At 39.6% G+C, this 72,089-nt stretch overlaps 2 pseudogenes; one reads left to right on the forward strand and one right to left on the reverse strand.

Moving 5' to 3' along the window:
- Positions 1 to 13,935: 13,935 nt before the first annotated feature.
- LOC132418741 (52 kDa repressor of the inhibitor of the protein kinase-like) lies at positions 13,936 to 15,908 on the reverse strand (annotated as a pseudogene).
- A 26,452-nt stretch (positions 15,909 to 42,360) lies between these two features.
- On the forward strand, positions 42,361 to 47,052 carry LOC132418976 (cerebellar degeneration-related antigen 1-like; annotated as a pseudogene).
- Positions 47,053 to 72,089: the final 25,037 nt, after the last annotated feature.

Consider the following 72,089-nt stretch of genomic DNA (forward strand, 5'->3'; position numbering starts at 1 on the left):
AAATACACATCAATCAAATAAGTACCAAAAATAGGGGTATGACCCTGAATCCATCAATGAAGTGACATTTTTTAAATACTATCATCAACCAACAAGAGAGAAGAATGTTCCAGTTCAGAACAGCCGCTCTAATGCTAAAATGGATTTTGGACACATTGCACGTTACAAGTTTCTTTGGAGAAACATGGCCAGGTAGAAAACTTTTGAAAACACAAATTGTAATTATGTTGCTGTGGGAAATTCTGGATTCTATAGCCATAGATGGAAACCAAAGTATGATCTAGAAATGCATTTCCAGATGTTTGCTGACCATCTCCACTTATGTGTCCCAAACATATCTTTAATTTAGTATGCCCAGACTGGACTCACTGTTTCTCCCCTCAGAGCCAACGAATGAAGAATATTTTTAAATGGCTCAGGACTTCCTTGGTGGTGCAGTGGTTAAGAATCCACCTGCCAATGCAGGGGACATGGGTTCAATCCCTGGTCTGGGAAGATCTCACATGCTGTGGAGCAACTAAGCCTGTGCGTACTGAGCCTGCACACCTAGAGCCCATGCTCTGCAACAGGAGAAGCCACCACAATGAGAAGCCCGCGCACCGCAACAGAGTAGCCCCCACGCACTGCAACCAGAGAAAGCCCGCGCACAGCAACAAAGACGCAACAGAGCCAAAAATAAATTAATTAATTAATTAAAATTTCTGCTGTACTGCAAAGTGACTCAGTTATACATATATATACATTCTTTTTAAAAAAATTTTAAATAAAACAAACCGCTCTTCTCCTCCTCATTTATTTCTTACCTGGGTGTATGGCGTCAATATTCATCCAGTCACTCACACCAGACACCTGGAAGTCATGCTTGATACCTCCCTCTCTCTTGCTGCCTATATTCAATCCATCACTATTGATTCTGCCTTCAAAATAGCTCAAATTTGTCCTGTTTATCAGCATCGACCCAAGTTCATCAACATCTCTGAGTTCCTCTACTGCAAAAGCCTCATAAGTAGTCTCTGTCACCCACTTCAAACCCCTCCTATTTATTCTCCGTGCAGCAACCAGTGTGATTTTTTTTTCCAAAAACAAAAATTTGGTCACATCACACTGTTGCTTAAACTCTTCTCTGGTTCCCCATTGCTTTTACAGGGGGAAAAAGCCACATTATTCCAATTCCATCAACTCAAATGACATAAAAAGTTAAAACCAGTTATAATAAAAAAAAAATTAGGTAATGGTGAAACCTAGAAGACACCCAAAAGAATCCATGATGTCCATGGCTGCAAAACTATATCCGAGTTAAAATGCATGGGCTTGGGGTCACCATTGACATAGCAGGTCAAATTCAGGTAATTTGAAATAGCTTATCATGTTAAACTGTGACTTGGGTAGAATCATCCATGAAGTAGAACCCAGGTCTCTATAATTTCTGAGTAAGATCCCTAATCTGTAACCATATTATAGTCATGAATCTTTGACCCTGTAACAATATTATGACCACAAATCTCTGACCAAGTAAGTACAGCCCACCAGAAATGGTCTAACTCTGCTCTCCTAGTAGGGTAGGTGATTTTGCAAACCCAGTAGGGCTGCCAGATAAAATACAGGACACCCATTTTAATTAAATCTCAGTTACTAAAGTTATTTGTTGTTCACCTGAAATTCAAGCTTAACTAAGTATCATGTTTTTATTAGCTAAATCTGGCAACCCTAATAGCCAATAAGATACAGAAATAAGTATATAAATATTGACGCAAACCAAACCCTCAGTAAATAACTGTTCTCATTTTAGGAATACACTTTGGTATTATCTTGATAATCTGTGTTTGCAAGTTAAGGTATTTGAGACATTTAATAAAAATTAACCTATTAGAGATTCTAAAATTATATTTGTAATTTGAAATGTTTAAATATCATTAAACTACTGAAAGGAGTAAGAAAATTTTGTTACGTGTATATACAAACTTTGAATGCTTGTCAGAATGTAATTTAGACCATTATAATTTGGGGTTATTAAATTTATCAGCATTACTATAGGACTTAGAAACATTTTGCTTATTAGGTATGTAAGATTACCCTGTCAAGTATTTGAAATGTTTATGGGAATCAATTTATTAAATTTCCAAATGTATTTAAGGTAAAAAATTTAAGGGAAAATCTACTGAGCTAAAGAACAAGTAAAAGTGTTTTTTTTTAATTTTATACAAAAATACCAGGTTTATGAATAGAACAACAAAGCTTTACATTGAACTTAAAGGCTTAAGGAAAAACTTGATTTTAAACTTAGAGCTTTAATTAGTGAATATTAATGTAATCACAGCTATGTGTAGCTTCACTGTATACCCCAGTCACACTGGCCTTCTTTCAGGCTTCTCTAGACAGCTTCCCACCCCAGGTATTTGCCACAAGTTGTTCCCTGTCTTCCTTGAGGCTACCTATGCTCCCACCCCACCGTCCCCTAATTAACTCCTTTTTTGCGTTTCAGATCTCAGCTAAAACTTCCAAACTTTCTAATTAGGTCAAACCTCTCATTACACACTCCTCCAGGATAGGAATAAGAGACTATTAGCTGTTATGGTTATTATGGCTGTTGTTTTTATTTTTACCTCTTGTTTTTCCTTCTTAGCACTTGTTTTACTTATAAATTTACATTAATTTTTGCCATTAATTAGGTTCTCTTTATAAGCTCCACAAAGGTAAAGACTACATTTGTCTTTATTCACCATTTTATTCTAGGTAGATGGTAGAGTCTGCAACATACTAGCCACTCAATAAATTTTGTGGGAAGAAAAGAGAGGCAGAGGTAGGCAAAGACAGATCCTGTTCTGTTTTTCTCAGGAGGCGAACTGTGGGATTGAAAACCTGCATAAGAAACACATCTACCCACCCCTCTCCTTTCCCTCCTTACTTCTCTCCCCTATATGGACAGAAGGGAAGTTTATATTTAGACTCTGAAGAAATTAAACAATTTAGGGACACCAGGCTGAAAACAGAGGACTTGAGTGAAAGTCTAAATACTGAGAGGGAACTTCCCTGGCAGTTCAGTGGTTAAGGCTCCCTGCTTCCACTGCAGGGGGCACAGGTTCAATCTCTGGTGGGGGAACTGAGATCCCACATGCCACGGTGCAGCCGGAAAAAAAAAATGTTAAGGCCATTAAAGAGAAAGACTGAGAAACTATTCAAGATTAAAGGAGACTAAACAAAGGTAATGAATTATCCTGAACCAGAAAAAAAAATTAATAATAAATAAATGGCAAGGAGCCCCAGCAGTCCCCTTTCGCTGCTTGGCTCCAAGAATGCTATTAGCCAAGTTTATATCTATCACCCAGGAAAAATGGGGCACTTCTCTCTGAAGTGACAGATACTGACAGCTGGGCCCTTCATAACTCTCCTACGGTGCAGACTACCAGTCAAAACCACCACTGATAAACAAGGAGCTTATAAGTTTTTTGTACATAGCCATTAAATACAATGAGAGCAAATCTAAAGAAAGTCTCCAACATAAAGGCCAAGATAAGCAAACAACTCAGTGGAACTAGAAAACCCATAAAGTAGAAAAAAACTTCAAAATATTTATAATTAATAGCCTGAGAGATTAGAAATAATTGTTGAATCTATGAAAAATTGAATCCAGGATATTTTTTTAAAAGAAAAACAATGATGATTAGAAATTAAGAGTGAGCTCTTGGAAACTTAAAGCATCCTGGCCACATTTTAAAATCCATTACAGGTGGTAAAAGATAAAGTTGAGAATATTTCCCAAGAGTAGAACTGAAGAAAAAGAGAATAAAGTGAGTAAATGTAAGAAAATTAAAGAATCATTTGAGGGGAACCAACACCCAAATAATAGAAGTTTCAGAAATAGAAGACAGGAAAAACATAGGGGTAGGAAATCAAAGAAATAATACAAGAAAAATTCCCAGAACAGAAGGATATGTTTCCATATTAAGAACACCCACTTAGTGCCCAGCGTGAACTATTATACCAAGTGATAAATCAGAATACTTTCTCAGAGATACAAAGTACCAGAAAAAGTTATCCCCCATAAATCCTTCCAAGTTGGAAAAACTCAAACTCATGCTCTTCCCTCCTGTTTTTCTCCTTTACTCTCACACTACTACCACACTCACACTTCTGACACCAGAAATATGGCTTTTCCCCACACCACCGAGCAATTCTCGCACAGGAGCCCAGCATTTTACAATTCAACTCAATTCTGACACCATCCACAGGGAGATAGCAGCAGATCCCACAGGTTAAGAGCTCAGTCCCACAAGACTGCCCCCCACTTCAGATGCCAACAGCAAGTCCAGGTTGTCACCTATGCTTCTGACTGTTTATAAACCAGAGAGTCCAAAGACTTTGGGTTCAAGTAATTTGCTAGAGCAGCTCACAGAAGTCAGAGAAACATTTTACAGTGGTTCCCCCCTTATGTGAGGGGGATACATTCCAAGATCCCCCCAGTGGATGCCTGAAACTATGGATAGTACTGAACCCTATATATACTATGTTTTTTCTTATACATACACACCTATGATAAAGTCTATTGTGTAAAGTAGGAACAGTAAGAGATTAACAGCAATAACTAATAATAAAATTGAACAATGTACTGTAATAAAGCATAGTCTCAATGAAGCCCAGAGAAAAACTCAATGGGGGAAAGAATTTTAGAAAAAAAGACTTCTTTTTATTTTATTACTATTTTTAATTTCTGAATACAGTAGTCACTCCTTATTCCCAGGGATGTGTTCCAAGACCCCCAGTGGATGCTTGAAACCATGGATAGTACCGAACCCTATATAGACAATGTTTTTTCCTATACATACACACCTATGATAAAGTTTAATTTATAAATTAGGCACAGTAAGAGATTAACGACAGTAACTAATAATAGTAAAATAGAACAATTACAGCAATATACTGTAATAAAAGTTATGTGAATGTGGTCTCTCTCTCAAAATATCTTATTGTACAAATATAATGCCTTTAACATCTTAACTAAGTACTTACTTCACACTGTGGCCATAACTTTTGTAGTTTGAAGTGTGACAGAAAAACCAGCATGAATTTCTCTTTTCTTCTTCACAATTTCACGGATAGAATATTTGTTCTTACTGTAGATCTTAGCAACCTCAAGCATACGATGTTATTTCTTTCCTTCTTAAGTTGAGAACTTTCACCTTTTCACATAAAGGAAGCACTTTGTGGCGTCTCTTTGGTGTATCTGAATTGATAACATCACTACTCTTGAGCTTTGAGGCCATTATTAAGTAAAATAAGGGTTACTTGGGCACAAGACTGTGATACCTCTACAGTTACTCTGATAATGGAGCCAGCTACTAACTGACTACGGGCAGGCGGGATACTCCGGGCGAAGGGATGATGCATGTTCTGGGCGGGACAAAGATCAATAATGCGAGATTTCATTGTGCTACTCAGACCGGTGTGCATCTTAAAACTTATAATTGTTTACTTCCTGAATTTCTCCATTTAAGATTTTCAGACTGTGGTTGACCCCGGGTAACTGAAACCACGGAAAGTGAAACTGCTTATAAGGGTGGAGGGGACTACTGTACTTATTAGATTACCGATTTATTACAAAGGATATTAGAGGATGCGAATCAACAGCCAGATGAAGAGATACTCAGGGCAACACCCAGAACAAAAGAGCTTCTATCCCAGTGGAGTTTGGGGCCCCGGCTGGGCGGCATATGGATGCATTCTTGTTCACCAAACTGGAATCTCTGTAAATCCCATTCTTTTGGGGTTTTATAGAGGCTTCATTACACAGGTGTAATTGATTCAATGATTGGCCATTGGTGATTGAACTCAATCTTCAGCCCATCTCCCCACCAAGAGGTCGGGGCAGGACTGAAAGTTCCAACACTCTACTCCCAGGGTTGGTTCCCCTAGCAACAAGCCCCCACCCTTTCGTGAAACTGGGTCTTTCCTAAATCACCTTATTAACATAACAGAAGACACCATTGTTGCTCTCAACACTTAGGAAATTTGGGAAATTCCAAGGGTTTTAGGAGCTCTGTGCCACAAAAAGGGGATAAAGATCAAATATAAATTTATTATTATAAATCACAACATGACACCTTCTTAGCAAGCTATTTAAGATGGGCTGCACTGGAACAAATAAGTAAACCAAAACTGAGCGAGAAGTGGAGTCCAGGAAAGTGGGGATCAACACAAGAAAGCGATGAAGAAAATTCCCCCACACAATGCTGAAGGAAAGCCCGCAGGATGGCAGTTGTGGAACTGGCTTAGAGAGGAACCAGTCCAGATCAGCGTGAAGAAGGTCTGAGCCAGGAGATGCAGGATATGAAAGGTGGGGAGAAGAGTGGAGCAAGGGAGAGATCGGGCTGCAAGAACACCGGTCAAGGGGTTTTAGCTATCTGGTAGAGAGACTAGGGAAAATGTACGGAGAAATATATAAATAAAACAAAGAAACAGAAAACAAGGGAATTGTTAACTCTATGGAAAGTAAAACTGTATAATTTTTTTTGAATTTTATTTTATTTATTATTTTATACAGCAGGTTCTTAATTAGTTATCTATTTTATACATATTAGTGTATATATGTCAATCCCAATCATATGAATTTTAATAGTCACAGTACGCTGTATGACTCAGCAATGCACAATAATCAAAATAATGTTTGCATAGATAATATTGAATTTATTTTTTTTATTGGAGTATAGTTGCTTTACGATATTGTGTTAGTTTCTGCTGTAGGGCAAAGTGAATCAGCTATACATATATCCTGTCATTTTTGGATTTCTTTTCCATTTAGGTCACCATACAGCATTGAGAAGAGTTCCCTGTGCTATACAGTAGGTTCTCATTAGTTATCTATTTGATACATAGTAGTATATATATGTCAATCCTAATCTCCCAAATCATCCCACCTCCCCCCTTCCCCTTCCCCCCCACACCCTGGTATCCATACGTCCATTCTCTAAGTCTGTGTCTCGATTTCTGCTTTGCAAATAAGTTCATCTGTATCATTTTTCTAGATTCCACATATAAGCAATATTATATGATATTTGTTTTTCTCTTTCTGACTTACTTGTCTCTAGGTGCATCCACATCTCTGCAAATTGCACAATTTCGTTCCTTTTTATGGCTGAGTAATATTCCATTGTATATATGTACCACATCTTCTTTATCCATTCTTCTGTTGATGGGCATTTAGGTTGCTTCCATGTCCTGGCTATTGTAAGTAGTGCTGCAATGAGCATTGGGGTGCATGTATTTTTTGGAATTACGGTTTTCTCTGGATATATGCCCAGGAGTGGGATTGCTGGGTCATATGGTAGTTCTATTTTTAGTTTGTTAAGGAACCTCCGTACTGTTATCCATAGTGGCTGTACCAATTGACACTCCCACCAACAGTGTAAGAGAGTTCCCTTTTCTCCACACCCTCTCCAGCATTTATTGTTTGTAGATTTTTTTGATGGTGGCCATTCTGACCGGTGTGAGGTGATACCTCATTGTAGTTTTGATTTGCATTTCTCTAATGATTAGTGTTGTTGAGCATCCTTTCATGTGTTTATTGGCAATCTGTATATCTTCTTTGGAGAAATGTCTATTTAGGCCTTCTTCCCATTTTTTGATTGGGTTGTTTGTTTTTTTTAATATTGAGCTGCATGAGCTGTTTATATATTTTGGAGATTAATCCTTTGTCCATTGATTCATTTGCAAATATTTTCTCCCATTCTGAGGGTTGTCTTTCATCTTGTTTATGGTTTCCTTTTCTGCACATATAATATTGATTTTAAAATTATAACTAATGAGAGAATAGGGATATAGGTTTGGTGGGAGGGAATAAGAAACATAAATCCTGTTTTCCATAGTTGCAACATAATAGCTGCATAAATGTAAAAATGATAAACAGATGTAGATGCAAATTGTTTAAAAAATATGGAAATGAAACTGAGTCCCCCTAAAACCCAAGTTCTCCTGCCAAGTTTAGGATTAACCTCTCTATCCAAAGTTTTATTCCCTTTCTTGTCCCCTCTGACCTCAATCCTGCGTTACCTAAATACTAACCAACCAGAATCAGATGACTACAACTGCTGTTGTCGATAACATCGTTAACATACAGACTAAGGTTGTTTCTCCAGGACAAGATGAGCTAACAGAAACCCCCCTGCCACCCGTCATAGACCACCAGACCAGAGACTTGTAAAGCATAGGCATCTTGACTGCCAAAACTGTGATTAAGAAATGTCACAAGACAATGATTAACCACAGTTTCTTGTTTCTTCCCCATTAAAGAACTCAAAGACCAACTTGGAAACTTGGAGTGGATCTAAGGCTGTCTCCCACTCCTTTGCTTGGCACCCTACAAGTAAACACTGTTTTGTTTTGTTTTGTTTTGTTTTTTTGCGGTACATGGGCCTTTCACTGTTGTGGCCTCTCCCATTGCGGAGCACAGGCTCCGGACGCGCAGGCTCAGCAACCATGGCTCACGGGCCCAGCCGCTCCGCGGCACACGGGATCCTCCCGGACAGGGGCACGAACCCGCGTCCCCTGCATCAGCAGGCGGACTCTCAACCACTGCGCCACCAGGGAAGCCCAAACACTGTTTTTTACTTCATCACAACCTGGTGTCAGTAGATTGGCTTTGCTGTGCATCTGGCGAGCAAACCCGAGTTTGGTTTGGTAACAACAGAAATATATACCAGAGCAGGAAAAAATGCTGAAAGAGATAAAAGTGGTTGCCTCTGGAGAACAGGACTGGACTAAGGCATGGGGGTAAGGCACTCCTGTTGTTCTTTTCAAGACTTGTAATACAATTTAGTTTTTTAAATTGTGTAATTGAATATATGATTTTTTGGAAGAATTTTGTAAAATAAACTGAGTGCCTAACACTGTGCATGACAACCTTTTACTGAATGATGAATAATGGACATGTTCCCCATTGTAGTGAGCAACATTCACATTGCCTGTTACCTCTACAACCACCTAAGGACTGTGTTTGGGAACCTGAGTTCGAATTCTGACTATGCTAGGTACTGGCTAGGAGACCTCAGGCACAGGACTTCATCTCTCTGAGCCTCAGTTTCTTCAGCTGTAAAATGGAGATAATACCACAACTGTTAAAGGGTTGTTGTGAAGAATTCATGAGTCACTAGTGAAAGCAAAAGTAATGATGCCATGTTCCTTCTTAGAAGACCTCAAAGACTCCTGTTGCCTTTGAAACAAAGTCAAACTCCTTCAAAGAACTCCACTGTCTATACTCAGCTCTCTTTTTTTCTAATGTATCTCCCACTACAATCCTACAGGCATTTTACAATCCAGCCATATCAGATTATTTGCCATTCCCCAAGTGCTTTCACATATGTACCTTTTTGCTTGCTAACCCTCCACCTGGAATGCCTCCTCTCACCTCCTCTCTGATTCTCCCCACCCTGCTACCTCACTATATCCACCTGTAGCAGTCCTGCCCTTTCCTCATTGCCCAGCTCAAACCAGCCTTCTTTTTGCAGACTTCCTTAAATTTCACCAGTCACAAGTCATTTCCCCATCCCCAATACTCCCGTTAGGCTCTGTAGCTCTACTGTTACCACAGTTCTTTGTACATAACTGCTGCTTCCTCCAGACCAGTGTTTTGTAGTGTGGATCAGAATTACCTGGAGTTCTTGGTAGCAATTCAGACTCCAGGGCTCCACCCCAGCCCTGTGGAATCAAAAGCTCTGCAGATGAGTGCTGAAAATCTGCATTTTCACCAGCTCTCCAGGTGATTCTTAGGCTTACTTAAGTTCTAGAACATTTGCCCTACACTGAGACACCCCTCAAAAGAATCATACCTCATACTTCTGTGGATTCTTTCTCCCTCTGTATCTGTTGCCCTGGATATAGTAATCATTCAATAAACAAATTTACATATTAATTTAATGTGGCCACAAGGGGATCTTGGAATGGAAGTCAAAAATGCAAATCCCAAGAATTTTACAACACCTTCTCCAACTTAGTTTTCAGTGAATTTTACTCTAAAGGCAAGGGAAAGCACTCAAGATCTTAAGGATATCACAATGTATTATTCTCTCTTCTCTCCACATTTCCTAATCCACTATTAAGTTTTCAGAAATGTAAAACAAAAGGTATAGCTTTTAATTTCTACTATACTAGAAAAAGAACTCTGTGTAGCAATTCTTAATCAGAATGAGAATAATGTTCTTGCCCTTCATCCCTGCAGCTTTTAACATCTGTACACTATATTTAATCATCTAGGCCCCTTAATTTACTGACATTTAAATGATCTCAAATTAGATTTCCTGGAGCACTGTTACAAATAAGTAACTTTTTCAGATAACGCAAGGTCTTATTAGTCGCAAATCATGCCACCGGTTGCCACTTGCAGTTCTACACCTTCTTGAAAAATTACCCTATTTAAAGGATTTTTTTTCCATGTGGTAAGAGTCTATATAACTATGTAACCATCTGAGTTTTTACATTTTAGCCAGAATAATATCAAAATAGTGTAACATAACAGAGAAGAGGCTTCTTTCTCATCCTTAGTGCAAAGCAAGTTTGAGCACTTTAAATACTTTACATTTAAGTATGCGATAATATTTTTATATTTATGCCATATTATTTTCACATATATCATTACATTGGCTCCTCAAAATATCCCTGTGAGGCTAATAGACTTGCTATGTATGCAGCTGTGGTCAACTTATCCATGACAAAGGAGGCAAGGATATACAATGGAGAAAAGACAGTCTCTTCAATAAGTGGTGCTGGGAAAATTGGACAGCTACATGTAAAAGAATGAAATTAGAACACTCCCTAACACCATACACAAAAATAAACTCAAAATGGATTAAAGACCTAAATGTAAGGCCAGACACTATAAAACTCTTAAAGGAAAACATAGGCAGAACACTCTATGACATAAATCACAGCAAGATCCTTTTTGACCCACCTCCTAGAGTAATGGAAATAAAAACAAAAATAAACAAATGGGACCTAATGAAACTTAAAAGCTTTTGCACAGCAAAGGAAACTATAAACAAGATGAAAAGACAGCCCTCAGAATGGGAGAAAATATTTGCAAATGAATCAGCAGAGAAAGGATTAATCTCCAAAATATATAAACAGCTCATGCAGCTCAATAGTAAAAAAACAAACAACCCAATCAAAAAATGGGCAGAAGACCTAAATAGACATCTCTCTAAAGAAGACATACAGATGGCCAAGAGGCACATTAAAAGCTGCTCAACATCACTTATTATTAGAGAAATGCAAATCAAAACTACAATGAGTATTACCTCCCACTGGTTAGAATGGGCATCATCAGAAAATCTACAAACAACAAATGCTGGAGAGGTGTGGAGAAAAAAGAACCCTCTTGTATTGTTGTTGAGAATGTAAACTGATACAGCCACTATGGAGAACAGTATGGAGATCCCTAAAAAAACTAAAAATGGAACTACATATGACCCAGCAATCCCACTACTGGGCATATACCCTGAGAAAACCATAATTCAAAAAGAGTCATGTACCACAATGTTCACTGCAGCACTATTTACAATAGCCAGGACATGGAAGCAACCTAAGGGTCCATCAATAGATGAATGGATAAAGAAGATGTGGCACATATATACAATGGAATATTACTCAGCCATAAAAAGAAACGAAATTGAGTTATTTGTAGTGAAGAGGATGGACCTAGAGTCTGTCATACAGAGTGAAGTAAGTCAGAAAGAGAAAAACAAATACCATATGCTAACACATATATGTGGAATCTAAAAAAAAAAATTGGTTCTGAAGAACCTAGGGTCAGGACAGGAATAAAGACGCAGACGTAGAGAATAGACTTGAGGACACAGAGAGGGGGAAGGATATGCTGGGACGAAGTGAGAGAGTAGCATGGACATATATACACTACCAAATGTAAAATAGACAGCTAGTCAGAAGCAGCTGCATAGCACAGGGAGATCTGCTCAGTGCTTTGTGACCAACTAGAGGGGTGGGATAGGGAGGGTGGAGGGAGATGCAAGAGGGAGGGGATATGGGGATATATGTATACGTATAGCTTATCACTTTGTTATACATCAGAAACTAACACAACATTGTAAAGCAATTATACTCCAATAAAGATGTTAAAAAAAATAAGACACATGCACCCCAATGTTCATTGCAGCACTATTTACAATAATGAGGTCATGGAAGCAACCTAAATGCCCACTGACAGATGAATGGATAAAGAAGATGTGGTGCATATATACAATGGAATATTACTCAGCCCTAAAAAGGAATGTAATTGGGTCATTTGTAGAGATGTGGATGGACATAGAGACTGTCATACAGAGTGAAGTAAGTCAGAAAGAGAAAAACCAATATCGTATATTAACACATATATGTGGAATCTAGAAAAATGGTACAGATGAACCAGTTTGCAAGGCAGAAATAGAGACACAGATGTAGAGAACAAACGTATGGACACCAAGGGGGAAAAGTGGTGAGGGGTGGTGGTGGGATGAATTGGGAAATTGGGATTGACATATATACACTAATATGTATAAAATAGATAACTAATAAGAACCTGCTGCATAAAATAATAAATAAAACTTAAAAAAAAAGAATGTATGCAGCACAAGAATAAAACATGAATGCCAGCTCAGAGGCAATGAAGTATAAAACCAGAAATTGCTTCTTAATTCCTTTGTCAATTAAAAATAAATAAAAGTAAGTTAAGAGCTTGGCCTTACAGTTTTTCATTTTTTTGGTTTTTTTAAACAAAATTCACATTTTATTTAGGTTGAAATGAACTATACAAAATTGATTTTCTTCACCAAAAATAACAGCAATATTTTCTGTATTATTCCTAGATAAACCACAAAACACTTATCTTTGTAGGTTTTCCAGGTTTTGCTTGTAAATCAAGATGAGGCAATAGATACAGTCATGGAAAAAGACAGAAGAAAACAGATGTATCAATTGTCACTATCAATGACCTCTGATCCTGTCTTGACCATGAAACAGAAGTGTTCAACATATACCTGCCAAAAAGCTTATGAAGATGTAGGCTCAATAAAGGAATGTAAACAGCAAGAACCAGATGTGGAACAATGGCAGGCTCTTCCATTCAAACTTTAACTATAACTTGTTCCTTTAACTTCATTTGATAAAGACAAAATCTACACTGAAATCCTTGTATGGTGATCTCACACGCTTCTCTTACAGTCTGACAATTTTCTTAATGGTCCCTTACAGATTTTTAACAGCATACTAAAAACTCCTACTATTCAAAGATCAGTCATGAGCTTCATTGTAACGTTTCATAAAATGTATTCCTTCCTCCCATACTCCTCAAAGTTTATTTTTTCAAAGAACTGATAACTCAATACCTGACAATTGGATCCACAGTGATAAATTTTATGTCTAAAATGACTTAATTAATACAATTCCAAACTGCCATTAGCAAAGATCACACAGAGTGTAACATGGTACTTTCAGTGCTATCTTCTGGAAGAAGAGTTAGGTCTCCAAAGCACGGGAGTTCAAACGGGCCATTTAAACAGGCAGATTATCAATGACTAATGTACTCAATGGGAGGCCTACAGGTCAAGATATTCAGTGATTAAGTGGCCTACGTACACCTTACAACTTTTCTGTAAGATATTTTCAAATTTCTTACAGATTTTTTCAAACATCAAATATAAGAAAAAGCCTATTTTAAAAGTCCCTTAAGGGGCTTTCCTGGTGGCACAGTGGTTGAGAGTCTGCCTGCTGATGCAGGGGACACGGGTTCATGCCCCAGTCCAGGAAGATGCCACATGCCGCGGAGCGGCTGGGCCCGTGAGCCATGGCCGCTGAGCCTGTGCGTCTGGAGCCTGTGCTCCGCAACGGGAGAGGCCACAACAGTGAGAGGCCCGCGTACCGCAAAAAACAAAACAAAACAAAAAGTCTCTTAAGTATTTAAATGGTCTCTGAATTATCTGTAGGAAGCACTTGTATAGAGTTTGATATATGTATCCACCATTAAATCCAAATCATGTTTTATATCAAAATTTATGTTAAGCAAAGCCAAGTTACTTGAATTTTGGTCTGTCAAAGTGTTCCTCGGGTATGCTTTGAGATGCTTTTGCCCATTTTCTTAGCATTCATTCTCAACCTTCATCACAGGAAGAATACATAGGACCTTCAGCAATGCATAAACATTAGGAAAAAACTTGATGTCTAGCCGATGAAGGGCTTCATAAATAGTGGTGGAAGTTTTATATCTTTCCCTCTGTGTTTCCACTTGATTCTCCATCACTGCAGCTCAGCAGACAGCGTGTCAGGATTAGGTAAATCACTTCTGTACATGTCAGCATGATGCTCCTCTGATGTATTAAATTTGAGCTGTCCCATGATAGAGGATACCAGAGATAAGCATTTAAGAGCTTTGAGGTGCTGTTCTAAGAATATATCTTTCAGTTCCTGAATAATGTGTTCCACTGTTGGAACACTTAGAGTTTCTTTATAGTAACTCTCAGAGGTTAGCTGAGATTCCAGGTTACTATGCTGAGCTCTGTGAAATTTCCCTGGGAGTTTCATCTGAATACCAAGTTTGGTTGCCAAATTTGTGGCTTCCTCAAACGAAAATTCATGATAAACTTCGATATTTTCCATCACTTCATTTAGTGAATGCAGCACTGCAGTCAAACTGCTGGCCTCAGAGAAGACATCAGAGGTTTGCCCCTGAAGATTTTTCCCAAAGGCTCTTGTAAAACATAGAACATTTTTAAGAACAACAATGGTAACGATGAAATCACAATCTGTTACCACACTACAGAGTACAAATGCTAGGCCAGCTATACAGTTATTCCATTTAACATTTGTGTCATTATTTATACCATCTAAACACAAAACAAGTGCTTGTAGGAGGTCCACTAAGATTTCAAAAGCATCATGCCTGCCTGTCCACTGAGAATGGCAAATTTCCTTCAGTTCTATGCCTGTTTCTTCATTGTTCTGAAAGAAGACAGAAATTATATTATCAAACTCTAAAATCAGTTCTAGGGGCTTCCCTGGTGGCGCAGTGGTTGAGAGTCCGCCTGCCGATGCAGGGGACACGGGTTCGTGCCCCGGTCCGGTAGGATCCCACATGCCGCGGGGCGGCTGGGCCCGTGAGCCATGGCCGCTGAGCCTGCGCGTCCGGAGCCTGTGCTCCGCAACAGGAGAGGCCACAACAGTGAGAGGCCCGCGTATCACACAAAAAAACTAAAATAAAAAAAAATAAAAGCAGTTCTAGTGATCGATGGAAAAAAGAACAAACTTCCTCAGCTGTTCCTAATGCGACAGATACTCCCATAACAGGCACTGATTTCGCCAACCACATATTTAAGGCACAGGAAGAGCAGAGTGTGTAGGTAGCTTGGGGATATTTCCCTAAAAGTCTAGAAGCAACAACTTTCATTTTGGAAGAAAATCCACTGGGCACAATGTAAGCCTGGCCACGACAGTACTCCATGTTTAATCCCCACTTCTCAGTTATCATAGTGTGAAATTTCACGGCCAAAATTTCTGCATCAGCTTCATGAGGCAGAAAGCCCACAGATTCCTCTCTCAGATTGTGAGCTTCATCAACAAATCTCACCAACACAGGCAGGTGCTCTTCCCCTGCTATGTCCACCACATTGTCAGTGATGATGGAAAAGAAGTGAGTCTCTCACTTCCCTGAGGATCTCTTCCTGAATGCAGTTCTCACAGATCTCTATCATCTGTTTCTGTTGTGTTTGTGAACAGAACAATGTGTTAACTGCTGTTGTCTCAAAGCGCTTTCTCAGAACCTCTTCACCAGAATTGATCTGGCACTCCAGCAGTGCTTGAAAGTTATCAGGAGTAAAGAGACCTTCTGGGATTTCATCAGCTTCATGTCCATCCAGAGGTATGTTCTGTTTTCCCATAAGAATCAACTTTCAGGGCTTCCCTGGTGGCGCAGTGGTTGGGAGTCCGCCTGCCGATGCAGGGGACACGGGTTTGTGCTCCGGTCCGGGAAGATCCCACATGCCGCGGAGCAGCTGGGCCCGTGAGCCATGGCCGCTGAGCCTGTGCGTCCGGAGCCTGTGCTCTGCAACGGGAGAGGCCACAGCAGTGAGAGGCCCGCGTACCGCAAAAAAAAAAAAAAAAAAAAAAAAAAAAAAAAAAAAGAATCAAAATTTCAAATAAAGATTTTTTTTTTTTTTTTTTTGCAGTACGCGGGCCTCTCACAGTTGTGGCCTCTCCCGTTGCGGAGCACAGGCTCCGGACGCGCAGGCTCAGCGGCCATGGCTCACAGGCCCAGCCGCCCCGCGGCCTGTGGGATCTTCCCGGACCGGGGCACGAACCCGTGTCCCCTGCATCGGCAGGCGGACTCTCAACCACTGCGCCACCAGGGAAGCCCTCAACAGCTATTCTGACACAATGCTGTCCTTGAAGGACACCTCAGCCTTGTATAATCCTTCCTTAGAACTTTACATGATGCTGTAAACCAAGACCAAGCTCCTCACTCACATTATCAGGGCATTTTGTCTCGTAGCCTTATCAACTAAACGTGCAGTTTGTTGCTTTTTCTTTGCTTACATCTCCCACTTACTCAAATGAGCTGACTTATTTGCCCACTTATCAGATTTTATCTAGATAGTAGAGTTTAGAGGAGAGCTCCATGCCAACCCCCTTAAGGGAGAGCTGCAAGCTATAAAACTTCTCAGCTGTGGTGTGGAATTGGCCCCTCAGCAACAATGTACTCCGCTACTTATATTGCCTGTCACTTTCCCCCTTTTGTTTCAGTGTTTCTCTGTGGCACAAAGGGTATGGGGAGCTGACACTATAGTGATCTTGCTTTTGTTGACTATGTAATACATTGTCTGAATCTATTTGGGTTAATTGGGTTTTTTTCCAGCAGAATCTGTCATGGAGTCTGACATACTGTGTATCAGTAAACGCCTCAAACTCCAGAGTAAGACAACCTGAATGTAAGTCCCAACCCTCTCACTTATGAACTGTGTGATCTCGGGCAAGGTGCATAAACTTTGTGTCGTCATTTCTTCATGTTATGTATCATCTAAGTCTCCATGACAGTAAAAGAGCAAGTTGCTGTGTCAAAGTCCATTCAGTGTCATAAAATGAGCTATGCCACTTTTTTCATCAGCCATCACATATTCATTGAATAACTATGCACTAGACTTTACAGAAAATACAGCTTTAAAGACACGGAATCTGTCCCCATGAAACCACTTCGTTGGGAATACTGGAGTAAAGGACATGCACTTAATGAGTAATATGCAAAATAAACCCTCCAAGAGTTCAGAGGAGAGACAGACCACTTTGACCTGGGGCCAGAGTGTGGATAAAATCTAGATATCTTCTCCATTTAATCCCTAATATGTTTTAGCAAAACCATAGTTGTCTTTCCTCACTATTCCAGAAATGCATCAACCATTCTTTAGTTAAATGATTTTAGACACCAACATTATAATGATAAACTCATAACTTACACAGTATGAGCACAAAAAGACCTATTTTTTTGTTCATCTTGTGAAACTTATTTTTGTTCAACTGTTTATTTTCTGCTTAGAAAATATTATATGCTCACTAAAGATATTTTAAAATACAGAAAACATTTTAAAAACCATCTATTACTCTGTTATTACCATTAACATTTTGGGATCTTTTCTCCCATTTTTTTCTATGCATTTTTACACTATTGAGCTAACATTGCATAATTTGCTTTTTAAATAACTTTCTTCCTCTTAGTTTAAAATATGTAAGACAGGAAACAAAAGTTCCACATAACTGTACTATCAGTTAACCCCAGATGACATTTTTTTTAAAGTTACACACATGATTAGAAAACTCAAACGGTATAGTAGTGCATCCTTCCACTGCACATATATCCAATATATATGCTGTATAATATGCCAAAATATCTTCTAATATATTTTCAATCATTTGAAATTGCAAACTATGCTGTGTTGAATATTTTTATCACCACATATCACATAAAAATGGCTGGATAAATTTTCACCAAATTTGCAGGACATGTTTAGAATAGTCTGACTCAAAATATAGGCTATTTGAAATACAGGAGCTTCACTTTTTGTGAAACTTCACTTCATAAAAACATGCTTCGAAGCAGCTATAGCAGAGGCCTCTATGACTGCTAATCAGGAAAGCACTGTCATATGCATTAAGATGCCAAGGAGAAAAAATCAAACAGTGCTTAAAGAGAAGCCCCTTTTTGAAAGTCACAGAGGCAGATACTCCAAATTACAAGCACTGCTTTTCTATTGAATTATTTCTCAAATAGATAACTCGATGTTATGTGATCCAGAGTAACAACAGGGATAGTATTCATATTATGATCATTGATAATTAACTTGAGCAGTTCAGAAGAGGCCAGCTGAAAAATAATTGCCCATTGCCTGAAGATAATGACAGCATGAAAAAGTGATGCAAAGCTGAATAGAGGTTACTAACTCCAAAGGATTAATGCAGGAAACAGAAGAAAACTTTAGAAAAAAAACCCTTAGTGATATTCAAGAAAATTTTGTGTCCATAAAAGAGTAGAACAAGCTACTGTGATAAAAGCAAACAGTTTATGAACATTATAAATATAATTGCCGGATTAAAAAAGAAAATATTGCCTCAAAATAAGGCCTAATAGCAGAAGGGACATAGCAGGAAATCAAATTAGATGTCTGGAAGATTCCATTAAAGCATTCTTTTAGAATATTTGGGGAGGGGTGGAAGGAGAGATAGGAAAGCTAAGAAAGAAAAGTTGTGAGGTATGGAGAATAGATATAGGTGAGTCAAAAGTCTTTCTAATAGAATTTCCAAATGGTGAAGGAGAGAAAGGAGAGATGGGAAAACATAATTTATGGAGTAACAGAAGATACACCTCCCCGAGCTGAAGACTATTGTTTTGAAGCAAAATACTGAAAAATAGCACACTATGGTATGTTGCTTGCAAGAATGACCACAATTTTCCCCCTCATTGTATCCGTGCCCCTTTGCAGTGTGACTTTGAAGTTCCTCCCATCAAGGAGCACCTTGAATCTGACTTGGCCTTGTTGCTTGCCCAAGATATCCCACATTCCACTAATAGAATGTGGTGGAAGTAACATTGTGTTAGTTCCAAGCTGTATCTCAAGAGGCCTTGTGTGCTTCTATGCTTGCTTGGGACCAACCCTCTGATTACTATGCGAACAAGCCCAGGCTACTCTCCTGACAGGTAAGAAGTGATGTGGAGCAGACACAAGCCATCACAGCTGAAGCCTTCCTAGCACCCAGCTGACCTACCAGATTCTCACAGACACATGAGTGATCCCAGCTGAGACCAGAAGAACTGCCCAGCTGAGCTCAGGACAAATTGCCAACCCACAGACTTGAAAGAGCCAAAGGAACTACCTATGCAGATACCTGGTGGAACAGTATTTTAGGCAAATGGATCAGTGTGTACAAAGGCCCGGGGGTGAGAGCATGCCTGCCATTTCTCAGACAAAGCAAGGAGGTCAGTTTGGCTGGAGTGGAGTAAGTGATGGAGGGAGGGGTAGGAGATGAAATGAAAAGAGGAGTATGGTAAAATTGTAAAAACAGCCACATATTATTCCCCTTTCTGTATCTTCACCCTTGCAGTATGATATCACAGATCCTTCCCTCAAGAAGTAGACTCTGTATTTCCACTCCTTGTATCTGGGTTGGCCATGTGGCTTGCTTTGGCCAATGGGATATTAGCAAATATAATACAAGCAGAGGTTTGAAAAGCATTTGCATACAAAGGCTTGCTCTCTCGATGTTCCTGAAGCCCCTGACTGCCATGCAAGAAAATCCAGGCTATTCACCTGGATTATGACACTCAGTCACTCTTGTCATCCGAGACAACACCTAGTCAGCCCCCAGACATGTGAGACCATTCACTACACCTGCAGATGCATGAGTGATTCCGGCAGAGATCAGAAAAGTTGCCCGGCTGAGCCCAGCCCAAATTGCCAAACCACAGAATCGTGAGCTCAATAAATAATTTAAGCCACAAAATGTTGAAGTGTTTTGTTATACAACAAAAGTTAATTGATGCACATACTTTAAATTATGAGAATAATGTGAAAATCATGGAAGATTTCAGAGAGAGGGAATAAAAGTTTAGCTGTAATAGCTGGCATTGAATTCTTTATCCATAATATGGAATAATATTAGACATTATGATAATGTTTATAGAGTTCTGAAAGGAAAGGATTTTGAACTTAAAATACCATTGCAAAGAAATAGGCTTTGGGGATACCAGAAAGCTATCATCACCTAGGGGCAGGGGCAATTTCTTTTTTTTTCTTATTAACATATTCTGCAATTAAAAATTGTCTGCATTTAAGGTATATAATTTGATTATTTGATATGCATATACATTGTGAAATAATCACTCTAATAAAGCTGATTAACATTTCCATCACTTCAGATAGTTACCACTTTCTTTTTTCTTTCATTTGTGTGAATGTGTATAAGAATAAAGATCTACCTTCTTAGAAGAGTCCAAGTATACAGTAAAATATTGTTAATCATAGTCACATTGTTGTACATTATCCTCAGAATTTATTCATCTTGCATAACTGAATCTTTGCAGCCCTTGACCAAAGTTTCTCCATTTCTCCCTCCTCCAGCCCCTGGTAACCACCATTCTACTCTCTGCTTCTATGAGTTCAACTATTGGGCTGGCCAAAAAGTTCATTCCGGTTTTTCCGTAACATCTTACCTGAACGAACTTTTTGGCCAACTCAATATTTTAGATTCCACATGTAATTGAGTATTCATCTTTTTTTTTTTTTTTTAACATCTTTATTGGGGTATAATTGCTTTACAATGGTGTGTTAGTTTCTGCTTTATAACAAAGTGAATCAGTCATACATAAACATGTGTTCCCATATGTCTTCCCTGTTGCGTCTCCCTCCCTCCCACCCTCCCCATCCCACCCCTCCAGGCTGTCACAAAGCACCGAGCCAATATCCCTGTGCCATGCGGCTGCTTCCCACTAGCTATCTACCTTACTGCGTTTGTTACTATGTATATGCCCATGACTCTCTCTCGCCCTGTCACAGCTCACCCTTCCCCCTCCCCATAACCTCAAGTCCGTTCTCTAAGAGGTCTGCGTCTTTATTCCTGCTTTACCCCTAGGTTCTTCATGACATTTTTTTCTTAAATTCCATATATATGTGTTAGCATACGGTATTTGTCTTTTTCTTTCTGACTTACTTCACTCTGTATGACAGACTCTAGGTCTATCCACCTCATTACAAATAGCTCAATTTCGTTTCTTTTTATGGCTGAGTAATATTCCATTGTATATATGTGCCACATCTTCTTTATCCATTCATCCGATGACGGGCACTTAGGTTGTTTCCATCTCCGGGCTATTGTAAATAGAGCTGCAATGAACATTTTGGTACATGACTCTTTTTGAATTTTGGTTTTCTCAGGGTATATGCCCAGTAGTGGGATTGCTGGGTCATATGGTAGTTCTATTTGTAGTTTTTTAAGGAACCTCCATACTGTTCTCCATAGTGGCTGAACCAATTCACATTCCCACCAGCAGTGCAAGAGTGTTCCCTTTTCTCCACACCCTCTCCAGCATTTATTGTTTCTAGATTTTTTGATGATGGCCATTCTGACTGGTGTGAGATGATATCTCATTGTAGTTTTGATTTGCATTTCTCTAATGATTAATGATGTTGAGCATTCTTTCATGTGTTTGTTGGCAGTCTGTATATCTTCTTTGGAGAAATGTCTATTTAGGTCTGCCCATTTTTGGATTGGGTTGTTTGTTTTCTTGTTATTGAGCTGCATGAGCTGCTTGTAAATTTTGGAGATTAATCCTTTGTCGGTTGCTTCATTTGCAAATATTTTCTCCCATTCTGAGGGTTGTCTTTTGGTCTTGTTTATGGTTTCCTTTGCTGTGCAAAAGCTTTGAAGTTTCATTAGGTCCCATTTGTTTATTTTTGTTTTTATTTCCATTACTCTAGGAGGTGGGTCAGAAAGGATCTTGCTTTGATTTATGTCATAGAGTGTTCTCCCTATGTTTTCCTCTAAGAGTTTGATAGTTTCTGGCCTTACATTTAGGTCTTTAATCCATTTTGAGCTTATTTTTGTGTATGGTGTTAGGGAGTGATCTAATCTCATACTTTTACATGTACCTGTCCAGTTTTCCCAGCACCACTTATTGAAGAGGCTGTCCTTTCTCCACTGTACATTCCTGCCACCTTTATCAAAGATAAGGTGTCCATATGTGCATGGGTTTATCTCTGGGCTTTCTATCCTGTTCCATTGATCTATCTTTCTGTTTTTGTGCCAGTACCATACCGTCTTGATGACTGTAGCTTTGTAGTATAGTCTGAAGTCAGGGAGCCTGATTCCTCCAGTTCCTTCTTTCGTTCTCAGGATTGCTTTGGCTATTCGGGGTCTTTTGTGTTTCCATACAAATTGTGAAATTTTTTGTTCTAGTTCTGTGAAAAATGCCAGTGGTAGTTTGATAGGGATTGCATTGAATCTATAGATTGCTTTGGGTAGTAGAGTCATTTTCACAATGTTGATTCTTCCAATCCAAGAACATGGTATATCTCTCCATCGATTTATATCATCTTTAATTTCTTTCATCAGTGTCTTATAATTTTCTGCATACAGGTCTTTTGTCTCCTTAGGTAGGTTTATTCCTAGATATTTTATTCTTTTTGTTGCAATGGTAAATGGGAGTGTTTTCTTGATTTCACTTTCAGATTTTTCATCATTAGTATATAGGAATGCCAGAGATTTCTGTGCATTAATTTTGTATCCTGCCACTTTACCAAATTCATTGATTAGCTCTAGTAGTTTTCTGGTAGCATCTTTAGAGTTCTCTATGTATAGGATCATGTCATCTGCAAACAGTGACAGCTTTACTTCTTCTTTTCCAATTTGGATTCCTTTTATTTCCTTTTCTTCTCTGATTGCTGTGGCTAAAACTTCCAAAACAATGTTGAATAATAGTGGTGAGAGTGGGCAACCTTGTCTTGTTCCTGATCTTAGTGGAAATGCTTTCAGTTTTTCACCATTGAGGATGATGTTTGCTGTGGGCTTGTCATATATGGCCTTTATTATGTTGAGGAAAGTTCCCTCTATGCCTACTTTCTGCAGGGTTTTTATCATAAATGGGTGTTGAATTTTGTCAAAAGCTTTCTGTGCATCTATTGAGATGATCATATGGTTTTTCTCCTTCAATTTGTTAATATGGTTTATCACATTGATAGATTTGCGTATATTGAAGAATCCTTGCATTCCTGGAATAAACCCCACTTGATCATGGTGTATGATCCTTTTAATGTGCTGTTGGATTCTGTTTGCTAGTATTTTGTTGAGGATTTTTGCATCTATGTTCATCAGTGATATTGGCCTGTAGTTTTCTTTCTTTGTGACATCCTTGTCTGGTTTTGGTATCAAGGTGATGGTGGCCTCGTAGAAGGAGTTAGGGAGTGGTCCTCCCTCTGCTATATTTTGGAAGAGTTTGAGAAGAATAGGTGTTAGCTCTTCTCTAAATGTTTGATAGAATTCGCCTGTGAAGCCATCTGGTCCTGGGCTTTTGTTTGTTGGAAGATTTTTAATCACAGTTTCAATTTCAGTGCTTGTGATTGGTCTGTTCATATTTTCTATTTCTTCCTGATTCAGTCTTGGCAGGTTGTGCATTTCTAAGAATTTGTCCATTTCTTCCAGATTGTCCATTTTATTGGCATAGAGTTGTTTGTAGTAATCTCTCATGATCTCTTTTATCTCTGCAGTGTCAGTTGTTACCTCTCCTTTTTCATTTCTAATTCTATTGATTTGAGTCTTCTCCCTTTTTTTCTTGATGAGTCTGGCTAGTGGTTTATCTATTTTGTTTATCTTCTCAAAGAACCAGCTTTTAGTTTTATTGATCTTTGCTATTGTTTCCTTCATTTCTTTTTCATTTATTTCTGATCTGATTTTTATGATTTCTTTCCTTCTGCTAGCTTTGGGGTTTTTTTGTTCTTCTTTCTCTAATTGCTTGAGGTGCAAGGTTAGGTTGTTTATTCGAGATGTTTCCTGCTTCTTAAGGTGGGCTTGTATTGCTATAAACTTCCCCCTTAGAACTGCTTTTGCTGCATCCCACAGGTTTTGGGTCGTTGTGTCTCCATTGTCATTTGTTTCTAGGTATTTTTTGATTTCCTCTTTGATTTCTTCAGTGATCTCTTCATTATTAAGTAGTGTATTGTTTAGCCTCCATGTGTTTGTATTTTTTACAGATCTTTTCCTGTAATTGATATCTAGTCTCATGGCGTTGTGGTCAGAAAAGATACTTGATACAATTTCAATTTTCTTAAATTTACCAAGGCTTGATTTGTGACCTAAGATATGATCTATCCTGGAGAATGTTCCATGAGCACTTGAGAAAAATGTGTATTCTGTTGTTTTTGGATGGAGTGTCCTATAAATATCAATTAAGTCCATCTTGTTTAATGTATCATTTAAAGCTTGTGTTTCCTTATTTATTTTCATTTTGGATGATCTGTCCATGGGTGAAAGTGGGGTGTTTAAGTCCCCTACTATGAATGTGTTACTGTCGATTTCCCCTTTTATGGCTGTTAGTATTTGCCTTATGTATTGAGGTGCTCCTATGTTGGGTGCATAAATATTTACAATTGTTATATCTTCTTCTTGGATCGATTCCTTGATCATTATGTAGTGTCCTTCTTTGTCTCTTTTAATAGTCTTTATTTTAAAGTCTATTTTGTCTGATATGAGAATTGCTACTCCAGCTTTCTTTTGGTTTCCATTTGCATGGAATATCTTTTTCCATCCCCTTACTTTCAGTCTGTATGTGTCTCTAGGTCTGAAGTGGGTCTCTTGTAGACAGCATATATAAGGGTCTTGTTTTTGTATCCATTCAGCTAATCTGTGTCTTTTGGTGGGAGCATTTAGTCCATTTACATTTAAGGTAATTATCGATATGTATGTTCCTATTCCCATTTTCTAAATTGTTTTGGGTTCGTTATTATAGGTCTTTTCCTTCTCTTGTGTTTCTTGCCTAGAGAAGATCCTTTAGCATTTGTTGTAAAGCTGGTTTGGTGGTGCTGAACTCTCTCAGCTTTTGCTTGTCTGTAAAGGTTTTAATTTCTCCATCAAATCTGAATGAGATCCTTGCTGGGTAGAGTAGTCTTGGCTGCATGTTTTTCTCCTTCATCACTTTCAGTATGTCCTGCCACTCCCTTCTGGCTTGTAGGGTTTCTGCTGAGAGATCAGCTGTTAACCTTATGGGGATTCCCTTATGTGTTATTTGTTGTTTTTCCCTTGCTGCTTTTAATATGCTTTCTTTGTATTTAATTTTTGACAGTTTGATTAATATGTGTCTTGGCGTATTTCTCCTTGTATTTATCTTGTATGGGACTCTCTGTGCTTCCTGGACTTGATTAACTATCTCCTTTCCCATATTAGGGAAGTTTTCAACTATAATCTCTTCAAATATTTTCTCAGTCCCTTTCTTTTTCTCTTCTTCTTCTGGAACCCCTATAATTCGAATGTTGGTGCGTTTAATGTTGTCCCAGAGGTCTCTGAGACTGTCCTCAGTTCTTTTCATTCTTTTTTCTTTATTCTGCTCTGCAGTAGTTATTTCCACTATTTTATCTTCCAGGTCACTTATCCGTTCTTCTGCCTCAGTTATTCTGCTATTGATCCCATCTAGAGTACTTTTAATTTCATTTATTGTGTTGTTCATCGTTGCTTGTTTCATCTTTAGTTCTTCTAGGTCCTTGTTAACTGATTCTTGCATTTTGTCCAATCTATTGTCCATTCTATCTCCAAGATTTCGGATCAACCTTACTATCATTATTCTGAATTCTCTTTCAGGTAGACTGCCTATTTCCTCTTCATTTGTTAGGTCTGGTGGGTTTTTATCTTGCTCCTTCATCTGCTGTGTGTTTTTCTGTCTTCTCATTTTGCTTATCTTACTGTGTTTGGGGTCTCGTTTTTGCAGGCTGCAGGTTTGTAGTTCCTCCTGTTTTTGATGTCTGTCTCCAGTGGCTAAGGTTGGTTCAGTGGGTTGTGTAGGCTTCCTGGTGGAGGGGGCTAGTGCCTGTGTTGTGGTGGATGAGGCTGGATCTTGTCTCTCTAGTAGGCAGGTTCACGTCTGGTGGTGTGTTTGGGGGTGTCTGTGGCCTTATTATGATTTTAGGCAGCCTCTCTGCTAATGGGTGGGGTTGTGTTCCTGTTTTGCTAGTTGTTTGGCATAGGTTGTCCAGCACTGTGGCTTGCTGGTCGTTGATTGAAGCTGGGTGCTGGTGTTAAGATGGAGGTCTCTGGGAGATTTTCGCCGTTTGATATTATGTGGAGCTGGGAGGTCTCTTGTTGATCAGTGTCCTGAAGTTGGCTGTCCTACCTCAGAGGCAGAGCCCTGCCTCCTGGCTGGAGCACCAAAAGCTTTTCATCCACAGGCTCAGGATAAAAGGGAGAAAAAGTAGAGGGAATTAGTAGAAGTATGAGGAAAGAAAGAAGGAAAGGAGGGTAGGAAGGAAGGAAGAAAGAAAGAAAGAAGCAAAGAAGGAAAGAAGGCAAGAAGGAAAGAAAGGAGGGAGGGAGGGAGGGAGGAAGGAAGGAAGGAGGGAAAGAAGGAAAAAAGACAGAAAGAAAGAAGATACAGTAAAAAATAAAATAAAGTATAATAAAGTTATTGAATTAAAAACTTCTTATTTAGAAAAAAAAAAAAAAAAAGGGACGGAAAGAACCTTAGGACAAATGTTGGAAGCAAAGCTATACAGACAAAATCTTACACAGAAGCATACACATACACCCTCACTAAAAGAGGTAAATGGGGAAAAATCCTAAATCTTGCTGTCAGAGACCACCTCCTCAATTTGGGATGATTCGTTGTCTAAAGGAGGGAAGGAAGGACGGAAAGAAAGAAAGAAAGAACGAAGGTAAAGTGTAATAAGGTTATTAAAATTAATTATTAAGAAAAAAAATTAAAAAAAAAAACATGGACGGATAGAACCCTAGGACAAATGGTGGAAGCAAGACTATACAGACAAGATCTCACACAGAAGCATACACATACACATTCACAAAAAGAGGAAAGGGGGAAAAATCATAGATCTTGCTCCTAAAGTCCACTTCCTTAATTTGGGATGATTGGTTGTCTATTCAGGTATTCCACAGATGCAGGGTACATCAAGTTGATTGTGGAGCTTTAATCCGCTGCTTCTGAGGCTGCTGGGAGAGATTTCCCTTTCTCTTCTTTGTTCTCACAGCTCCCAGGGCTAAGCTTTGGATTTGGCCCTGCCACTGCGTGTAGATCGCTGGAGGGCGTCTGTTTTTTGCTCAGACAGGATGGGGTTAAAAGAGCCGCTGATTGGGGGCTCTGGCGCACTCAGGCCGGCGGGGACGAAGGGGCACAGAGTGCGGGGCGGGCCTGCGGTGGCAAAGGCCGGTGTGACTTTGCACCAGCCTGAGGCGCGCTGTGCGCTCTCCCGGGGATGTTGTCCCTGGATCCCGGGAACCCGGCAGTGGCGGGCTGCACAGGCTCCGCGGAGGAGGGGTGTGGAGAGTGACCTGTGCTCGCACACAGGCCCCTCGGTTGCGGCAGCAGCAGCCTTAACGTCTCCCGCCCGCCTCTGGGGTCCGCGCTTTTAGCCGCGGCTTGCGCCCGTCTCTGGATTCCGCGCTTTCAGCCGCGGCTCGCGCCCGTCTCTGGATTCCGCGCTTTCAGCCGCGGCTCGCGCCTGCCTCTGGATTCCGCGCTTTCAGCCGCGGCTCGCGCCCGTCTCTGGATTCCGCGCTTTCAGCCGCGGCTCGCGCCCGTCTCTGGGGTCCGCGCTTTCAGCCGCGGCTCGCGCCCGTCTCTGGGGTTCGCGCTTTTAGCCGCGGCTCGCGCCCGTCTCTGGAGTTCCTTTAAGCAGCGTTCTTAAACCCCTCTCCTCACGCCCCAGAAAACAAAGAGGGAAGGAAAAGTCTCCTGCCTCTTCTGCAGGTGCAGGCTTTTCCCCGGACTCCCTCCCGGCTAGCTGTGGTGCCCTAACCCCTTCAGGCTATGTTCAAGCCGCCAACCCCAGTCCTCTCCCTGCGCTCCGGCCTCAGCTCGCAGCCCCGCCCGCCCCGGCGGGTGAGCAGACAAGCCTCTCGGGCTGGTGAGTGCCGGTCGGCACCGATCCTCTGTGCGGGAATCTCCCCGCTTTGCCCTCCGCACCCGTTGCTGTGCACTCCTCCGCAGCTTCGAAGCTCCCCCCTCCGCCTCCCGCAGTCTCCGCCCGCGAAGGGGCTTCCTAGAGTGTGGAAACTTTTCCTCCTTCACAGCTCCCTCCCACTGGTGCAGGTGCCGTCCCTATTCTTTTGTCTCTGTTTTTTCTTTTGCCATACCCAGGTACGTGGGGAGTTTCTTGCCTTTTGGGAGGTCTGAGGTCTTCTGCCAGCCTTCAGTAGGTGTTCTGTAGGAGTTGTTCCACGTGTAGTTGTATTTCTGGTGTATCTGTGGGGAGGAAGGTGATCTCCGCGTCTTACTCTTCCGCCATCTTCCGCCTTCCCCGAGTATTCATCTTTATCTGGCTTATTTCACTTAGCATAATGTCTTCCGTATTCATCCAAGTTGTTGCAAATAGCAGGATTTCCTTCTTTTTAAAGTATGAATAATATTCCATTGTGTGCTATACAGGCATACTTGGAAGATATTTCGGGTTTGGCTTCAGCCCATCACAATAAAGTGAATATTGCAATAAAGCAAGTCACATGAAATTTTTAGTTTCCCAATGTATATAAAAGTTATGTTAACACTATAAACTATTACATGTGCAATAGCATTGTCTTAGAAAACAATGTACATACCTTAATTTAAAAATACTTTATTGCTAAAAAATGCTAATCATCATCTGAGCCTTCAGCAAATCATGATATTTTTGCCAGTAGAGGGTCTCACCTTGATGTTGGTGGCTGCTGACCAATCAGGGTGATGGTTGCCAAAGGCTGGGGTGGCCGTGGCACTTTCTTAAAATAAGACAACAATGAAGTTTGCTGTATTGATTGACACTTCCTCTCACAGTTTCTCTGTAGCATGCAATGCTGTCTGATAGCATTTTACACACAGTAGAACGTCTTTCAAAATTGGAGTCAATCCTCTTAAGTCCTGTCACTGCTTTATCAACTAAGTTGATGTCATATTCTAAATCCTGTGTTGCCATTTCAACAATCTTCACAGCTTCCTCACTAGGAGTAGTTCCACCTCAAGAAACCACTTGCTTTGCTCATCCTTAAGAAGCAACTCCTCATCCCTTAAAGTTTTATCGTGAGATTGCAGCAATCCCGTCACATCTTCAGCCTCCGCTTCTAATTCGAATAGTTCTCTTGCTATTTCCACCACAAATGCAGTTACTGCCTCCACTGAACTCTTGAACCCCACAGAGTCATCCATGAGGGTTGGAATCAACTTCTTCCAAACTCCTGTGAACGTTGATATTTTGACCCATTCACATGAATCACGAATGTTCTTAATGGCATCTAGAATGGTGAATCCTTTCCAAAAGGTTTTCAATTTACTTTGCCCAGATCCATCAGAGGAATCACTATGTATGGGCAGCTATAGCCTTACAACATGTATTTCTTTTATATTTTTTTGAATTTTATTTTATTTTATTTTATTTATTTATTTATTTATTTATTTGCGGTATGCAGGCCTCTCACTGCTGTGGCCTCTCCCGTTGCGGAGCACAGGCTCCGGACGCGCAGGCTCAGCGGCCATGGCTCACGGGCCCAGCTGCTCCGCGGCATGTGGGATCCTCCCAGACCGGGGCACCAACCCGCGTCCCCTGCATCAGCAGGCAGACTCTCAACCACTGCGCCACCAGGGAAGCCCTTTATTTATTTTTTATACAGCAGATTCTTATTAGTCATCAATTTAATACACATCAGTGTATACATGTCAATCCCAATCGCCCAATTCATCACACCACCACCCCCAAAAATGTATTTCTTAAATCGTAAGACCTGAAGGTCAAAACTTATCCTTGAGCCATAGGCTGCAGAATGGATGCTGTTAGCTGACATGAAAACAACATGAATCTCATTGTACATCTCCATTAGAACTCTTGGGTGACCAGGTTCTTGTCAGCGAGAAGTAATATTTTGAAAGGAATCTTTTATTCTCATCAATAGGTCTCAACAGGTGAGCTTAAAATATTCAGTAAATCATGTTGTAAACAGATGTGATGTCATCCAGGCTTTGTTGTTCCATTTATAGAGTACAAGCAGAGTAGATTTAGCATAATTCTTAAGGGCCCTAGGATTTTCAGAATGATGATTGAGCACTCGCTTCAACCGAAAATCACAAGCTACATCAAACAAGAGAGTCAGCCTTGTCCTTTGAAGCTTTGAAGCCAGGCATTGACATCTCCTATCTAGCTATGAAAGTCCTAGATGGCATCTTCTTCTAATAGAAGGCTGTTTCATCTATTGAAAACCTGTTGTTTCGTGTAGCCACCTTCATTAATTACCTTAGCTAGATTTTCTGGATAACTTGCTGCAGCTTCTACATCAGAAAATGCTGCTTCACTTTGCACTTTTAAGTTATGGAGACGGCTGTTTTCCTTAAGCCTCATGAACCAACCTCTGCTAGCTTCAAACTTTTCCTCTGCAGCTTCCTCACCTCTCTCAGCCTTCATAGAATTGAAGAGTTAGGGCCTTACTCTGGATTAGGTAAGGTTATGGCTGGTTTGATCTTCTATCCAGATCCCTCAAACTGTCTCCATATCAGCAATGAGGCTGTTTTGCTTTCTTATCATTTGTGTGTTCACTGGAGTAGTGCTTTTAATTTCCTTCAAGAACTTTTCTTTTGCATTCACAACTTGGCTACCTGTTTGGTGCAAGAGGCCTAGCTTTTGGCCTATCTCAGCTTTCAACGTGCCTTCCTCACTAAGCTTAATTATTTCTAGCTTTTGATTTAAAATGAGAGACTTGTGACTCTTCCTTTCACTTGAACACTTAGAGGTCATTGTAGGAATATTAATTGGCATAATGTCAATATTGTGTCTCAGGGAATAGGGAGGCCTGAGAAGAGGAAAGAGATGGTGGAAACAGCTGTTCAGTGGAAGAGTCAACACACACACATTTATTGATTAAATTCACTATCTTATTTGGGCACAGTTTGTGACACCCCAAAACAATGACAATAGTAACATCAAAAGTCACTGATCACAGATCACCATAACAAATATAATAATAATGAAAAAGTTTGAAATATTGCAAGAGTTACCAAAATGTGACACAGAGACATGAAGTGAACAAATGCTGTTGGGAAAATGGCACTGATAGATTTGCTTGATGCAGGGTTGTCACAAACCTTCAATCTGTAAAAAAGCACAATATCTGTGAAGCGCAATAAAGTGAAGCAGAATAAAACAAGGTATGCCCGTTACTACACACACACACACACACACCACACTACATTTTCTTTATCCATTTGTTCATCCGTGGACACTTAGGTTGTTTCCATATCTTGATTATTGTGAATGATGCTGAAATGAATGTGGGAGTGTAGATATCCTTTTGAGATCCTGACTCCATTTCCTTTGGATATATACCCAGAAGGGGGATTGCTAGGTCATATGGTAGTGCTATTTTTAATTTTTTGAGAAAACTCCATGCTGTAGTGGCTACATCATTTTGCATTTCAACCAACAGTATACAAGGGTTCCTTTTTCTCCACATCCTCACCAACACTTGTTGTCTTTTGTCTTTCAGTAATAGCCACTCTAACAAGAGTGAAATGTTATTCCATTATGGATTTGATTTCCCTGATGATTAGTGGTGCTGAGAAACTTTTCATGTACTTGTGGGCCATTTGTATGTCTTCTTTTGAGAAATATCTATTCACGTCTTTGCTCATTTTTCATTGAGTTATTTGCTGTTTTGTTTTTGCTGTTGAGTTGTATGTGTTTCTTATACATTTTAGATATTAACCCCTTATCAAATACATGATTTACAAATATTTTCTCCCATTCCATAGGTTGCCTTTTCACTCCATTGATTGCTTTGTTTGCTGTGCAGAAGCTTTTTAGTTTAATATAATCCCATTCATTGATTTTTGCTTTTGTTGCCAATGCTTTTCCTGTCATATACAAAATATCCTTCCCCAGACCAATGTCAAGGAACTTTTCTGATCCTTTTCTTCCAGGAGTTTTATGGTTTCAGGTCTTACATTTAAATCTTTAATCCTTTTAGAGTTGATCTTTGTATATCGTGTGAGATACTAATATGTATTCTTCTGCTCTAAATGGAAAGTTCTGTATATATCAGTTAGGCTCATTTGGTCTAGAGTTCAAGTCAGCTGTTTCTTTATTGATTTTCTGTCTGTATTTTCTATCCATTATTGTAAATGGAGGTATTGAAGTCTTTTGCTTTTATTTATTGCTCTCAATTTCTGCCTTCAAATCTGTCAGTATTTGCTTTATATATTTAAGTGTTCTGATGTTGGGTGCATATACATTTATAACTGTTATATCTTCCTGTTGAATCACCCTTTTAATCATTATGTAAAGACTTTCTCTGTTTCTAGAGATAGTTTTTGACTTAAAGTCAATTTTGCATGATATAAATTTAGCCACCCCTGCTTTCTTATGGTTACCATTTGCATGAAATATCTTTTTCCACCCCTTCACTCTCAGCTTATGTATTTAATTCTAAAGTGAGTCTCTTGTAGGTAGCATATGACTAGATCATGTTTACTTATCCATTCATCCATTCTATACCTTTTGTTTGGTAAGTTTAATCTGTTTACATTGAAGGTAATTATTGATAAGTGAGAACTTACTGTTGCAATTTTTTTAATTGTTTTATGTTTATCTTGCAGTTGTTTTGTTCCTCTCTTTCAGCTTCTTTATTGTACTTCTTTTTTGTACTCTGGAGCTCTCCTAGAGGTATTCTTATTGGCATGAAGTTCACTGTTTTTGTTGTTTTTGTGGGAGGGATGAGTGTTGGGACCTCCTAGTTTGCCGTCTTGCAACAGGACAGAGACAATTTTCAGTAACTCATCAGGACAGGGACATAAAGGCAGAGACAATTTTCAATAGCTCAGGGATTCTATTTAAATATATTCTCTGAAATGGAAACATCCATTCATGAGGGCTTTACCCTCATAACCTAATCATATCCCAAAGGCCCCATCTCCAAATACCTGCACCTTGGGGATTAGGTTTCATCATATGAGTTTGGAGGGGGACACAAACATTCAGTTGATAACACCCTGTAACTTGATTTGGCCAATAGAATGTGGCAGAGGGATGATGTGCCAGTTCCATCTCTAGGCATCAAAAGGCTTAGTCCTTTTAAATCCTCTCTTGGATCCCTGCCACGTCTTGAGAACAAGACTGCTGAAGAACAAGAAAATGTGGAACAAACCCCAGTTGTCCCAGCTGAGGTCATCCTAGGGCAGCATAAGGCTAGTGACCCCCAAATATGTAAGAGCACAGTGAAGAGCTCATCCACAGCTGATGGCCACCATTAACACACTCCCTATATCCATACCTGCTGCAATGTGACTTTGCAGTTCTTCCCATTAAAAGGTGGAGTTTATTTCCCCACACCTTGAATCTGGGATCCATTGCAACTTCCTTTGGCCAGCTGAATGTGGAAGAAGTGATAATGTGCCAGTTCCATCTATAGGCCTCAAGAGGACTTGCACACTTCTATTCTCCTTCTTGGAAGTTTGCCATGCTGTGAGAACATACTTGGGCTAGTCTGATGGAGAAGGAAAGGCCATGTAAATGGGAAACTGATTATTCTAAGAAATTCCCAAATATGAGCGAGAACCCAGCCAAGATCAGCAGAGCTGCTTCCTAGCTTACCCATAACTGACTGCAGACACATAAGTGAGTCTAGCATAGATAAGAAGGCATGCCCAGCTAACTCATAGGCTCATGATAATAGAAGATTATCAACTTAAGCCACTGTATTTTGAAGTGGTTTTTTATACCACAATAAGTAAGCAATACAGGCCCTATCAGCAAAGTAACCCAGAGAAGAGTGACTTTGTATATCTTTTCTGTAGTGATCAAGTTACCACTGAACTCAAAATTGGGCTTACTGAAATGAGACATCTTAATCCATGTTGATCTTTGCACTAAAACTTTAAATAGCTATTTTGTCCTTGTTTTAATAAGAAACCATGTAAAGAATGTCACTACTTGGATTAGTGGGAATCAGCGGAGGGTGAGAAAAAGGAGGGTAAGTAAATGTGACTTGGACATAAAATTGCAATTGAAGTTTGCTATCTTAATTTTCTGGCATTTTATGTTTTGGTGCTTATAGTAAACAAACAGAATTGTGAATTATACAGGCATACAGAAATAAGCCCACTTGAACTTTCTGGATAAAATTTAAGTTTGATGATTTTTTATATTGGCTACATTTTCTGATATTCTTACTTGCTATTTGCAAAGATGCACTGGTACAGTACTGAGATAATAAATATCTGTATTTATCTAAAAGCCTTTAAGAAACTGGAGCTCAATATTAAAGCTGCCTGCAACAACAGAAAAACACTAGTTCCCATAAAAATAAAGCATTAATGATAACTTTTAGACAACTGCTTGATAATCTATTTGAGCTAGTCATGTCCCACACTTCTGGATTCCTTTGGTGGGGATGGAGATTTTTCTTTTCAGATCACTGGGGTTTGAAGACTATTGATGGAGATTGTCTGGAGCTACACAAATTGTGGCCTTTTCTTTATTTTTAACATCTTTATTGGAGTATAATTGCTTTACAGTGGTGTGTTACTTTCTGCTGTATAACAAAGTGAATCAGCTATACGTATACATATATCCACGTACCTCTTCCCTCTTGCATCTCCCTCTCACCCTCCCTATCCCACCCCTGTAGATGGTCACAAAGCACGGAGCTGATCTCCCTGTGCTATGCGGCTACTTCCCACTACCTGTCCATTTGACATTTGGTAGTGTATATATGTCCATACCACTCTCTCACTTCGTCCCAGCTTACCCTTCCCCCTCCCCATGTACTCAAGTCCATTCTCTACATCTGCGTCTTTATTCCTGTCCTGCCCCTAGGTTCTTCAGAACCTTTTTTTTTTTTAGATCCCATATATATGTGTTAGCATACAGTATTTGTTTTTCTCTTTCTGACTTACTTCACTCTGTATGACAGTCTCTAGGTCCATCCACCTCACTACAAATAATTCAATTTCGTTTCTTTTTATGGCTGAGTAATATTCCATTGTATACATGTGAATTGTGGCCTTTTCAAAGAAATATAAGGCTTCCAGTGCTGTCATTTGAACTCACAGTTTTATAACACCTATCATGGTATAATAAAGCCAGTAGAAAAGGAAAAAAAAATTAGTAGCTTAAAAACACAACTGAAAAATTGGATGAATAAGCCCTCATTAAACCAGATAAAAAGAAACAGTGGCTTAAAAGCAATAACATGAACTTGGGTGTTATTTTGGAAAAAAAGTAATTTTTTTTTCTTTGTGGTACGCAGGCCTCTCACTGCTGTGGCCTCTCCGGTTGCGGAGCACAGGCTCCGGACGTGCAGGCTCAGCGGCCATGGCTCACGGGCCCAGCCGCTCCGCGGCATATGGGATCTTCCCGGACCGGGGCACGAACCCGTGTCCCCTGCATCGGCAGGCGGACTCTCAACCACTGCGCCACCAGGGAAGCCCAAAAGTAATATTTTTGATTCATCATGAAAGTGAATAGTAGCCACCACGCTACTGTGTTCTACCCCAAGCAGTCATGTGAAACTATTTTCACTCTTAGCATCCTGAGTTTGGTCTCTCTGTTTTTCAATAAAAAGGAACTGGGGTCCTTAGATAGTAGCATACTTTAAAATCAGCCTGAAACATCCTGTTCCTGGTGGAAGCAAGGACACTTTCGAAGGTGTCTGAGTTGTGGAATAAGAGTCAGCTTAAAGTCATCACCACTGGTCTATGAAAATTTGAACATTAAAAAAGTGATTTTGGTCTCCTGGAACCAATGGAGTCTGTGAACGGCCAAATGTCCATGACAATACTCAACAGGGGCGACATAAAGTAAGCAGGCAATACAAAATGCATATATGATCACAATCCTCAGACAAACTCTGTATTAGGACCGAGTCTGGATATTAAATTGAATCTGTGGGCTTTCTCACCTGCTGGGGACTTGGGGGCAGATACAGCATGAACACCTGAGCTCGTCCTCATTTTTCACAATGCTGATGAGGATGGAAACTTTCTGATGCTGAGCTTGGTTCAAAATGGAGGCACAAATTTTGCTGTGTTCTTCAGGAATAAGACCCACGTATAAAAAGGTGGTTGCTGTAGTGCGTTTATACATGTCAGGACCTGTGTGGACTTTTGCACCTATATGTTCCTGGTGATCTAGGTACCCAAGAGAAGCTTGGTTGCGATATGAAAAAGCTGAGACTTTATACCACACTCCAGGGAGGGAAAATGTGTTTTATTCACGAAAAATGAGAAATGCATGCAAGAAGGGAGACGACTTGGTGCTAACAATGGTAACCAGGAAAACATATGGTCTCAATAATTACTGGTAATGTGGTTATGAAATTAAGTCAACTATTAAGTTAAAGTCATAAAGTAGAAAGAGCATAGTGTAAACAACCAAAAATATTTTGAAGTCTAGAAAAGGGGCAGTGGTTCATCAAGAATTCAGCTTTGTTGATCCAGAGAACACCACATCATGAGGATAGCATTACTTACAGCTGTACTCCTTTCTAGGAACTTTGGGGGCAGAGTGATCTGGAGGAGGTGGTAAGGGAAATAAAAGTACAAAGTATGCTAAAGACCTTGTCTTTTGGGGGTGGGAGCACTGTAGATGAATGATTATTTCTTGGCACTGATAAGAAAATGTTTCCTCAGTGCCTAGAGATTTGGGGCCCCATTCCCAGCTCCATTCTGGGGAAGGAAGGGTCACACTAACTGAAATGGAAGCAAAAGCTCTGTTGAGGAATCAGGCCTGGAGCAGTTGACAGAAACTTCCAGAGGAGCTTAAGGTCATGGACTAAATGCTGACATGCCCCCAAATAACTCTCAAGGAAATGAGAGACTGACTATCCTCTGTTAGAGAGGATCCAGAAACTACAGAAACTCAGGAAAGGTTTACATTGAGGTGATGTTGTCCTGCACTGTTATTAAGGAAGAACTGTAAAGAAACCTTTGGTTTGGGTGAGGGGTTAATATCAACCTCAATGTTAAAGCATTTTAGAACACAGTCAAAATTGTCCCTCTTCAATAGACATCAAATGCTTTAAGGTTTCCTGGTCAAAAATGAAGTCTGTTCCCATAGTTTTGTGACCAGAATGTTGCATCCCTGAAGACATAGGTCTTCCCTAATGGAAAACTATCATGACAGAAGAATAACTTATCTTCTAAGACAGGTATCTACACTCTTTGTGGTTGGGTAGGACTCCAGGTAAACCTAGGAAAAAAGTAGGAAACAAAATAAATGAAAGTAGAGGAACAAATGCTGATTTATAAGGGAGTGAGGAAACCAGCCTGCCTGGAATAGATGGTCCATGGTCAAGTAGAGAACAGGAACGGTTATGGTTATAGGGATAAGGTCATGGAGAACTTGGATGTCAGGTGTAGGAGTTTAGATTTAGTTAGGAATTGAGTTGTATGGAGAAACTTATATTTTAAGGAGATGATCTGGTAGCAGTATACAAGATGGACAGGTGTAGTGAGAGACTGAGAGGTTTGTGGAAGGATATAAAATCTAGATGATGAAAGCCTGAGCAAGGAGAATGAGACTGGTAAGGAATGAACAAATACTGGACACATTTAAAAGCAGATGCTTTTTTTTATTACAGAAGTATTATATGCTCACCTTAAACATATTTTTAACATATAAATTTTTAACAATATAAAAATACATGAACTAAAATATGTATATATCAGTGCAACCACTCTTAGAAGCTATATTTCAAACTCCTAAACCACTATATAGGAAAAAGGAGGAAACACACTTTGACAAATCTAGGAAGAAGAAGAAAACCAAAAAAATTTAATTGACAGATTAATAATAAATACTTTACAGTTGTAATCTATGTAAAGGGTTTAATTATGAATTAAGAGGCAGACATTCTCAGATGAAGTTTAAAAAATCGCATCACATGCTGTTTTGAAAAGATACACCTAAAACAAAACACAAAAATGTTGAAAATATGGGAGTGGATAAAGATACACCAGAAAAATGCTAACAAAAATCAAGTGGCGGGGGGAAGAAATGTAAGGCAAAAAGCATTAAATGGGTTAAAGAAGGTTTCTTTATGTTGTGAATTAACGCAATGCAGTAAGAAAATCATGAAATTTAACACAATGAAAAAGAAGTTCAAATATGTAAAGCAGAAAACGTTAAAAATAGGAGGCTGTGACAAAACAACAGTGAGAGATTTTACATACTTTTATCTGAAAAATTAGATCAAGCAGTTAAAAAGGGAAAATCTAAATAACAATTAACAAGTTTGATTTAATATGTAGAAATATAATATTACCAAACAAAAAGAAAATACACATTTGCTTTAATTGCCATGATTTGAAAAAGGTAAGGAGGCACTGCTCTAGGGACTTATTAATACAGAGATTTATATTCTAAATGAAATATCAACATAGTCAAAACATCACTACCAAGTCAGTTTTATTCCAAGAATGCAAGAATAGATCAACACTAGGAAATCTATTAGTGTAATTAATACATTAACAGGTTAAAAAGAATAACAATATTATCACCTTGGCAGATACCAGGAAAGGTCTTTGATAACATTCTATATCTGTTCCTGACAAAACTATAAGTCAATCAGGAATAAGGACCAGAAGGGCATTTCCATAACTTGAAAAAGTGTATCTATCAGAAACAATGGCAATCATCATATTTTAGAGTGAAACAATGAGTTACTTCTATTAAGGTCAAAAACAAGAGAAGGATGCCTACTCTTTTTTTTTAATTAATTAATTTATTTATTTATTTTTGCTGTGTTGGGTCTTCGTTTCTGTGCGAGGGCTTTCTCTAGTTGTGGCAAGCGGGGGCCACTCCTCATTGCGGTGCACGGGCCTCTCACTATCGCGGCCGCTTTTGTTGCGGAGCACAGGCTCCAGACGCGCAGGCTCAGTAGTTGTGGCTCACAGGCCTAGCTGCTCCACGGCATGTGGGATCTTCCCAGACCAGGGCTCGAACCCGTGTCCCCTGCATTAGCAGGCAGATTATCAACCACTGCACAACGAGGGAAGCCCCCCTACTCTTTATTAAGCCATATAAATCTGCACTGTCTTGGAAGTCATAAGATCTTTACCAATGTGCTAAAAATGAATAAAATTAGATGTAAACATTAGCAAGGAAAAGACAAATGTTTCATTATTTACTGCTGACATGATTGCATATCTAAGAATTCAAGATAACTAACTGGAAAAACCCCCACAGAACTGAGTTTACAAAACTCTATATTGTAAAGATGCCAATTTTGACACATTACTCAAAAGGTCCAAGGCACTTCCAGGGATTTTTTAGTTTTACAGAAGTTGATGAGTTGATTCTAAAATTCGTCTGGAAAAAGAAAATGTACAAAAACAACCAAGTAAATTCTAGGGAAAAAAAAAGAATAATGAAGGGTGGACAGATTTCAAAAATATATTACAATGCTACAATAATTAAAGCAGTGAGGTACTAGCTCAGTAACAGACAAAAATTGAATAGAAAAGAAACATAAGCAGCATACCCATAGAGAGAATTCCAAATCAGTGCAGATATAATTCAATACAATAAATAAGTTGGGAAGACTAGCTATCTCTTCTGAAAAAATAAACATAGGTTCCTACTTTCCACCATACACAACATATATGGATTAAAGCACTAAGCTATACAAATATATAAACTAGTGAGGAAAATAATTTTGGGTACAGAAGCCTACCTAAATATAAGACAAAACCAAGAAACTGTACACAAAAGATTACAATGTTTGCCTTTTTACATAATTAAAATCTATGCCAAATACCATCATAAATAAACTTTTAAAAAGACAAATGACAGGGGCTTCGCGCAGTGGTTGAGAGTCTGCCTGCCGATGCAGGGGACACGAGTTTGTGCCCCGGTCCGGGAAGATCCCACATGCCGTGGAGCGGCTAGGCCCGTGAGCCATGGCCGCTGAGCCTGCGCGTCCGGAGCCTGTGCTCCGCAACGGGAGAGGCCACAACAGTGAGAGGCCCGCGTACCGCAAAAAAAAAAAAAAAAAAAAGACGAATGACAGACAATGGCAACATATAGCAGACAAAAGGATACCAGCTCTAATATCCAGAGGCCTCCTACAAATCAAGAAGGAAAAAAGACAAATGATTCAACAGAAAAAATAGGCAAAGGATATGAACAAGCAATCTCCCACAGAAGAAATACAAATAGCTAATAAATATATTAAAAGGTGCTTAACTTCACTGGCGATTAGGGAAAAATAAAGGAATGAGATTCGATTTTTCATCCAAAGTGCTGACAAAAATTAAAAAGAATAATAGTGTCTAGCATGCTGGGAGGCAATTTAGCTCAAACTCTTTGATCTATCGATTACACTTCTAAGGTACTGGCCTATGAAAATACTTCTAAATGTGCAAAAGATAGATTCAAAAGACCATTTTTTATAGCATTATCTGTAATAGAAAAAAAAACTGCTAACAACCTAAAGATGTATCATGTGGAAAGAGTTGAATAAATTATATAGTACACCCTACTATAGAATTCTACTAGCTGTTACAATGACTTTCTATTGATCTGGGGATGAGAGGTATGGGTTGATCAAGTTGTAGATAGAATAACATGCATAGGATAATTTCGTTTTGTAAGACACACAAGAACACATAAACAGAAAAAGTACTTGGAAGATACAAAACAAATAATCATGCCTGTCTCTGGGCTGTGGGACTAGGAGAGGGATATTTTCACTTGCTACCTTATAAACCACTGTACTTTTTACTTTTATAATAAGCATGTATTACTTTTCTAACAGAAAAAGTAACATAAGCTCACTGTATAATATTTGGATTTTTAAAAAAACTGTAAGGAAACAGAAGAAAAGCGATAGGAATTCTCACCACACAGAGGCATTAGTGTCACCACTTGTCTTTTCAGTCCCTGTTATGCATTTTTAACATACTTGAGATCTTACTCTACATAATTTGGGGCTTGTCTTTCAACTAAGATAATATTGTATTTTCCCTATAGAAAATTCAGAGAATAAAGAGACACAGAGAATAAAAAGCCCATGTATTTCCACCACCCAGAGATAATTGCTTAAGAAAATGTGAAATTCAAGTGCACAGAACTGAATTATGAGTCATGCATCCACACTGTCATAGAACATGCACACTGTTTCACTGACCCATGCCCTCTTTTATTTTGATCCAAGAACTTGTTCTTTTATTTAATTTTCATAATACTCATACAATCACTAAATAGTCAATGATATGTTTTTAGTTATAGAATGAATACCCACCTACCCACCCACCCATCAAATCTGAGCACTAGAATACTGACAATAACTTCCACCTACTTCTCTGATCCCCTCCTATTCCAACCCCCTTTCCTCAGCCCCAGTGGCCATTATCCTGAAGTTTTCCTTGCTATTCCTTTGATTTCTAATAAAATATTTTTAATCCCAAATATATATGTACACCTAAATAATAATAGCCTTCAGTTTTACTTGTTTTTGAATAGTAAAAAAGGAATATTCTATTATATGTAGTCTTCTGGGACTTGATACCTTAATTTAACATGATAGAAGTAAAATCTACCCATATTATTATTATTATTTACCTGTAGTGCCTTCATTTCTCTGCTGTATAATATTCCATTGTGTAAATATACCACAATCCTTTTTGAACTTTCACTACTAATACTTTAGTGTATATTCTACTGGTCATTTTTCTGAAGACATTTATATAGTTTTCTTTCTACAAAATTGGAATATTATACATACTTTCATGTGACCTGTTTCTCTCACTACTGAGATCTTGTGAACATATTCCCATTTCAGTAAATATTCTTCTGAATATTAAATGACTGCATAATATGTCATCATATTGTTGCAACATAATTTTAGTTAACCACCCCCAACTGTCGGACATCCAGATTGCTTTTAATTTTTTTGCCATGATAAGCAATATGGATGCATATACCCTTTGACTCAGCAACTCTCCTTTTCAGAATTTATCCTAAGTAATATCTGAACATTTATGCACACAGTTATGTACAGGGCTACCACGTGGGACAACACAGTTTGTGTTCTGCACAACTTACACAATGTATGTGCTCATCACAGCAGTTTTTAGAATACAAAACAAATTGGAAAGAATTTAATGCCCACCAGTAGGAGACGAAGTAAATAAGCTATGTATTAAAATTATAATACAGATGCATGTTTACTGACATGAAATGTTTACAATTTATTAAGTGGAAAAAATAGGATAAAAGGCAGTATGATTCCATTTTGTAAAAAAAATTAACATACATAGAGTGTGGAAGAGCATACACCAAAAATTTTACAGTGTTTGTCTGAGTATTGAGTTTATTTTTTTAATTTTTTCACTTTGCTTACTTATATTTCAAAGTGTTTTCAACAGTAAAACTTGATTACATGTATAATAAAAAGATGAATAAATAATGAATTTTATGCACAATCATTTAAATATTTTTCCTGAATATAAAATACTTTCACACTGTAAGAACTTTCGCAGAAAATAAGAACATAGAGAAGTAAACAAAAATCACACATAATCCTACCCACCTAGAGATAATTAGTTCACAATCTCTAATGTGTGTATTTCTAGTCATTTTTCTCTGATTATATATATTTAAAATAATTGCAACCATACTCCATATAATCTTATATGCTGATTTCTCACTTAACATTATATAATATGAACATACCATAAATATTTTAATGGAAGAATAGTCTATCACACGGAAATAGCACATTTACTTAATCATGTCCTTAAAGTTAGACCCTTAGGTTTTTCTGTTTTTCACTATACCAAGTAACTATGGGAGGAATATCTTTGTGCATGAATTATCCATATTTTAGATCATTTCCTTGAGTAAATTTATTGAAGTGAAAATACTAAGTCAAAGAGTACCAACATTTTCGTATACCTTGATATATATTGCCAAAACTGTATTTACTATATATTTTAAGGCAGCATGGAGAAGTAGAAAAAAAAAGTCAAAATATGTGGATCCCATGCCCGTCTTTAGTACTTGCTGTTTAACCTCTAGTTAGGTAAAAGTGATATAAAAACATCTGTCTTAGCTTAGTCACAAGGTTATTTTGATAATCAAATAAGAAAATAGATCCTCCAGCAACCATATATGTTACTTCCTCAGGAATGCTTTTCTTAACTTTCTGGACTCTTACAGCATCCTATACTTAATTTTCCTTCATGGCTTTACAACAACTGATAAATAATTGTTCAATTATTTGTACATTGTCTGTTTCCCCCAAATGATTTTAAGCTCCATTAAAATATGCCTGGCACACAGTTGACGCTCAATAAATATTTGTTGAATGAAAGAAAAAATGGATGGATGGAGATGGAGGAATGAAGTGACAGCACTTTGTAAACTAAATCATTAGACATTTATTTGGAAGGTATTTCAATTATTATTATTATTAATTTGTATAGATGATTCTAGATCTTTAGAGGTTCCTTGCCTAACCGTAATTTCATTATGTAGCGTTAATGCTTGCCATGCCAGCCAGAGGCACAGGTAGCAACGTTGCTGGAAGCACCTGGTAGGAGCTGAGACTTGGAGAACCAAGTAGTTAGTTCTCTAGGTCACCAAGCTGGGAGTTAAGGAGTTGTAGTTACCATTAATCAAACACAAGGCAGTGGTCAGGAATCCAGGATGTCAGTGATATTTGAAGCAGCAGGTGGATCCTGGAGGTCAGAAACAAACTAATGGTAAATGGTCTAGATAGTAAGGTGCAAACTGGAGAACGGATTAAAGTAGATGGGAGAGTTAAATTCCAGGCATCAGTGCTCAAATCATGGAGTTATGAATATGATTCTAAAGCAAAGGGTACTTGAATTCAGTTCTCCCTTGTGTTATTTCTGCCCAAACTGAAAATGATATCAGGAAATGTTTGTGCCTAGTTCCATATACATGAGCAAGGAAATGATAGTAGCTAGTTGAGGAATGAGATTTGAGGAACACAAATGGGTTCTGATAAGTGACAGGATAAAGTGAGACCATTTATATATAAGATCTTATAATAATTTACACATAAAATGGGAGCAATCAAGCTTCGGATCCTCTAATTCTCATCTTGATTTTCAATAGCAGATATTATGGCATAATGGATAGGGTCATAGACTCTGGAAACAGGCTAGCTGTGTTCAAATCCCAGTGCTGTACTTTATTAGTTGTGTCCTTTGGACAAGTTACTTCACCTCTGTGTGCTAGATTCCTCATCTGTAAAACAGGGATGATAGTATCTACCTCAATGAGTTCTTGTGAAGATTAAATGAGTTGATGCATGTAAGGACCTTAGAACAGTGCCTGGACATAGTAAATGCTATGTTAATGTTATTATTATTATTATTTATGTCACATAAGACCAAACAACAAAAATTGATGTTATAAAAAATGGATAAATACACTGTATGTCAGCTTTATCTAAAATAATAAAGTCTCTAAACAGGAATTTTTCTCATCAAAATAAGAATTTTGCTTGTACCTAAACAGAGTTGACTGTATAAAATATATGAGCATTAGTAAATTAGCAAAATTTGTCACAGCAATATCATCTATGTGTTTATTCTATAGAAGCTGTTTTACGAACACTATCTTTAAAAGTTGTAAAGAATGAATGCACATTTCCTAGTAGCAAAAACACTATTGAGCTGAAGTACAGTTGATCCATAAGATCTGGTCTATAAGAAGGAATGCCCTATTCAATTTTTTGAAGCTAATTCAACTAGAAGCAGAAATATTTGAGTTGGAAGGCTTGTATATGGAAAAATCTGAACATGGAAAGGCTCGAACTTGGGAAGACTAATTTTGAAAACGTCTGGACCTGGGGAAAGGTCGGAAGGCCTGAACTATGGAACATGTTAAAATACCTGGATATCGTAGACACTGGAAGACCTGAATGTTAGAAGACCGGTACACTGGAGACGTTGGAAGACGTGGATATTGAGCCTGCTTTTGGAAGACTGAGTAGCTGTTTGGAAGACATGGAGATGCTGGAAGACGTGGAGATGTTGGAAGACGTGGAGATGCTGGAAGACACAGAGATGCTGGAAGACGAGCAGATGCTGGAAGCCCTGGAGATGCTGGAAGACCTGGAGATGTAGGAAGACATGGATTTTCTGGAAGACATGGTTTTTTTGGAAGACGTGGATTTTCTGGAAGACACCCCTTTGTTGGAAGACATGGATTTTCTGGAAGACGCACCTTTTTTGGAAGACGTGAATTTTCTGGAAGACGCACCTTTGTTGGAAGACATGGATTTTCTGGAAGACACGGCTTTGTTGGAAGACGTGGATTTTCTGGAAGATGCCGCTTTGTTGGAAGACGTGGATTTTCTGGAAGACGCACCTTTGTTGGAAGACATGGATTTTCTGGAAGACGTGGATTTTCTGGAAGACATGGGTAGGCTGGAAGACATGAATTTGATGGAAGACACAGTTTTGTTGGAAGACAAGGATTTGCTGGAAGACATGGATCTCCTGGAAGACGTGGATTTTCTGGAAGCCAGGATTTGATGGAAGACATGGATTTTCTGGAAGACTTGGATAGGCTGGAAGACCTGGAGGTCATTGGAAGACATGGATTTCCTGGAAGACATGGCTTTTCTGGAAGACATGGATTTTCAGGAAGACCCGAATTGTCCGGAAGACCTGGATTATTTGGAAGACATAGATTTGCTGGAAGACTTGGACGTTACTGGAAGACATGAATTTTCTGGAAGACGTTAATCTCTAGGAAGACATAAGTTTGCTGGAAGACCTGAATTTAGTGGAAGACATGAATTTTCTGGAAGACGTGGCTTTATTGGAAGACCTGGATTTAGTGGAAGACATAGAGTTTGTCTGGAAGACATGGATTGATTGGAAGACTGGATTTGGTGGAAGACATGGATTTTTCTGGAAGATCTGGATTTGATGGAAGACGTAGATTTTTCTGGAAGACGTGGACTGAGAGGAAGACCTGGATTTCTTTCTGGAAGACATGGATTGACTGGAAGACTTGGATTTTTATGGAAGACGTAAATTAGCTGGAAGACTTGGATTTGGTGGAAGACATAGATTTTTCTGGAAGACGTGGATTGGCCGGAAGACTTGAAATTGTTGGAAGACATGGATTTTCCTGGAAGATATGGATTTTGTGGAAGACCTATAATTGCTGGAAGACTGGATTTGCTGGAAGACATGGATTGTCTGGAAGATGTGGATTTTCTGGAAGACTGGGTTAGCTGGAAGACCTTGATGTTGTTGGAAGACTTGGAATTAGTTGGAAGACTTGGAGTTGCTGGAAGACTTGGGAGTCGTTGGAAGACCTTGACACTGGCGCCATTGGAAACCCTGGACATTGGAGACATTGGAAGCACAGGATGTTGGAGACATTGGAAGCCTTAGATTTTGAGGACATTCGTTATTCTGGACATTGGAGACTTTGGAGGCCCTGAGTGTTGGAATTAATGGATATGGAAGCCATGGATACTGGAAGCCCTGAACACTAGAGACATTGCAAGTCCTGTACCCTGGAAGCCCTAAACATTGGAAGGTATGGACAGTAGAAGACCTAGACATTTAGAAATCTTAAATCAGAATCCCTGGATATTGGGAGACACCAGAAAACCTGGATATTGACATATTCATGTTAAAAGACACAGAATTTGGAAGATGTACTTTTCAGGATTCTGGAAGTCAAGAGTGTTGGCAGCCCTGAACATTAGGACACCTGGACACTAAAAGATCGGGATATTAAGAGAGACCTAGTTATTCAAACACTGGGGATGTTGGAACACCTGAATGTTAGAAGACCAGGCTCTTGGAGATATTGAAAGACTTGGGCATTAGAGGAACTTGTGATGACAAGACTTTGTAAAATCAGGATTTAGAAGATACTATAAGTTGTAGGAACTGAATTATTTATGTGCTGGAAGATATTAGAAGAGCTAGACTTGGACACAATGAAATAAATGGACTCTAGAAGACCTGTAGCTGGGAGGTATTGGAGGATTGGGAACATAGAAAAATTGGAAATTAGAACTCTGGCCCCTGAAAGACAAGACCTGGAACTTGAAGATTGATTCTTGGAGTTATTAGAAGACCCAGACTTTTAATGACTCTGATATTGAGGAGTCTAAAAACATTAGCACTGGACATGCTGCAAGCCAGAGAGTAGAAGACATGGATATTGTAACATTTAGAAGATCTGGCAATTGGAGATATCAGAAGCTATGTAGCTCAGAAGACCTGATATTAGAGACACTGAAGAATTGAAAGGCCTAATCTTAGAGCTATTGGAAGGTCATGTTGAAAAATATTGGCAATGTTGAAAGACTATCATATCAGGACCTGATGTAACATTAAAAGACATAATAAGGCTACTCAGTCTTTATGACTATGGCATCTCTTTCACTAAAAGTAAAATACAGAGAAAGGACTTCTTAGGAAGATGACAAAGAGGAAGCAGGGAAATTCAATTAAAAGTGAGCAGTTTCAGTGGGTTGGAACCTACTTCATAGTCTCAACGAACTGGGATTCTGGGGGTTTATTGATTGACAGCATGAGGAATGAGGAATTATCAAAGAATAAGCAACAACATGGCAGGGGAACTACTTGACTTTAGGTCAGGGGTCAGCAAAAGCTTTCTGTAAAGGATCAGATAGTAAATATTTAAGGTTTTGCAGGCCACATGGTTTCTGTTGCAAGTACTAAACTCTGGCATTGTAGTGAAGCCTTAGATAATACGTAAATGAGTTGGGCCAGATTTGGCCCATGGGCCTTAGTTTACCAGGCTCAGCTCTAGATGCCAAATCTAGGGAATGGTAAACTTAACTACTTCCAGGCTAGCATTCACATGCAAAAGAATGGATAGAGCAATCTGAAGCCCAATGGTAAATAAAGATAGTATTTATGTGATGATATTTGGAGATGAAGCTGGCAAGAACCTAAGAATGTAGTTTAGATCTCCAATTAATTGTTTCAGGGCCCTAAACAAAGAGATTTGTATTCAGAGCCAAAATTAAGTGGGTAGCATTCAAGGCCCCTGGCCAGGGGCATAAGGTTCAGTGAGGATGCCCTAATTTAGTAGGTTGGAAGCTTAAGAAGAAACTCACAAAAAATATTTTTTTTAAAAAAAGAAGAAACTCACCCCTAAAGACTGGGGTTATCCTGCCAAGACTAAGCACCACTCACCCAAAGAGAGACAGAGTCCCCAGCCAGTGAGAGACAAGAAGCCAGTGGCAAAGCCTTCATTCTATGTCCCATGTTCTTGTCATCATACCACTGCCAAATAATCAAGAGCCAACTCTAGGTGCTTGCAGTGATGGAGAACAGGAAGGAGATTACAGCTTGGTAGGCTCATCTCAGGCACTCTGGCTTCAGATAATCTGATTTCTGATCTTACCCATCCAAGACTGACAAGCTTAAGAGAGCAGGATTGAGCTATAGGCCAGAAGATCTTTAGTACTTAGATAGGGCTGAGGAAGAGAGGTACTATCACATATATTGCATAAAAGAGAACACTGGTAGATAAAACTGGTTAAGGTACACTGGGATTAGGCCTGGACTTAGGTTAAATAATGGAATATGTAGACAATGGGCAGCCATTGATGATTTTTGAACAAGAAAGTACCAGAATCAGAATTGGGCATAAGGAAAGTTAGTCAAGCAGCAAGATGCTGAATGCCAAAGACCACTAGATAAATACACTAGAACACCGAAGACTCCAAATTAGAACACTTAAAAGGTTGGGATGTGAGTTATAACATTACAGTTGAATTAAGGTTGAACTAAGTTGAATTACAGTTCTGTTGCTCAGCACATATAGCGTCAGAGTTATGATGAATACTCAGAATTCTGAATACCACTATTTCAAACTTCTTGATTGCCAACACAGAATACATGAAATATGAGGAAGTTCAGAAGTTAGTTATAAGGAATTGTCTTGTTCTCACCTAGTAAGATTACTTAGACATCCAATTTTTCTCAAAGGCAGCTGAGCTAATACTTTGTGGTTTAAGCAAAGTAGGTCCTATATAGCTTTATCTTTGGCTCCTATAACACAGAGTGACTTTATCTTAAAAGTGGGATCAAGTGGATGAATTAGTTTCTAAAGAATAGGAATACATCCATGTGAGAAAAGTCATTACTTCTAATCACTATTTAAATAAATAACCACATTATAAATATAGTATATAGAATCTCTGTAGGTCAAGGTGTAACAGGGACGGAGGAATTATTGTTTCAGGTATCTCTCATAAGCAAACAAAGAAAAATATTTAACATCAATTTTTAGTCATTCTCTCTTCTTAAAACCATCATGCATAACTTATTTTGAGGGAAATTAGATAAAATATCAAAATGGTAAAATTTGGCAAAGAGTAAACGATCATATTCTAATTCTATAATGATTATTCATGTTATAATAATAATAATAGCAACAATTTATTGAGCGCTTACTATGTGCCAGGCACTGTACTAAACATTTCATACAATCTCATAGCAATCCTATAATGCAAGTATTTTTGACCCTGTTTTACAGATTAGAAGTTCAAGTTTGAAATGGTTTAAAAACATGGCCACAGTTACATAGCTGGTAATTGGCAGGGAGAGACAGGATTGAAAGTAGGCAGATCTGTCTGATTCCAAAGCCTAGGCCCATGCTGACTTCTCACACCCCAATAGGCCAAGGGTTATCCTACCAGGACTAAGCACCATTCACCCAAAGAGAGGGAGTCCCCAGCCCAGGGCAGACAAGAAGCTGTTGGCAAAGCCCTAACTCTAACTCCCATGTTCCTGTCATTAGGGCACTCATCATACCACTGCCAGTTAATCAAAAGCCAACTCTGGGTGTTTGCAATGATAGATTAATTATATCTTTGGCTTTATGTAGTAATGCAAGAAAAATGAAGTGCAGTGTCTCACGCACACTAGATTCATATTTAATTTCTCAATATTTGTTATTCATGCTAATGAAATGTACTATTAATCCTTTCATCTATTTCTACTTGATTTTATGGTTCCCAAGAACATATACATTCTGTTCATAGCACATCATATTTATTTCTGAATTCTTAGAAAAACAACCATAACAAACTGACATCAAAGGCCATTAAAAGGTAATAAAAACTATGCAAAGTTCAGTGAGTAATGTATTTCACAGCACAAATATGACCCACACACTCTTAGACTATGCACACTGTAGAAGCCCTTTATTAGCATTCAGGTGCCGGCAGCTATGTAATCCAAATGCATAGTTTAAAGAGCCTTCTCTGCATTTTGATCTTAAAAGATTTTAAGTAAACAAAAAGCTCTTTTTTAATGTAATGCCAGTTTTCTAATATTTTCTACAAATTTCAGCAACCTGGACTGTCCTTTCTCTCTACCCCCTTTTTCTTTCTTTTTTTCTTCTTGCAAGTTGTTAAATATCTGCAAAGGAGGAAATTACCATGCACTTCATAACACTGACCACAAGAATTTACCTGAACCATTTGACAACAGAAAGATTCTTTCCGCTCAAACTGTGTATAAAATATACTAAAAGAAATTTCAATTTTAGGGACTATTCTTAAAAAAGAAAAAAGAAACACCCATGTACATGGCACTGTTGTCATTAATTTCTATTTCTACCACTTAGCCTAAACCAACTTTCACATCCTCCTATAAGTTCTGCTGACTTGTTAAACTGAACCATATTAAAATGTTCTTTTACCCTCACCAGTGATACTTCTCAGATTATTTTAACTGGATATTGCCTTAAACAAGAATTAGACCTATCCCAATATTTTATTTCAAATGGCCTGGGACCTAGACAAATGTTTCCATATATCAAGCCAAAGTCCAGGCATTCCTACCACAATCAAAATCATACAATAGTCAGTTTCCCATTGTATTATTTTATACTAATTGGTCCCGATGGATGCTATTCAACTCAAAATTTGATTTATCTAATTCTGGTCAAATTAAGACAAAAAAAATGGCCAACAAAATAATCTCAATAAATGGCAAAATTATCAAGAAACTACATTCTTTAAAAGTATATGGAGGGCTTCCCTGGTGGCACAGTGGTTGAGAGTCCGCCTGCCGATGCAGGGGACGCGGGTTCGTGCCCCGGTCCGGGAAGATCCCACATGCCGCGGAGCGGATAGGCCCGTGAGCCATGGCCGCTGAGCCTGCGCGTCCAAAGCCTGTGCTCCACAACAGGAGAGGCCACAACAGGGAGAGCCCCACGTACCGCAAAAAAAAAAAAAAAAGTATATGGAACTACTGATTATGCTGGTAAAATAATCATTAACTTAAAAATATTTACCTCTAGGTATGATTAAGAGTACACCGATTATCCATGGAACCTTGAAACAGTTAACACAGATTTCTCTGCTTTGGTTTATGGAAATGACACAAAATGTTAAAGTGCTTTACTCACAATATCTATGCATTATATACATAATGCAAACCCTATAACTCAGAAGAAAAAGAGCCATTATCACACTGAAAAACTCACAGGAGGCACTCTCTATCTTTCCTTTCAGAGAGTTGATGTTATATTGGTCTCCCTTTTTTCTATGGCATCTATGCCTAACTCTCTTTTCTGAGAGGGACTAAAACATGATAAAGCTTGAACCACAAGAACAATTTTTAAAATAACAACAGTATAAGATAGTAATATTACTACTTACCTTGGTCTCTATGAAAGGGGTTGGGTAGTCTCAAAATCAACCAATGAGGCTGATGCACCTTTCTCTCAAGGTAAGAATGTCAGAGATAGAAGGACATCAGAGACCAAGCGGTCCTATTCTCTCCTTTGACGGATAAGGAAAGAGTAGGGTGATTTGAATAAGACCATCCATTGAGCTAGTGGCAGAGGAGAAACTTGGAATCAAGTTTTCCTAGCCCCTGGGCCCACTATCATTTGTATTACATTTTCTATCATAATTATGTGTAAACTTAGAGCAGTGGTTTGCAACCATAACTATATTAAAACATCATTTGAGAAGCTTTCAAAATAAACAGCTGCTGGCCTCACCTCTGACTCAGCATGTCCAGGGGGCAGGTCCCAGAAATCTGTGTTTTTTGAAGCTCCCAATAATGCTTTTGATGGGCAGTCAGTGTTGAAAACCACCGTGGCTTAGAGAAGAGTGTAAGCTCCTATGGCACGGTGGCAAGTCACTAGATCCCTCTCGCCCTATAATGGGTTTTCAACTCTCATCTGCCTCTTGTGAACATGTTGAGGAATGTCTGTCATCTCGACTGTAAGTATGCGAGCAAGCCTTTTAACTTTTGTATTTTTTCCCTTTTCTCTGATCACTTCAAACTCAGATATAGGTAGCCTATCTTTCAGACCTCCAGGCTGGGAGGGAAATTACTGGATTTCCAACATCTTTAGGGAAGAGGATATTCAAGCATTCAAATCACTGGGAAGAGCAGATATGAGAACAGAGAAGATGGATGGAAATGAACTCTAGCAGCTTCTCCTCCTTGATTAGGTGCCAAAGTAAATCCAGGAATCCATTATAAATGTACTGCCTTTCAGGACCTTATACAATTGCTGCGAAACAAATTAACTTATGCCAAGCTAATTAAAAGGGGAAGATTTGTATCCTTTCGGTTGAGATAGCAAGTTAGGCTTAAACAGAATTAAAATAAATTTCAGGATCAAGAATACAAAATTTTCCAATCAAGTTGAGTACCCCCTCCCTAGGTCTTAGACTTGAGTTCCTGAAACCCTCATTGTAGGGGAACTTGTGTTGGAGGAATATATAAGGTTTGGGGGGAAATTGGGGGAGAGAAGAGAGTATTATGAAAGCCCAGACAATTGGTTTGTTCACTGAAATAAAACACTAAGTAAAGTGACTCTTGGTGGTATTTCACTAATTTTACATTAGCAATAGTGATTGTTGGGCAATTAATTTCTATTTCTCTCTGAGGTGAGGAATGTCATGCATCAATGAAAATGCTGATCATCACAGTAGTGACAGGGAAAGAATGGAAAAAACAGAATTTTGTCTGAATATGAGTAAGCTCAGTCTCCCGCTCCACCTTCATCCTTCAGCACGTGGATCATCACGTCATCAGAGTTGTCAGTCTGAATCCCAAGGTTCAACTATCTGTGTGAGGTCTTTCTGCCTGCTGTTTGTAGAATGGGTTTGCATGACACAGCCCGATGGTCCAGCCTCTTCTCCCTGTTGAAGCAAGCAGAGAGAAAACACTTACTGGCCTTTGTTTGAAGGTTTCTTATTACTGCTTTATAGGGTTATGGGTAATCATTTAAGCCTTGCCTGAAGGTCAATAAATATTCCACCGAAGGATCTCTTTTCTCTGAATCATCACGGCAATTTGGTTTGCAGAGTGAGTGCTTCAACATTCTTCGAGTTCTGGAAGTTAACCTATACTGACCTCTTTCATCAACTTTTGATGTGATCACATCTCTGAAATATTTCTCAACTGTCTTCTGAGGGTGAGAATCTACAGTTCAGCAATGTCACTTAATTCACTGTCTTCAAATCCTTCACCACCAAAACGTTTTGCAGATACTACAACATTTTCAATTCTTTCTGCAACTGGAAGGAACCTTTCAGAATCAGTTACAACCTCATTCCAAAGTTTCTTCCAGCCTCCATTAAGGTTTGATTGTTTTATTTCCCTCACTGATTCTTCTACCACAGTTAAAGCGTTACAAACGGAGAAATTTTGCCAAGCTACTTTCAGAGTAATTTCTGATGTCTCTCTCATAAGATCTGCCGGGTAGTCAAATATACTCACAAGTGCATGGATTGAAGGAGTGGAGTCGTACTGGGGGGAATGGAGACGACTTCAGCACAAAGATCAGCATTTACTATCACGCTTTTGTCACTGGGAGCCGTGTCCAGAATCAGCAACACTTTGAATTCAAGATGTTTTGGGTTGAAATATTGTTTGACCTCAGTAACAAAACATTTCAAAAACCAGTCCAAAAAGAGTTTCTCAGTGATCCATATTTTATGGTTTCTTTTCAGGTACACAGAAAAGTGTTTCTGGCATTTTCTTTTAAGAGGGCAAGAATTTCGGAATCTGTGAAGCAACATGGGTTTAGTCAGAAAGTCACCAGAAGCATTGGAACAAAGAAGAACTTTGAGCTTCTCTTTCCCAGGCTGGAAGTCTCTGGTCCTTTTCTCATCCTTTGCAATAGATGTGCAAGTAGGCATGCGCTTCCAGAACAAGACCATCTCATCAGCATTGAAGACCTGCTCAGGCAAATAACCATTTTTCTCTATCCGTTTCTTCAGGATATTCTGCAGCGGCTTCATGATCTGCTTCCTCTGCCAGCCACTTCTTTTCATACAGACCATAGCGGTTCTTAAACCTATCCAACCACCCATTACGATAAATGTTATAATTTTCCATCCAGATCAAAATTTAAACTTGCATTTTTGTGATGCTCACTGCCAGATTATACACATGGAAAGAGGCTTATTCAGGCTTCTATGTTTTAGAAGCCACAAATGCAAATCTCTTTCCATTTTCTCTAGTTTGGCATTTCAAGTTATGTCTGATTGTCTCAGTGATTCTGGTGTGCCCCTCGATGCACTGGCCCTAATAGCTTTCTCATTTTTCTTTACTGATTCATTAACACACAAAAAAAACGCCCTACAGAGGTCTGGTTTCACCATTATCAAGCGTTGCAAGAATTCTCATTTTGTTTGCTATAGGCACCACCTTTCTTAACCTCTTCACTCTTCTTGCATTTCTATCATTTACCTCCTTGGTTTTTTGCTTGGATGCCATTCTCACCCAAACGTACACAAGTTTACAGTTACGGAAAGTTTTCTATCACTGAGCAATACACAACACTGTAAGGAGCAAATGATGACATTCACAAGACAAATAAAAAGGGCAAAATAGCTTTTGCATGACTACACATGTGTGTGATTGACGGCCGCAGAGGGAAAAATAGGCAGAAGAACCAGGGTACAAGCAAGCAATCCAAACGTTGGTCTTGTCACATGAGATAGTCAGTAAGACAACATGATGGTAACTTGAATTTGCATATTGTTACAAAACTCCCAAAGGTGCAGACTGGGTAAACTCAAATTTCATATGAGAATGACTTGTAGTTGTGAAGGCACCACAGAACTCAGCAGTCAAGGTCAGGCTAGCAGGCTGAGATGAGAACAAGTATCACCATCTAGGAAAAAGCAGACACAAAAATAGGAAATGGAGTCAGGAACAGAAGCAGTGTGCACCAGTAGGTAATAAGCTAGTGAGGAGAACAGAAATGTGGAATAATAATAATAATATATGCCAAATTGCCCTTTCAAAGGCTGTGCCAATTTGCATGCTCACTGAGAGTGGATGAGAGTCCTTTTCCCCCATGTGTTCACCAACACGAAATACTATCGGCTTCTGCAATCTGTGCCAAGCAGAAGGTGAATAACAAGGTATCTCATTTTTGTTTTAATTTTCATTTCTTTAATCATCTTTCCATATGGTAAGCCATTTCTATTTCATCTTTAACTTGTCTGTTCATATCCTTTGCCCAGTTTTTAATGTTTTTCTTACTGATTTGTAGGCATTATTAGCATATTAAGGAACTCTTATTTGTAATTCTATATTGCAAACATTTTCTCGAAGCCTGTCATTTACTTTTTAATTTTATTTTGTCTTTTGCCATAAAGATGTTTCAAATATTTATGTAGTCAAACGTTTCACGCCTTGCTTTGAAAAATCTTCCCTTCCCTAAGAGGATAAAAAACATATAAAAATAAAAATACATACAAAAATACATTTTTATTTTTCACATATTTTCTTTCATTGTTTTCATAGTTCTGTGGTATTATTTTAAGCTGTTGAGTAAAGGATGGACTACTCAATAAATGGTGTTGGAATAACTGATTATCCATCTACAAGAATGTCTGAAGGCCTCTCTCAATGGCATTTCTCCTCTGTGCTAGAGCCATGGAGCTTCTGGTAGAGTCAGAGCCCCAAGATGACCAAGTTGGGGCTCAAGTTGATTGCAGTTGATACTCAATTTCTCTGGAGGTCAGCATAGCTTGAGGAGGGTGATGTTTCCAAATGAATAAATAATTACTATACATTTTGCCGGCTTAAGTTCCATTCTGCTACCAATCTATACTGCTAACTTTTATCAACTGAGTGACAGTACCGAGTTCTCAGATCTCTGATCTTCTGGTGGCACAACAGGAGAAACCTGAATATGAGTTGTCCGTTAGATGAGATTAGGTGATTACTATTGACTCTATTAGGTATAATAAGGAACTGTGGTAATATAGGCAAATATTCACTTTGGCGGGGGAGCTGAAGTAAACACATGTTATGTAATCAGTTTTGTTTTATGGAAAAATGTTAATTGTTAAATCCAGGTAGTTGGTAGGTAGGCATTCATTGCACTATTCTATTTCTCTATAGGTTTGAAAGTTCTCATAATAAAAAGTGTATGTGTGCATACACATATGTGCATAAAGTAATAATCTCATGTTTCATGGCTATGTTTTAGGCACTATCCCATATACATCAGTGGCTTTTCAGGTTAAATACAACATGAAGAGTTACAACTAAAGACCAACTGATCACTGGAGGGAAATCACTTTAAATGAAATATTTTCCCTTGTTTTTAGTCAATCAATTAAATACTAAGGCATTATGAAGCTGAATCCCAATATCATTTTGAAGGTAAGAGACTCAATTTCCAAGTCTTTTTTTTTTCTCTACCAAATTTGAACAGAAGGTTTATAGCAATTTTACTAGAAACTTGATTATTTGAACCTGGGGATAATTCAACTTCATAATACTAATAACTGTTTTCTATACCATTCAAGAGATAGAGATTTATGAAAGGAAATAAGGAGGAAGTAGGAGCTTTAAAACTGATAACTCCAGGTAGGGAGAATGATATTACTCTATGTTTAACTAAATCACTGAGTAAAACTTCATTCAACCAACTTTCCAATGGTAGCTATACTTCTACCCATAAAACTCACTTTGGGTCAGAGTTTAATCCTGTGTTCTCTGACTTTGCTAAAGATACGTCACTTTTGCAAGATGCTGGAGCCAAGTTAATGTGAGGAATAAAGACTGAAATAAACTTCCCATGTTAGCTTTCACTTCTGCAAGCTGTAAGGAGACTTGAAGCTGTTAGGATGCTAATAAATAATGGAATAATCAAGTGCACCTCTTCTCAAGGTATTTTTCCAAAGTACCTTTAGCCAGAGAGTGTAACATCGTGCTTCTAGTCCTCATGAGTCCGAGAATGCCTGGCATCCTCTGTGAGGAGAAATAGAGCCTGGCTGGTTGAGCTCTGCAGTCAAGAGCTGGGGCTCATCCTGCTCAAGTGCCCAAAAGGGCAGAAGGATCTCAGGATGTTTTTCTGTCAGCATTTTAACCAAGAACAAAGGATTTTTTAAAACGCCACACACTGTGAGGATTTGTATGGACAAAGAAGATTGAGTTCACTGCAGCTTTTGTTATGAAAGGACATTTGGTCTTAAGGAGTTTGCTTTTATAAAAGCTGTGCGGAGCTATCATCCTCCTCCTTCAAAAATCTTAAAACACACACACACACTCAAGTGGTGAGCTCAAAAAGTACAGACCGTCAGAATCATTTAACATTCTAAAGTATGTACGCATAAGTGGTAACCAATGGTGAGGTTTCCATGAGAAATCTTATTTTTTTTAAAATTTATAACCTACCCCAAACGAATTTACTAATATGTTAAACAAAGATGTCATCCAACTGACTTTTGAGACCAGAGGGCAATAGTAGAGCACTTCAAAAGTGCTCATGATCAAAAATTTCAGCCATTCATTCCTTCTCCTCTGTCAACTTATACTGACAAAGAACTTATCATGTACAAGGCCAAGTGATATGAGGAATAAAGGAATGAATTTAAAAACCTTGATCTCAAGGAACTTAGTCTCCTAGGGAAGATAAATAGAACACAATATAAGGTAGAAAGCCACACATTCCAAAAGAGTTGCAAACAATGTGTTATGGGGGCCTAATCTGCCCCTTTCTGTCCATTCCTTTTTTTTTTTTTTTCCCGGCTGCACAGTGTGGCTTGCAGGATCTAGTTCCCCAACCAGGGATTGAACCCGGGCCACCGCAGTGAAAGCGCCAAGTCCTAACACTGGACCGCCTGGGAATTCCCATGTCCACTCCTACTTAGATACAGGCCCTTCTCATTCCATCTGAAGAGTGGTGTAAATTCCTAAGTCTGCCTGCCACTCAACCCTGTCGACGACACTGCCTCCAGAGCAACCTTTCTAAATAGAGTCTGATCCAGTACTTCCTCCACTTTAAATCACTCCCATGAAAGAAGTCCCCATGGCTTACTGAATAAAGTCCAACTCCCTCTGTACAATGGCACCTGCCTACTTTCCCAGTCCTATCTTTCACTACCTCTTCCCTTCCTCCACTGTAATCTACAAGTCAGCCAGTTAAGGGGCTATTTCAATCATCCAGATTTCCTTAACCTTTAACGCTAGTTCAAGTACCACCTCTTGCAGGAAGCCTTCCCCGCTCCCTCTGGCCATCTCGGAAGCACTGATAGAAGCTCTCAGAGCCTCCCTCCCATGCTTACTCTGATTACAGCATTTATGACATTTCCTGTAGCGCCATCTGTTTCCCTGTGTTTTCATCATTTGTGAATGCCTCGACAGTATCTGGAACAGAAGAGGTCCTCATTTTATTGCATAAATGCTTCCACTAGAGAGAGTAAGAGCTACATGTAACACTCACAAAAGGGTCAGCATTTGAATTGGACCTTGAAGACTGGGTAGGATTTCCAGTGCGTGAAGGGGCAAGTGAGTGGGAGGTGAGGGCGGCAAAGGCAGAGGCAGGAACTGCTAGGGAAGTATGGGGATTTGATTAGATGAGCCTGAAACAGAGGGTGGCTGAAGTGGAGCGTCAAAAATAAAATTGGAAAAGTCTGTTGAGGCATATCATGGAGGGCCTCCGATGCCAGATTTCTTTGGTGAGATGGAGTTGCGTTTAACTGTCCCAATATTAATGAAAGCGTTTACGTTTGCAATGAATAAAAAAGCAGGTGTTTAGGATAAATCAGACCTATTCTTCCCTGTTACTAGGTCTCAGCACACACATTCCTAGGAGAAAAAGCCCTAACTAGTTGTGTCCTAAATAATTTAGGGATATCGTGCTGATATTTACTATCACTTAGCTATTATGTTCTTGCTATTTTAATCCTTGATAACAAAGACAGGTATGAAACAACTTCACTTCCCTTTTCTGGTTCAATGGGTATTAATCAAATAGACATCCATAAGTTCTTAATAATAATCTGTTTTCCCCATTAAAATTACATGGCGAATCATGCATATTTTTTACTGGATCCAAGCATCCTTTACAGCTCTTAAAATTCTTCCTCAACCACCCCGCCACCCCAGAAGTCAAAATAGATTCTATGTAGCAATAGTGCCCTCCTCTGGCTACAGAGAGGAACAGTTAAAGCCGGAGAGAGAAGGCACGCAACAGCTCAGGGGTCTGCGGTGCGCTCTGCCTGACAAGGCCCACAATGTCCACACTTCCCCAATTTTTTCCCCTTTTATGTTAAGCAGAATGTTGAGTTAGGAGCTCCTCAAGGTAAGCAAACTCGTCTTAGCAGGGCAGGAATCCGGCAAGTGCTCCAACAAATTTCACCTTTTTTCCTGATCTTTTGGAGGACTAGCCACACCCAAAGCTTCCAAAGATTTTTTTTTTTAAGAAAAGGCACATAAGTTTAAACAATAGTTTCCTGATCTCCTCCTCCATTTGCTCGTCCTCTTTACCTCATTTTCATTGGCCTGCGTAAGACAAAAGAAAGCTTTTAGTTAAGGAACCCTTTAAGGAATCTGGCAATCATGGACCTAGTGGCCGGCCTCGTCCCAATCTGGAATATAACCAGGCCATCTCCAAAACCCGGGCTAGATGCGCCGTTTGTCCCCTCTCTTAACCTTAAGGACAGCGAACAGTACAAGATCAGCATAAAAATGGTTCCAGGAGGTAATGACGATTAAAAGGCGCTTTTAGCCAGCACCTAGCAGAGTGTCTGGCCTAGCAGAGTGCCTGAGGTAAGATAGGGGGAGACGCACTGTAAATTATGGAGTGTGATCCTTATTAAAGGTGTTTTTATCATTGCAATTTCAGACTGAATTGCAATACCAGGAAATGCTCATGACAGGCCAGCGTGGAACGAGGCGTCCCCAAGTTCAGAGGCATCCTTCTTTCTGCAAAACCATTTCAAAGTCCTTCCCTGCTACCTGTGGGTCCTTTAAGGTATTTATATTCAACCCAACCCAGTTCTGAATGGGTTCCTAAGCCCTAATTAAGGGATCACCGGTTCCTTTTGTGCCTTACTTCCGTGGGGTTTTTTCGGGCGGTTCCAACGCAGAGCTTTGCAACCTGGGGCGATTATGTAAGCGCTCACCTTCCATCTCCTCCAAGCGCCACAGCGTCCCCGCCGGCTCCGTGAGCAAAGCCGGGGCGGGGAAGCAGCAGTCCCTTCCCCAGAGCCAAGGAGGCACATACACAATAAAACCCAACTCATTGCAACGGAAGATCAAATAAATAAGTACCACAGAGGTCCAGGACTCGGGACGACGAGAGAGGAGGGAATCACTTTAGAGTTGATTTGCAAAGCCGGGGATTAGGGTGAGGCCCAAGTCAGGGTCGGATCATGTCTTTGTGTGATATTTTCATATTTTGTTCATCTTGGAATTTTTTGCGTTTAACTTTGAATTTTAAAGGTAGTGCATTAAAACTTTTATCTTCATTACTGAGTGTCTCGTTGCCCCCTTAAATTTTGTGCCTCCCTCAAATCCCCTGGTGATGGGTGTGATCGTTCAGCTAGAGACAGGGAAAAGGCAGCCCGGAGGAGGCTCCTGGGAGCCGAAGCTTGGGCTGCCGCAGGAAGAGGAGGAGGTGGCCGAAGAGGAGGGCTCCGGCTGGCTGGCTGGGAGCCGACGATGCTCCGCTCGCTCGGGTAATTTGTGGCAGCCCCCGAGGGAAACCAGCTTGGTTAAAGGAGAATACCGAAAGGACGTCGGCTTACCTTGTTCTGGATGCTCCAGACCCCCACGATCTCCTCCTAACCGCCAAGGCCCGCTCTGCTCCCCGTGGGGAGGATGCGTCTCGTCTGGGCAGGGCGCCTGCTCTGAAGCAGTGCCCTTCGGCGCAGCCTTTATCCACCGGCTGCTCTCGGGAGAGAACTGCCCCCACGGGAGGCCCACCCCCTCGCGCAGGGCCGGCTCATCCTCCGCAGGGATGGGAGGACCGTTTGCTGTCACTTTCGACCTGCTCGCTGTGTGTCAGGACACTTCCTCAGTTACACCCTCGACCCACCCAACCCCGCGCCCCACTCGGTCCCAACAGCTGCAGCCGAGAGGCACGCGATTAACTCGGTCAAGCCCAAAGTGATTAGAGACTCCGTGAGGGTCTGTAATTCCATAGCGGTAACAGTCGCTTGGGCGGGCGGCAAACCTTAAAGCAGGACGGAGCATCAGATTTGGGTAGGATGTAGCTTTCGATGTCTTTCGTGAAAAGTCATCGAGCAAATGAAATATGTGTCAACATTTAGTACTGGTAGTGCATCCTACAAGTACACACACAAAGAAACCCGTCAAAGCAAGCCCTCCCAATCGCTGCCTGTGCACCCTTGAAATCGCCATCAAGAGATATGAAAAAAAGTTTAGAGAAGGGAAGGGTTTCGGGGGGAGCTGTCCTAAAGTAAGCCTCGCCCCTTAGAACACCAGCCTGGGGGGGACTGGATTTGTTGTTTCCACTCAACTCCTTTATAAGACCTCGAATTTCTCTGAAGCTCTCTGCAAGTGCCTGTGGGTTGGGTTTCTTACAAAGCAATTAAAATGTCTTGTCCAAGTGAGACTGGCAGCTAAGAATGCTAAACAAATACGTCGGGAAAAATGGATGCCTAAAACGGCTGTTTACGCCACACGGTTGTTTTAACGTGTTAAGGTGTACATTTCCCTCAAAGCGCAAAAGACATATTTTGCTTCCGAAGGCCTGTCTTTAGATCTTTGGTTATTTTTCAGGCCTTAGTCAATAAGTAACAAAGTCCATAAGTACAAGAACCAATGCCAGATTTAGCAAATAAAAACACAGGTCGCCCAGTTCAAATTGAACCTCAGATAAACAAATATTTTTTAATGCAAGTATGTCCTATGCAATATGTGGGACACACTTATACTTTAAAAACTCTTCGTTGTTTAACTGAAATTTAAATATAACAGGGTGCCCTGTTTTTTTTCTGGCAGCTCTAAGAACAATGCAATGACTGCTTGAATTCTTTTGTTTATAGTCCAACAAACAAGATGCAAGTCTACATGGAGAGGTAGGCAAAAATTATCACAAGGATTCTTAATAATTTATACACAAAAAAGAATGGTCACTTTGAAATATTTATTAGGAAAGCAGTAAAAAGCTTATTTATATTAATTGAGGAGATTGTCAAATCGGGTAGTTAAGGGTATTAATGCAGGCATCTACAAACTACTCCCTGGGGGCCAAATCAGGCCTGCAGCCATTTTATTGTGTGGTTTTTGAGCTAAGAATGGTTTTCACATTTTTCAATGGTAGAAAAGAATCAAAAGAAGAATAATATTCTGTGGCCAGTGAAAGTTGTATGAATTTCAAATTTCAGTATCCATAATTAAAGTTTTATTGTAATTAGACCACACCCACTCATTTTCTTACTGTCTCAGGCTGTTTTCAGGCTATAAAAGCAAACTTGAGTCATTGCAACAGAGACTAATCAACCTGCAAAGCCAGAGATATTTACTATCTAGGCCTTTACAGAAGTTTGTCAACCTCTGATATGGAGGAAACCGTTACCTGTAAAGTGCTGTTACAAATAATTGTTAACTCAGTCAGCTATAACTCTGAGTGGACTAAACATTTTCCTCATTTGCAGAAAATATTTGCTTAGCTGTCCTTTTTCTAACAGTCAAAAGAAAAAGACCATGTTTTCACAGATACAAAATGTTGGTAGATTGAAAATCAATGGCATTTCAATGAGATTTGTTGTAACAATACAGGCCATCTCTGCTTTTCACAGTTTCTAATTCACCCTTTGTCCACTGCTGCACCGCCTCGCAAACCACAATCTCTGTAGTTTTTATATCCCTAACTCGCACAGCATTTGATCCAAGTGGTTCGCCTGCCACCTAATGGGGAAAGATGTGAGTGAATTAATTTAGGTAAACTGACTAGCTAGCTTTAAGCTGTAGGACCTTGGACGGTGATGATTATAATAGTAATTCTTTACATTTGAATGGTAGTTTGCCATTTACAAAGCACTTCCCCGTATAGTATTTTAATTAATCCTCCCTCAGGACAACGCAATGTTATACGCAGATCTTCTTTGCCCTATTTTTCAGATGAGGAAGCTGAGTCTGAACATTAGCTTATTTATTCAGGGTCATACCGGTGGGCTGAAACCCAAGTGTTCGCCGAAGCCCTCTGAACTTAGGTTCCCTCATTTCTACATTTCTAGCTCTACTTTATGAATGCTTTTGAAAGCTTCTATTTGCCGCAAATACAGTTATTTTAGGAAACTTCCACGGATAGTCTTTTTAAACAAACATGAGCCATCTAAAATATCCCCTCAAGAAAAAGAATTCTAAGGAGGTCATCACAATTTTTTCTAGGTAAACGTTTAATTAATGTTTATCAAAAACAGGATATGAGTTAAGATCCATTTTCTGATGGAAGGTGCACAAACTGGGCAGAAGACGCTTAAGGCTTAATCCTTGGAGGGCTGTTTGATCACTGGCAGAATACCTGCCACCAGCCACCTTTAAATCCTTTTCAATGAAGACATATAATAACCATTTTTCCAATGCAATATGACCCCCTTACTTTTAGGCCTACAAAATGATGTTTGCACAGAACTTTAAGAGTGTAAGACATAGAGGTCTCAAAAAGAGATCCATTTTAATTGCTCTGTGTCTCAGGAACTTCCGGGGGCTTGTTGCGAATCTGCAAAGGGGCCTTTGAGCTCGCTGCGCTAAAGCTCATTGGAAAAGGAGATTTGTGGTCTCTTCCAGGGCTTATTAAGGTGCCTCCGTCTTGTAACAGCAGCCTGTGTGCTTAGTGATGACCAAGAACCAGATTAAGTAAACCAAAGGTTAGAGCAACCCATAAGAAAGAGTCATGTTTACGATGACATCCATCTGCTGACTCTACAGTCGGACACACAATGGGAATATGCTCAATCACGGGCCACCTGCTAAACACAGCCGTACTTGTTGAGTGTGTCCAAAAATGCCCAAAGGGTCAAATGAGAAAGAACAGTTTCCACAGCTTTGCAGATCGTTGTTCTCAGGCTGTGCCTGTTCCTTGTGAACACGCCCCCAGTGGGAACACTTCAGTATTACAGCCATCCCTCCGTATCTGCGGGGGTTTGTTCCAGAACCCCACCTCACTCCTCGCAGATAGCAAAATCCGCAGAGGCTCAAGACCCCTTACATAAAATGGTGTAGTACAGTCGGCCTTCCGTATCTGCCGGTTCCGCATCCGCGAATTCAGCCAACCACAGACTGAATTTGTGCATTCAATTGGTTGAATCTGTGGATGTGGAAACCATGGATAGGAGGGCAGACTGTACTTGGAAACAGCCGCACTTCATATTAAAATTTTAGCTTGAGCTACGGGTATGAAAACTAAGGCACCTGGGACATGGGAATTAAGTTCTTTTATTGCTAGACTTTCAGCACAGTCTTAAGTTCACCACAGATGATCCCTACTGTTTGCAAGCTTTGCTGATATGATTTGTATCATATGTGTGGGAGCTTCCTGAAACTCTAACTTGGACATGATCTTGGACCTGTTTTATTGGTTGTCCCCATTGTCTTGGCAGCCAACATTCTGGTTGAGCCATTTCTAGCTGCTGAAGCTTGGCTACGTGTGTGGCTAGTACATGGCTCAACTCAGGTGTACCTCAACAATTATGCAAAGAGGATAGTACTGATCACTATTAAATAGCCCCTGAGATTCACTACCGGTTTTCTTAAGCAAGTCAGGTCATCCTAAGTTGTCCCTATAAGTTCACAGCACAAAAATTCCCTAAAGTTGCTACTTATTTGCCTCACAACTATTATTGTTACTGCTACTACTACTGCCACCAACAAGTGACACATATAGTGTTCCCTTTTGCTAGGCACTGTCCTAGGAGCTTCATAGACATGAACTAAATCCATCCTCATGGGTTGTAACCGTGGGATACAGTCTGTTGTCACCCCCATTTTACAGATGTTAAAATCAAGGCCCAGACAGGCTAAGAGACTTGCTCAAATTCACTAGTGAACTTGAATATAAATGATGGAGCAATATTTGAATGCAAGCAGTCTGATTCCAGAACCCTAGCTTTTCATGAATATTGCCTCAATCCGAAAGCACAGTCAGAAGAAGGAAAGACACACTGCCTACTCAATGAAGTCCAACGACCCAGCTTGGCATTCACTACCTTCCATGATCTGGCTGCATCTTATGTTTTCCTCACACTGTGCCACCACCCAGCCTAGTCCACTCCAGCCACTTCAGAGAACTTACTGATACCGAGCAGGACCCTGTGGGGCTCCTGGGCACAAACACCTTTCTGTGTCCCCCATTTCTTGATTACAGGAAATAGGCTTCATTCAGCCTCCAAGACCTTCCCCGAGTTCCAAGGGGCAGGTTCAAACAGTTGCTAATTAGGGGAGGGAGGGGGTGCGGAGACAAGAGGGGAGCAGTCAAGAAACAACAGTGCAGCCTTGGGGCAGGGTCCTGGTTCCCCCTCAAGGGATACACTTAACAATATCTTTGAGCTGTTTTGCAGCTACTGAAACCCCCACCAGGTGGGAGAAATTAACTTAGTCTGATCAAGCTTATACCTCTAACCACTAACTTAAAGAAATACGAGAGGCTGAAACACATGTTAAAGGGCACCAAGTTAATGCGCTGCCCACCAGCACGTAGACCCCAGACCGGTTGGAACCAGAAAGTTGATGATGCTGACGCCCACTTATCTCACCACCACCCAATCAGAAGAAAGTCCACAAGCTGATCCACACCCTCTTTGAACCACACCCTCTTTGAACCATTGCTATAAAACTTCTCACTACCCCTCCAGGTGGGGTCACAGAGTTTTGAGGGCATTAGCCCACTGTGGTCCCCTTTGTCTGGCAAAGCAATAAAGATATTCTTTTCTACTTCACCCAAAACTCTGTCTCTGAGATTTAATTCGGTGTCAGGGTACAGAGGCTGGATTGGGCTTCATGAACAGGAACAGGCCACGCCTCTATTTATGCTGTCCCTTCTGTACTATCCCCTCCAACACCCCTTTCCCTGTTGAACTTCTATTCATCCTGTAAGGCCCAGCTCCAATTTTGTCCCTTTGGTAAATATTGGGTTGGCCAAAAATTCGTTCAGGTTTTTGTGTAAAATCATATGGAAAACCCAAATGAACTTTTTGGCCAACCCAGTACCTAAGGCCCCTGCTGGAAGTAAATGCATCCACCCCTGAATCCTCCCTCATAACCCTTTGTCTAAATTTCTCTTAGGCACTTAGCACCTTTTACATGGTACTAGAACTATTTATGTGCATGGCAGTCACATCCACTAGACTATAAACTCAGTAAAGAAAACCCAGCTCAAACTCTACTTCAACCATGACTTCTTCCGCAGCTTCCCCAATGATATTAACTCCTAAGCTCCCTCATCACTTTGTTCTTACCTTAATTGTCTGTAACAACCTTACCCCAGACTGCTGTCATAGTTTAGGTATCTATCTGCCTTTCCCTAGGAGGTAAACTTCTTGAGGGCAGAGGCTGTTTGTATTTTTTTGTCTTTGTATCCTCAGCCTAGCATAGCCTCTTGCTCATTTGCTTTTTGAATGAATGAATGAGTGAAGCCTTTCCTGATTTCCTCCAACTAGAAGTAATCACTCCCTTCTCTGAACTCCAATAGCTTCTCATTCTTCCTTGTGACCTTTTTGTTTCTTACCTTGTGTTAGAGTTATCCATAGACAGGTCTTAGCTCCTTGTTAGACTATAAGCACCTTCAGGTTAGGCTTAGGCATCTCTATGGTTCCATCACCTGGCAGAATTCCTGGTTCAGTAAATGGGCTCAATAAATATTTTTTGAATGAACGATTCATCACAATGAATGTAGCCCCTTAATGATGGGCTCATAGGCCCCAAAGAATAAATGAAAGAAGGCTGAGCTGGGTGGGAATTAGCCATCCAGGCTGAGGTGAGCTGTGTGTGATGGAAGGGCTGTGAGCTCTATAGGACCTGTCATGGACACTGATACAAACAAGCGGCCATCACTTATCATTGTCAGTACTGACATTAGAGGCAATTCATTATTCTTTGCTTTGCCACTGGAGAAATTAGGAGAACAAACATCACCACTCTCCAAGAGAATAAGACAATGTGATAAAAGCTTATAAGAAAATAATTAGCTTCAGGTTCATACAATAGCTGCACACGTTCTAGAAAAAGAACTGTGCATTCATTTGCCAGTGCAACTGTATCCCAAACCTAGAATTCCTTTCACATTACTAAAAATTTATCTTAGCACTTAGTACTATAAGAAAAGTAATCAATTTAAAAGTGTATATTATAGGGTTGGCCAAAAAGTTCGCTCGGGTTTTTCCCTAGCATTTCAGATGCTATCTGGGCCAGTTCATTGAATTTCAGAGATTCATTCAACACATCTAAGTCCCAGTGCTCAGTATGTCTTCGATTAAGCCACCCTATTGTCAATGCCTATCAAATATCTTACTGTAGTTAGCCTAAACACGTTAAGTTACAGAGTAGTGTTTTAAAATTTTTTTTCATCTCCCCCAAACACACAGTTTAAGTAGCCTGAAGACAGAAAGCCAATCGTGGCAATCCAGATGTTCCAATGGATCAAAATTCACTTGGCGGCCAGCTGCCAAATGGCCGAACAACCGCCATGGGAAAATGTGGAGCCCAATTCTCCTCTGGTCTGCCACTGACTAACTGGGTGGGTCCTTTTTCTGTAGCAGTGGTGACAGCCCCTTCCAAGCAATCACAGACGTGAGAGTAGTATGCGACCAGCATGTAGACAGGGGACTTACTTTAAGGTATCATACACAGTTTCAGACTGGGCAAAAGTTTGTGAAAATGTATAACAACAAATTTAAGTAATAGAGTATTCACAGTTTTGAAAACACTAAGCACTTGTCAAAATGGCAGAGTTAATTTCTTTTAGAATTAAATGAAAATGAAGGAATGATAATTAGGCGTATAATTTCCCATAAAAATGTTTTTAAGATTTGTAATTATAGTTAATTGCTATAAAATATGTTGATTTACAAAGCTGTTAACGAAATTGAAAATAAAGTAATGGCATTGTAAATGCATATTTCCTGATGTTTGCCCAGGGTAAAGCCCAGATGACTTTGCAACCCAGCTCACTGTAGTACCTGCTGGGCTGGCTATATATTCAGCCTCCCTTACACTTGTTGCACTCTTTTTTGATTTCTCACTTTGTCTCTGCACGTGTAAGGAGTTCTATTATTCTCTGCTCCCTTTCCCATTCCATAGAGCTCCTGTGATGGAGATTCCAAGACAAAATGATCCATAGATTAAGAAAAAATATAATGAAGTCATGGAGGTGATCTGGCTTTAAAACTGGAATTCCATTGGAGTATGCCAGGGTTGACATACTCTCTGTACGCTTGACCTGACTTCAAAGCACATCACTTTTATTCACTGTAGCCACAACTATCTCTTAATACAAGAGGTTTCCAATTTCATCCTTTCTGAAGTTTCATTCAAATGTGATTTGGGTTATGACTATAGTATAAAGATGGACTTTCAGGAAAAAAAAAGCATGATGTTATTTTTTCAAACTTCACCTTAATATTAAAAAAAATCTAAACCCATGACTCTGTAATATCTCTTTGTTGAGCTAACATCACTATCCTCTTACAGCTGTTCTCAAAAAGAAAAAGTTGGGTACTTGTTACTTGTTTGTTCTATTTTTAGTGAGGAGAGGTTATATAAGAAGTTCAGAGAATTATTTTTTCTTCAAGCACTTAAAGGTACATGTTTCAATAATATATAGTCACTAATTACCATTCTAACTCTTGCTTGTCCATTTTAATAGCTCCTTACTTAGTAGAATTTACTTACATCGGGCTATAAATTAGCTGTATCTATCATTTTTCATATTTGAGAACAATTCGATCCCCTAAAACATCTGTAAAGTAAAATGTGTACTCTGGCCACTGTGAGACTCAAAGCCATTGGCAAAAGATGATATCTTTAGCTCTCCATCTACGTCTAGTATCTCTTTTATGAAAATGCTAGGGGAATGAAGACACGCTGAGTCTAAATATTTGATAGAGAAACTAATTAGCTTTTAGCAATTCACTCCCAATAACACCCCGGCACCTTCGCATTGATCCACTGCAATATTAATATTCATTAATTCATTCATTCCACAAAGCTTTCCTCAGCTGCTATTCTGGGCACATCACTGTGCAAGGTGCTGGAGATATGTAGAGTAACTCATCACATCCTGACAAAGGTATGAAGTAGGTCCTACTATGATTCCTAGTTTACAAGTGGAGCTTAGAGAAGTTACTTGCCCAATGTCACATAGCTAGTAAGTGGCAGAGCTGCCCCATAATAACTCAGACAACAGGACACCTTTTACTCAATCTTTCACTCAGGGAAGTGGTATTTAATCAAAAAGCCTAGGCAGAAGATTGGTAAAGCCTCAGAGCACTGTGGACACATAGGATTATTTACTGGAACTTTTCCCTTATTAACTCGCACTGCCTTGGCAAGACATTACCACCACTGTAGGTGGCACCAAATTTGGCCATTCATGATCACAGTAATTCAGCACGTCTTTTTCAAGCACCCCTAGAGTCAGGAAGTGCTCTGACTTCCCAGGATCCCAAGATACAATTCAGTAGGATCTGATTTAAAAGCCTAGGGTTTTTAGTTATTTTGCCAACCTATTTCGAATTCATTACCAGGTGTCCAACCTTGGTCATCCATAGAGACTGGGAAGGCACTGGCAGCCCTGCGAATTAAGAAGAATATCAGGAGAAGAGAGGAGTAGCTTCCTTCTTACCCTGATAGGGCCCAGCCACAGGTAACTGTGGATTTAGGGAGCAGATGGGGATGGCAGACCTCGGAGAAGGTGATTCCCAACATTTGAGGGTCCAGCTAGAAAATGCAGCCTGTGCTACGAGGAATCAACATGAACTCGATGGCTGCTTGCTCCATGCTAGAGGACGGGCCAGTTCCAATCAAGCCACCTTTTGTATGTTCCCTTCCTTAGACCCCTTAAGAGTCCCCTCCAAAAAATCTCTCCACTAAAACAAAAGCAAAACAAAGTAACACAAATTTGGCAGAAGGAATTCTCTTAACCAAAGAGATGGTCAAACTCCTTGAGCCCCATTTTCCTCTCTGAAAGCAGACCAAGTAATACTAAGTATCTCCCTGGGAGGCCAGTTGGAATGCAGTAAGCTGATTTTCAGAAGTAGCAGTAAGACAGAATTAATTCAAGTTAGTGTTTCCTGTCTCTTTGCTTAATTTTAACAACTGAAGAGCTAAGGAAAAGGTCCTTTCACTCTTGAGAACTAGTTCAGGGTCTGAACTTAGCCTGTTTGAGTGTTGCATCCACCTTTCACCCAGCAGCTGTCCAAGCTGGGGTTACACATGTTTCTGGCATTCATGTAACAGAGTCTTATTTCATTATGATCACACCATCTATGACCTTACGGAAGAAACTCAGAGCATAGAAGAAAGATCACTATGAGTTGTATTAGATGAATCAAAATCATAGGGAGGAGGGAATTAAGTATTTTTAAAAGATTCCCCACGTAATAAATTTTAATAATAATAATAAAATGTAAATTCAATCCAATTCAGTTAAAAAAAAGATTCCCCATGTGATTCTAAAATGCTTCCAGGACTGAGAACCACAGGATTAGATGGTTTCAACCTTGGGAGGTTTCTAAGTAACTGGAACTCATTTCACATGCAGTAGGAGTAACTCTCTAGACCAGGACTATCCAATACAAATATAATATGGGTCATGAATATAATTTAAAAATTTTCAGATAACACATGGATAAAAGTGAAAAGCAACAGGTAAATTAATTTTATAACATATTTTATATAACCAAATATATCCAAAATATTATCATTTCAACATGTAATCAATATAAAAAAAATGGAAAACTTTATAATTTTTTCGCAACTAAGTCTTGGAAGTTCGGTGTGTATTTTACATGTACAGCATATATTCTGTACTGGCCAGCATGACTCTGGGAGCAAAGGCACTCTTCTACCATGGGAATATGTTCAAAGGGATACACCCCAAATGAGGATGGTTTTTACGTCCCTATTGGCTACCACTCCAGAATGGCATCATATATAGTAATAAAAGGTGTTTCACAGAATTGCTGGAAGGGTCTGTAGATATTTGGTCCAACTCCTTTATCTATTAACAAAGTGATTGAGGCCCAAAGGTGGAAGGCTTATACCAGATTGTACTGATAATTTATGGCAGCGCAAAGAATTTGTGCTGGAATTTTAGGCTCTTCTCACTATCCTGAAAGAGATCAGTAGTTGAAAAGGTGGTGTCTGTCCTAGGTCGCCCTCTTTTGGATTAGCAAAAAAGCGTTTTCTCTAGTGCTGAATAAAACAAAGAAACTAAGAAGCTTTTCATGTTACGTTAAAAATTAAAATACCGAATTTTCACTTGGTTGGAGTTTCTTATTAGTGTAGCAGGCTTGGGCCAGCTTATCTGATGCTTCCTCAACTTCAGTTTCAACACACAGGCAACGAATGAGGTGGTCAAGGGCCAAATTAACTCAGGAGGTTCCCAGCTGAATAG

The sequence above is a fragment of the Delphinus delphis genome, chromosome X (genome assembly GCF_949987515.2).
Source record: "Delphinus delphis chromosome X, mDelDel1.2, whole genome shotgun sequence".
In the NCBI taxonomy this organism is placed as follows: Eukaryota; Metazoa; Chordata; class Mammalia; order Artiodactyla; family Delphinidae; genus Delphinus; species Delphinus delphis.